Source organism: Nicotiana tomentosiformis, chromosome 5 (genome assembly GCF_000390325.3).
Source record: "Nicotiana tomentosiformis chromosome 5, ASM39032v3, whole genome shotgun sequence".
In the NCBI taxonomy this organism is placed as follows: domain Eukaryota; kingdom Viridiplantae; phylum Streptophyta; class Magnoliopsida; order Solanales; family Solanaceae; genus Nicotiana; species Nicotiana tomentosiformis.
In genome coordinates, this window is record NC_090816.1 from 121,507,740 (window position 1) to 121,579,828 (window position 72,089).

Here is a 72,089-nt window from a genome sequence, read left to right on the forward strand (position 1 = left end):
TAAAAACAATGCAGAACGAAGGAGTATATACTCAGAAGAACGTATGGAAGTTCTGAGAGGAAGGAGTGCAATGTATAGCCAATTGTATGTTGAGTTCTTGGTAATTTCAGTTGAGTTCCGAGTGTTTCACTTCAACATTTGCTGCTCCTATTTATAGCAACCAAGAGGGAGTGCAAGCCAAACGTCCACCCTTCATGGTGGAGCAAGCATTACATTCATGGTGGAGCAAGCACTTCATGGTGGAGCAAGCACTTCATGGTGGGAAGACCATTATCCGGCTGCCAATGATCAAATACACGGATTGGAAAATATCCGTTACAAATACGGATAATCTTACGTTAATATTTACTATTAACAAATAAATTTGGTCCAAAAAATTAATCAATCAATCGATCATTTGACCAAATCCAAATCCAAATCCAAATCCAAATCCAAATCCAAATCCGAAGCCGAAGCCGAAGTCGTAGCCGTAGCCGTAGCCGAAGCCGAGCCGAGCCGAGCGAGCGACGACGACGACGGCGCGAGGCTTCCTTTCTTCTTAACTCTTTAAGAGCTACAAGAAGAGCAATTATATATATACCCACCAAAAATGTCTTCCACTTCCAATATGGGATAATGTCTCATTGTTAAGAGGGGGAAACTTAAAATTTTACTCAAAATTTCATTTTCCCTCCATTTCCCATTCACCCTCATTTTAAGAATATTACATCTTAAAAATTAAAACCTCAACAATCCCCCACATGAATGGGGAATGGCTATATCACAGAAGTATGCATGGAAAAACTGTGTGATTTACAAGCAAGGATTAATCGCATCTGGATAAGTAGGTTTCCCTTTGAACTTTCCGTAGTAAACTTATGTCGGATATACTCGGTCAATCGGTATATTTGATATCTTTGAACCGTCGATCTTTGGTGTATACCTAGACAACCATAAGTCACACAATCAACCCTTAACCGTCTTTGGTTCTCATTGTTGTGTTCGTTTCAACAATGAACACCGCCTGGTTTCATAAGTGCGTAGAGAACTGGCCTTACAAAGTTCTCCTTGAAGCGGCTAACACTTCACACTTACATAGGTGATTCCTAAACGTGTCATCCTATAGATACGCTATTTGATATACCCCGTATCAAATTTAGAAATCATTAAAAAGCCTTAATGCTTTATCCTTGGTACTGAACATTGTCTCATCACGAGAATGGACTAAAATTTTATTTGACAATGTTGAACCGTCATTAATGACTTTGTTTGATCTCCTTGAACCTAGATCTTGGGATCTCCAGTCTTCTAGGTAGAGTTACCGCCACAATGACTTGTTCTCGGCCATAGCCCCATTCCCCTTGATGATTTCTCAACTACCTCTCTAGTTAGGCCTTTTGTAAGTGGATCCGACACATTATCACTTGACTTTACATAGTCAATTGTGATAATTCCTCTAGAGAGTAATTGCCTAACGGTTTTATGTCTTCGTCGTATATGACGAGATTTACCGTTATACATGACGCTCCCAGCCCTTCCAATTGCCGCTTGACTATCACAATGTATGCATATTGGTGCCAACGGTTTGGGCCAAAATGGAATGTCTTCCAAGAAATTCCGGAGCCATTCAGCTTCTTCACCGGCTTTATCTAAGGCTATGAATTCAGCCTCCATTGTAGAGCGGGCAATACATGTTTGTTTGGACGACTTCCAAGATACCGCTCCTCCACCAATAGTGAATACATATCCACTTGTGGACTTAGAATCAGTTGAACCGGTGATCCAATTTGCATCACAGTATCCCTCAATCACCGCAGGGAAATTACTGTAGTGCAATTCAAAGTTCTGGGTATGTTCTAAATATCCCAAAACTCCATCCAATGAGATTGGCCTGGATTGCTCGTATATCGACTCAGTTTACTTATAGCACAAGCTATATCTGGTCGTGTACAATTCATGATATACATTAAGCATCCCAATACACGAGCATAATCCAATTGTGATATGCTTTGGCCTTTGTTCTTTGCTAATGCAAGATTCACGTCAATTGGAGTCTTTGCAACTTTAAAGCCCAAGTGCTTGAATTTTTCAAGTACTGTCTTAATATAATGAGATTGTGACAATGCCAGACCTTGAGGAGTTTTATTGATCTTAATTCCCAGAATTAAATCAGCAACTCCCAAGTCTTTCATATCAAACTTGCTATTGAGCATACGCTTAGTAGCATTTATGTTGGCAATGTCATTACTCATTATCAACATATCATCCACATATAGGCAAACAATGACTATGTGATTTGGAACATTTTTAATGTACACGCATTTATCACATTCATTTATCTTAAAACCATTTGACAACATTGTTTGGTCAAATTTCGCATGCCATTGTTTGGGTGCTTGTTTTAGTCCGTAAAGAGACTTAACAAGTCTACATACCTTCTTTTCTTTACCTGGAACCACAAACCCTTCAGGTTGTTCCATGTAAATTTCTTCCTCCAACTCTCCATTTAAGAAGGCCGTCTTAACATCCATTTGATGAATTTCAAGACCATACACTGCAGCTAATGCTACTAACATCCGTATGGACGTAATTCTTGTAACTGGAGAGTACGTATCAAAGTAGTCTAGACCTTCTCGTTGTCTATACCCTTTGACTACGAGCCTTGCCTTGAATTTATCAATAGTGCCATCATCTTTGATTTTTCTCTTAAAAATCCATTTAGAACCCAAAGGTTTATTTCCAGGAGGAAGATCAACCAATTCCCATGTATGGTTATTCAATATGGATTCTATTTCACTATTGACTGCCTCTTTCCAAAACAATGATTCCGAAGAAGTCATAGCTTCTTTAAATGTTTGAGGCTCATTCTCCAATAAGAAAGTCACAAAATCTGGTCCAAATGAAGTAGACGTCCTTTGACGTTTACTACGTCTTGGATCCTCCTGATTATATGTACTTTCTTTTGTTTCTTCCCGAGATCGTTTAGATCCTTCACCAACCGACTCACATTCCTTTTTATACGGATATATATTTTCAAAGAACTCAGCATTATCTGATTCTATAACCGTATTATTATGAATGTCGGGATTTTCTGATTTATGAACCAGAAATCGATATGCTTTACTATTTGTCGCATATCCTATGAAAACACAATCAACGGTTTTCGGTCCTATCTTTACCCTTTTGGGTTTAGGAACTTGCACTTTTGCCAAACACCCCCACACTTTAAAATAATTCAAGTTGGGCTTCCTTCCTTTCCATTGTTCATATGGAATGGATTGTGTTTTGCTATGGGGCACTCGATTTAATATTCGATTAGCCGTAAGAATGGCTTCCCCCCACAAGTTCTGTGGCAAACCAGAACTTATCAACAACGCATTCATCATCTCCTTTAATGTGCGATTCTTTCTTTCCGCAATCCCATTAGATTGGGGCGTGTAAGGGGCTGTTGTTTGATGAATAATTCCATATTCTAAACATATTTCTTCAAAAGGAGATTCATATTCACCACCCCTATCACTTCTTATCATTTTTACTTTCTTGTTAAGTTGCGTTTCAACTTCATTTTTGTATTGCCTGAATGCGTCTATTGCTTCATCTTTACTATTCAGTAAGTAAACATAGCAATATCGAGTACCATCGTCAATAAAAGTTATGAAATACTTCTTTCCACCGCGAGATGGTATTGACTTCATGTCACAAATATCTGTGTGAATTAAGTCTAAAGGATTTGAATTCCTTTCAACTGACTTATAAGGATGTTTAACATACTTAGATTCCACACATATTTGACATCTTAATTTTTCGCATTCAAACTTGGGCAGTACTTCCAAGTTAATCATTTTCCGCAAGGTTTTATAATTGACATGACCCAAACGTACATGCCATAAATCATTTGACTCAAGTAAGTAAGAAGAAGCTGAAATATTATTATTATTTTCAACAACCATTACATTTAGGTTGAAAAGGCCCTCGGTGAGGTAACCTTTTCCCACAAATATTCCATTCTTACTAATTACAACCTTGTTGGATACAAAAACGCACTTAAAACCGTGCGTAACAAGAAGTCCAGTAGAGACTAAATTCTTTCTCATTTCGGGAACATGAAGGACATTGTTCAAAGTCATGACCTTGCCAGAAGTCATTTTTAGAAATACCTTCCCATATCCTTCAACTTTTGCTGTTGAAGCATTTCCCATATAAACTGTCTCTCCGGGTTCAGCAAGAGCATAGGTAGCAAAAGCCTCTCTAACTGCACAAACATGGCGAGTGGCTCCTGAATCAAACCACCACAGTTTAGGATTTCCCACCAAGTTACATTCAGAGAGCATGGCACACAAGTTATCAACATCATCATGGTTTACTACCATGTTTGCTTGACCCCTTTTCTTGTCTTTCTTCGGAGCACGACACTCCGTAGATTTGTGTCCGGTTTTCCCACAGTTGTAGCAGTTTCCACTGAACCGCTTCTTGCTTGGGTTGTATTTCGGACCAGAAGCCTTCTTCCTCTTCTTGTTAGCTTCAACAATATTTGCTCCCATTATTGTTGAATTTCCACGGCCTCTCCTTTCAGCAGCTTTATTGTCCTCTTCGATTCTCAACCGAACAATGAGATCTTCAAGGGACATTTCCTTTCGTTTGTGTTTCAAATAATTTTTGAAGTCCTTCCACAATGGAGGCAACTTCTCAATCATTGCTGCTACTTGGAATGCTTCGTTGATTACAAGACCTTCAGCAAGTAGATCATGAATAATCACTTGCAATTCCTGGACTTGAGTAATAACAGACTTGCTATCTATCATTTTGTAGTCCAGAAATTTTACGGAAACGAATTTCTTCATCCCGGCATCTTCAGTCTTATATTTCTTTTCAAGCGCATTCCACAATTCTTTGGATGTCTCCATGCTACTGTATACATTATACAGATTATCATCCAGCCCGCTAAGAATATAATTCTTGCATAAAAAATCAGAATGCTTCCACGCTTCAATCACGAGAAAGCGTTCATTATCTGGAGTTTTATCCGGCAGATGAGGAACATCTTCCTTGATGAACTTCTGTAGACATAACGTAGTCAGATAGAAGAACATCTTCTGCTGCCAGCGCTTGAAATCAATCCCGGAAAATTTTCCGGGTTTTTCTGCCGGTGCCAACGCCGGTGTTCGGCTTGTCGTTGCGTTGGCAGTCGCCATCGGAACAGCTTGGTTTTCGTTTTCAGTCATCATCTTTTTTTTAAAAGAATGACACAAACAAACGTTTAATACACGTTTTCAAACTGGAGTAAAAATCACGTAGATTTTAATATCCAACAAAACGCCACGAAGGCTTAACTCTCCAAAATGGGAGTACACAAACCACAAAGGTTTTAGTTTGCAGAATAATTAGAATAACACAAATACAGAAATAAATATTAAATTCCTTAAGATTGTTATTCCCCGTCAATAATGCTGTATTTGTAAATAATAATTCTAATTCTGCAAAATAGAAATTAACGTAATGAAACAGTTATAAATTCGAGCCCACTGAATTCACAGTGTTTCCTTAAGGAATTTAATCCCCTCCTAGTACCCAAGGTAATGGATTATTTCCTCCCAGGATAGAACGAATAACACACTGGTGTAGCGGTACTTCAAACCCCAGTGTTTCAGTGAACACAAAGTTCGGTAGCAAATCACACTTACAGTTGCTTTGTTTGAAGTTAAAAACAATGCAGAACGAAGGAGTATATACTCAGAAAAACGTATGGAAGTTCTGAGAGGAAGGAGTGCAAAGTATAGCCAATTTGTTGAGCGAATTGTATGTTTAGTTTTTGGTAATTTCTTCAACACTTGCTGCTCATATTTATAGCAGCCAAGAGGGAGTGCAAGACCAAAACGTCCACCCTTCATGGTGGAGCAAGCATTACATATTTGTGGAGCAAGCACTTCATGATGGAGCAAGCACTTCATGGTGGGAAGACCATTATCCGGCTGCCAAATGATCAAATACACGGATTGAAAAATATCCGTTACAAATACGGATAATCTTACACAACAGTCCGGCTTGACGAGGCTATCGTCGTTGCCGCAATAGTCGTAGAAGAATTTTCGTTATCAATTGTCATTTCTCACTGTAAACAAAAGAAGAGTTCAATTAATGGTAAAATCAAAATATTACACAATACTGTTATTAACAAAAACAAAAAAAATAGTATGTATAAAAACCGAAGTTTTTATATACTGTTTTACAGAAAAAACGATGCAGTTTTTATGTTCTTCAAATCGTCTTACGAATTTCAATACTCTGATGAAGTTTTTATATCTTCAAATCAGAATAGTAAAATTCAAAAGGAGTAGAAAACCACACAGGTTTTAATCTCCACAAACAAAATACAGATTATAAAAAAAATATAATTTTCTTAAGATTGTTATTATTCTGTATTGCTATAATAAACAATTAAACTCTCTGAAAAAATAAAACAAATAGATTCTGGAAAACAAGAAAACAGTATAGGAATAAATCGAGGCCACTGAATACACATTGTGTCCTTAAGAAAATTATTCCACTCAAGTACCCGAGGTACTGGAATATATCCTCCCAGGATAGAACGATTTAACTCACCGGTGTATAGGTACCAAAACTCTGATGAACTGCGAACCACTCAATGGTCGTAAAACACACTGAAAAATATTGTGCAGAAGAAGAAAAAGAAGAAGCTCAGAAAAGTTCGTAAGGAAAGATTCTAGGATTCAAACTCTATTTATAAAGTTGATGGCAATGTTTATTCCGGATTGAATTTTTCGTTAATTATTTAATAAATTAATTAAATAATTGAAAAGAATTTTGTCCAAAAAGATTAATCAATCAATCGTTGACTGTAGCCGTAGCCGTAGCCGAGCGAGCGACGACGACGACGGCGCGAGGCTTGCCTTTTTCTTAATTCTTTAAGAGCTAGAAGAAGAGTAATTATATATATACCCATCAAAAACCTTTTCTTCCTCCGATATGGGACAATGTCCCTTTCCCAAGGGAAACTCAAATATTTCATTTTCCCTCCATTTCTCATTTACCCTCTTTAAGCTACACAAGCTTAAAATCCCAACATGAGTTATTTAATTGTTTTGTCAATTGTCATAATAAATATTAAAAGTCGAATATTAATTAAGAGAATGTGTGTGTTAGAGAGAGCAGAGACATAAGAATAGAGAACCTGAATTTGCCAATTTACTAGAGAAGTCCAACACTATTGTTCTTCTCTGTATAATTTTGGTCAAAATACAAAATTGGTCAGACACTAATTATATTCATTAGCTAAAAAATATTTTTTTATTCACTTCTACTTGTTCATTATTGACTTTGCACATAAATACTAAATAAAGTACATAATTTATCATGATACCCATATTAATTGGTGTATAATCTTAATGGATTTGGAAAATGATTTGGAATGAGTAATTAATGTTAGGGGCAAAACATGATAAATAAATTATTTTTATCTTGATATACAAAAGTGGACGAGTAAAAGTAATAATCTATTTTTAGAATAGTAGACAAGTAAAAGTGAACGGGATATATAAATATATATCTTATATGTATATATATAATATACATATATACATGGGCGAATTTAGAGGGGCGGAATTATATTTTGAATCTTCTTGATACAGCCTAAAAGCATAATTTAGTGGTCAAGAAAGTTCAAAACCTTTATAAGGTCATCAATTCAATTCTCATTGGCCACAATTTTTTTTATTTCGAACCCCTTTAGTTTTAATCACGCCTCAGCCACCTATATATATATATATTAAAAAAAAATTGATGACTATTATTTTTTGAACCGGCTAAAAATTTAAATTTTTCTATATTTTTTCCCTCCACCTTTTATGTTTTAAAACTTTGTCCTGTCTATACTTTATGGTTTTTATGCATGTAATATGTATATCATCTCACTGTGACAACAGTCCGCACACTTCCCTCGCTGCATTTTCTGCGAAACTCAGGTATGAATTCTATCCTTCTTTGATATTTCTTTGCGTTAGATTTTGATTCTACAAGGATTAATGCAATTAGTTCCTACAGTCTGATGCTTCATTTGTTGAAGCTGAAATGCTTTATTCTCCAATTTGGTAGGTAGTTCTTTCTCAACTACTAAATACTAATGCAATTTTTATGCCAACAATGTGTTTGTTGTAATGCATCACTGATTGTTTTTGCTATGTACGCCTCTGCAAAATGCTTGAAAATGAGTTTTCTTGTTGGCTTAATGCTGAATTGTTATCTTAACTAGTTCCACTGGTACTTCACCTTTGTTTGATATCATGTCTTAACGAACGAAACTGTGCTTATTTCGTGATGTTAACACTCTGTTCTGATCAATGATAATGCTGGCTTGGAATAGGTCTTAAAACACATCGATGATAATTGAGACAACGAAATGGCAGTTGTACTTGCTAAAAATTGGATATAGAGTGAATGCCATGCCTGTGTAGCCATCCTCTTGGAAACTTCATTTCATGTTTTCATGGATACAATTTACATTATGGTGAAGTTTTTGTTCATTTTTAAGGTAATTATCATTAAGAGTGACATGATAGTTTAAACTTTTTTTTTTAATAGATATAACTTGAAAGTTGAAATCTTATTGCTAATCATTTATTACCACAAAGTGAAACCAGCTCTTCCACCACACCATCTATCTCTTCATCCCCTTTCTCATTCATCTTCTCACTCAATTCTCTTGCTTTCTTCCTCACAGGCTCCCCACTTTCCTCCATTACCACTTTCCTTATCGCCTTTGCAATCTCCTCACTTTGTAGTTTCCCGTTTTCGTCCCTCACTGCTTCAACTCCCAACCCAATATATTCCACAAGCCTAGCATTCATTGGTTGGTCAATGTGCATTGGCATTGCAATTATGGGCACACCAAACTTCATACTTTCCATGAAAGAACTCCATCCGCAGTGACTCACGAACCCACCTGTTGATGGGTGTTGAAGAATATTTGCTTGAGGAGCCCATTCTTCTAAAATCTTTCCTCTTTCGCCTACCCTTTCAAGAAACACTTCTGGTACTGCATCTGCAATACTAATTCTTTCACCTTGTGGAAACCTAATAACCCAAATGAAGTTCACTTTGCTAAGCTCTAGCCCTTGAGCTACTGCAAGGATTTCTTCATTGGATAAAAAATACTCACTCCCAAATGAGACAAACACGGTTGAACTTTTTTCTTTCTTGTCAAGCCACTGCATGATCTCCTCATGTTCAGCTTGGTCAGTGGATTCTTGAACTAGTGTGCCAACCGGGACAATTTTCTTGGTGACCAAATTTGAAAGATAATCCATATATTTCCCTTCAAAATCTCTGCAAGTTTTCACCAGAACAATGTCGCGTGATCGCCTAAGAGCCTCGCCGAATGGGAACTCCTTACCTGGTGATTCATTAATAGCTTTCTTGAAGGAAAACATTTCGTATTCACGCAGGTAAATTTCAGGGAACGGGAACTTCTCTTCTTTGTCTTCAGACATGTGGATGCCCAAAGCAACAACAGCTGCACTAAAAGTGAGCAACTGCACTGCAGGAATATTCATAGATGAAGCCAACTGAGCAGTCCATGGTTGATTGTAGTCATAAATGACCAAGTCTGGATTTAGAGTTTCTAATATTTTGGAAAATTTTGGAGCGGCCATTTCAAAAGCTGTTTTGAGGGTGTTCATGAGATGGGGTGGGAGGCCATTGGTAGTGTGGTAATGAGGAGGAAGATTTGGCAAAGATGGAAGATGAAGCTCAACTAATTCTATTGACTGAGAATATTTCTCTGTGACATTTTTCTTGATGGAGCTTAGATTTACAGGAGTGGAACACATGTAAATGTGGAAGTTTCTATTTGTGAGTTTCTTGGCTAGCTCTAGAAATGGACTTATGTGTCCATGAGCTAGCCATGGTACCATGATTACCCTAGTGGTGTTTTTCTTGGCCTCCATTAGTGACTATCTTTCGCTCCCTTTCTCTTTCTCCTAATAATCTATTTATAGTATTTGCTTTTCTACGATGGATCTTGTTATAAGAAAGATGCTAATTTATTTATAGTATTTGGTGAGTGGGGTGGAGCTAGAGTATGTGGTGCGGGTTCGGCCGAATCCAATAGCTTTTGCTTAGACCTTATTCGTATTAGAAAATATAAATATGTATAAATATTTAATCGCGAACTAAGTAACTGAGATAAGCTATATATATTGCTTTGATGCTAAATTCAGAACTCAATAACTTTAAATTTTAGCTTCGTCTTTGCTTGCTGCTGATCTTGGTTGTGAGTTAGTTGGCGTGGTGATATTATTGCATTAGGGTGCGACCCTTCCTCGAACTTTACATAAATTCTATAGTGAATCTCATTTGTGCACTCCGGTACCGTGCGTAATTGATTACGTGCGACATATATAGAATAGAAGTTGCCTAGTGATTCATAAAAAAAGACTTAGTGTTGTACCAGCAGCCTTGTGTTGGAATATAGTTTATTCTTGTTGTAGGGCCATCGGTGTTATTTACAGTCACCTCAACTCAATTTACAATTGACTTCCCTTTAATGAGAAGGTTTTCCTTAATTAACTTTTTCACATTCATATTTTGTTGTTACTAACGTGCGCTTACATAAAATGACACAGTTTGTTTGTTGCCATACTTGATACAAAGTGTAACAATTTGGTGCTGAAGTACTTTTTATATTTATACAAATTTTGCTTGAGTGTCAAAGTAATTAAGCATTTTTTTATTAAGTTTTGTGTAAATCAAACACCGCCAAACAAATTAAAATGAGTATAAATCCTGAAGAAAGTACTCCGATTGAATTGGAAAAAGATACTATAGTAGTAACGTTTATTTGTTTGTTTTGTCAACAGGAATGGCAGGCAGTGCGGGTTCTGTTTGAACCCGTGCAATTTTAACCTGCCCCGCCACGCCCCACATAGGATTTAAACCCGCATTCACTCGCTCCGCACTCCACCCGCGTTCACCCGCCCCGCAAATATTTTTAATAAAAATTCTCTCTTTTTCAGAATGCTAGACTTAAATCTGATTTTTTTAACAAAACAATTAATTATATCCAAATTGTTCTCTCTCTTTTATATACTTAACTTTTTAGGTTTGGCTTCCTCTGATTATATCCAAATTGAATATCCAAACATATATTTAACTTCCTCTTCTCTGATTATCGAGCGAGAGGACTAAGGAGAGAGATGAGCCGTAGTGAGTGAGAGAGCAGTTGACTAGGTCAATGGAGTGAAATTGGGACTAGGGTTTTAATATTTAGCATTATGTCTGTTAGTTCAAAAAATTAAATCCCCACCCGCGCCCCGCCCCGCTCCGCATTATTTTTATTATTTAAAAATTGAACCCACCCCGCAATCGCAAACTCTCAAACCTGCATCGCCGTACTAACGTTCAAACCCGCACCGCCCCGCATCGCACTATTGCCATCCCTATTTGTCAATAGTCAGGCGGGGAGAAAGAAAATTGAATGACAGGAGAGGGAGGGTAAAGAGAACCCCAATTTGACCATCTTTTGGAGAAGCCAGCATAATGATTCCCGTACACGAGAACAAATATTTTCTATATTGGAAATAAATCATATATATTCTTTCTTTAAAAAGAAATTTCACTTGTGAAAGAAAAAATCTACATATTTAATGCTTCGAATTGTTTTAAAGTGTAACTAAAATGCCACATCGGACTAATGGGAGTGTCATTTTTAAGAAAAACGCCAATTGAGACGATCAGATAGCAGCCACCTCATTGTCTAGCCTTAAACAAGGTATTTTGTGGGTATGCCATGTTTCTCCATTAATAGCTTGTTTCTCATTACTTTTTTCTTCCAAAAAGCACTTTTTTGGTTAAAAGTATTTTTTTTTTAAAGTTAGGATTTTTGGTCAAGTTTTTAGAAGGAAAAAGAAATCTTTTTGAGTACAAGCAGAAACAATTTTTGAGAAGCAGAAAAAAGAAACTTATCACCAAAAATACTTTTGTTTACCCGTAAAATTATTACAACCCAAATTCGCATACCATAGATCACGCCGTAAGTTAGTCGACGTAAATCCAAGAAAAGATTATCTTTGAGATGATAAGAAGTTAATCCTATTGGTCTTAAATGATACAAGGGTGTATAAGAGTGGTTAACAAGTATTAGAAGTTAAACAAATCAAGGATGTTGTAACCCGTATTTTCGGGTAACACTAGAGGTGATTAACTGTCCCAAGAGGTCTTGTTTAAATGTATTTGAATCATATAATATCCGTATCATAAGTCTTGAAGTCAAGCGAGTTATGAAACAAAAGTCGATAAAGGTTGTCGCAACTTAGGTTTATAATTTTACTTAAACTTTAGGTCAAATGTTACTGTATTTTTCTCCTAATGTGCTTGCAATTATGGGGTGATCTACCTATCAAATTGAAGATCTATGAGTCTAGTTTCCAACTCATTAAACCGTTCGTCGATACGATCTCGGAATAGAGAGATATTCGCATTTTCGCGAGAGTGCGCCAAGCTGCTCTCTATGGGGCCCACAAAGGTGGTTTAAGACATATGGACATATATAAGATACCTCAACCCCGTTTTAAGTCATTATTTTTCAGTATATTCAGACCTTATAACCCTAAAAACAGTCTCTCAAGGTTCTCTCATGATCCAAGATCCAAACAAAGGGCAAACAACACAAATCAAATGTCGGGAATCCCGTGGCGCTAGTAAGTTTCTTGTTCTTCTTGTTGTTGCTGATTTTTATGTTGTTCCAGCTCGTGTGGGAGGTTGTTTTAAGTGTTTTATGTTCTGTAAATACACCTTCAAGTTTTTAATATCAACCCTAGGTGATTTCAAGTCTTCTAAAGTAATTCTAGTGCCGAAAAACCCGAATTAATTGCTAGTTTCTCTTCCTTGTTCTTGTGACAGAATTGAAGGGATATTTCGTGAAACATTAAGGTCAAATTGGAGTTGTTCTTTCTGTTTAAAGGTAAGGAACCTCTTAATCTATATATATCTAAGATTATCCAAGTTGTGGCTAAGTCGTTGATGCTAGAACTTGTGAAATATATATCGAAAGGCTTGGTAGTAATGTTGTTAGTTGGTGGACTGTTTTGGAGGCTCAATATGATTATTAATGATGTTGTTTGGGCTGTTTGGTGATTGTATTGACTTGTGGGAAGTCATATAAATAGGGGAGGTGCTGTCCGTTTCATCGTAAAATAGGTTGCGGTCGATACATAATAGTTACGACGCTTAAACGATAATGATAGTGTCATTTCTCTTGTTGTAGACTAAGGAGTCGTGACATTTGCATAGCTTGAGGTTGGGAAGTATATACAAGGTATGTGAGGCTATCCCCTTCATTTTTTTGCACGACTCCGATTGTACATAATGTAATGAACGAGCTCCCAAAGATACTCTACTCTTAGAAGCTAGCAGTACTTACATTGCTGCCCTTCTTATGAAACGATTGATATTGATGTTACTTCTCTTATTCTTATATTATCAATGTTGTTGGTAGTTCCTGATTCTTATAAGATTCTTGATGAAGAGTTAATCCTAATAACGTGTACGAAGGATACCGACCTTACGTCACTCCGAAAGGTTCAAAATGTGATTCCAATGAGTCCAGCATGCATCATATATATGTATCTATTTTACTCTACCGAGCCGCGCTATAGTCGGCCGGGTATGGCACCTATTGTGCAACCACTGATCAATTGGGTTTTACCGAGCTCCACGTGGCCGGGTATGATTCTACCGAGCCCTATGATGGCCGGGTACGTTTTACCGAGCCTTTTACGGCCGGGTACGATATGATGTTGGTGATACCCACAAAGGCATATGTTATAAAAGTTTATGTATATATATGTATGTATTATGTGTTTCATGTCAGTAGCCCTCAGAGGTACCCAGATGTCACAGGTTGTATATTCCCTATCCCTGTTTACATTACTATTCTTACTTATGCTTTCCTGCCTTACATACTCAGTACTTTATTCGTACTGACGTCCCTTTTATTTGTGGACGCTGCATGTCGTGCTGCAGGTCCTGATAGACGGGTAGACGCAGCTCCCCCACCACAGTAGGCTGTCCAGTTCAGCGGTTATTGGCGAGATCCCTTCTCCGGACTTGCCGTGGTCTTGGTATGCATTTTTGTTATAGACATTATGGGTATGTCGGGGCCCTGTTCCGGCAATGTTGTAGAACTTATGTTCCTTTAGGGGCTCATAGACAGGTGTCGACTCATGGTAGCTCGTACCTTATATATAGTTTCTTGACAGTCTTGTCGTCCCATGTTATGTATGTTTATGACATTATCTTTCATTGTTGGATGTTCATGATCCATGTCTACCATTTATATTGATCTTGTCGGCCCTTAAAGATAATAAGGAAGGTTAGATAAAATGTATGTTGGTGCTCAGCAAGTATGGCCCGGGTGCTAGTCATGACCCTCCAGTTTGGTCGTGACAAACTTGGTATCAGAGCAAGTCTGTCCTAGAGGTTCTCTATGAGCCGTGTCTAGTAGAGTTTTGATTATGGATGTGTAGCGTGCCACATTTATAATCAGGAGGCTACGTGACATCTAGCGTTGTTACCTTCTTCCTGAATCTAGATCGTGCGTAAAGTTGAGTCGTAAGTGTTCATATCTAATATTCACCTTGTTTTCTTTTAACGATGCCTTCGACTAGGAAGCAAGCGATTAGTAAACGACTTGATACAGCTGTGGGAGAGGGTAACATTCAGGTGCCTCCAGCCATAGCAGGCCAAAGTGAGCCTCAGAGTGAGATGCCGTCTCATACCTCTCTGTCTCCTCCAGAGGATATTAGAAGGCACCCAGTACATCCAGTTCCTCCGTCTGGCACTACAGACCATGATATGCACAGTGCGGTGCAGTTGTTCACTATCTTGGTAGCTGCTTAGGCTCAGAGGCATAATACCGGTGCTGCTGATAAACCGGTTAGTGCGAGAGTTCGTGATTTTATTAATCTAGACCCTCCAGTGTTTACCAGATCAGACCCCAAGGAGGACCCACAAATATTTATTAATCAGGTTCATTGTACATTGCGGGTTATGCATGCTAGTGATACGGAGGCAGTAGAGTTGGCTTCTTATCGGTTACGGGATTTAGCGATTTTATGGTATGATAGCTGGGAGAGATCTAGGGGTCCGAACGCTCCTCCAACCGTGTGGAAGGAATTTTCTGAGGCCTTTCTTTGTCACTACTTGCCAGTTGAGATACGACGAGCTAGAGCTGATAAGTTCTTGAACCTTCGACAGGGTAATATGAGTGTACGAGAGTATAGTATACAGTTTGATTCTTTAGCAAGGTATACTCCCCATATGGTGGCCGAGATGAGTGATAGGGTGCACCTGTTCGTGAACGGGTTGGGACCACATCTGATAAATGAGTGCACAACAGCCTCCTTGGTCGAGGTCATGGATATTTCCCGTATTCAGGCTTATGCCCAGACCCTTCAGGATCATAAGTTATATGCTTAGCTCTCTAAATGTGAATTCTTGTTAAACTCAGTAGAATTCCTTGGCCATGTGATATCTGATGAGGGTATTAGTGTCTACACTCAGAAGATCGATGCAGTGAAGAATTGGCCGAGACCTACAACACCGTCAGAAGTCCGCAACTTCCTGGGGCTAGCAGGATATTATAGGCAGTTTGTAGAAGGGTTTTCCTCTATATCAGCACCATTAACTAAGTTAACACAGAAAACTACCAAGTTCCAGTGGTCTGATGCTTGTGAACATAGTTTTCAGGAGCTAAAGAATTGATTGACATCCGCGCCAGTGCTCACTCTCCCAGAAGGAACAGAAGGTTATGTGGTATATTGTGATGCCTCAGGTATAGGTTTGGGATGCGTATTGATGCAACGTGGGAAGGTGATTGCTTATGCATCAAGACAATTAAAGAAGCATGAAAAGAATTACCCGACTCATGATTTGGAATTGGCTGTAGTAATATATGCTTTGAAGATATGGCGGCACTACTTATACGGCGTCCATGTTGACATCTACACAGATCACAAGAGTTTACAATACATCTTCAAGCAGAAGGAGTTGAATTTGAGGCAGCGTAGGTGGCTTGAATTACTGAAAGACTACGATGTCGAGATATTGTACCATCCCGGTAAAGCTAATGTTGTGGCAGACGCTCTCAGCCGTAAGTCAATGGGAAGCTTAATACATATTGAGGCAGGTAGACAAGGGTTGACCAAAGAGCTTCACCAGCTGGCCAATATGAGAATCAGATTGTTGGACTCTGATGACGGAGGTGTTACTGTACAGAATACAGCAGAATCATCTTTGGTAGCCGAGGTAAAAGCACGGCAATATGAAGATCCTACCTTAGTAAGATTGAGAGAGGGAATTCAGCAGTGTAAGATTACAGCTTTCAAGATCGGAGGAGATGGGACACTGAGATACCAGGGCCGATTATGTGTGCCTAGTGTGGCAGGGTTGCGAGAGAAGATTATGATTGAGATTCATCAGTCCCGATATTCTATCCATCCTGGCTCGACAAAGATGTATCATGACGTTAAGGAGCAGTATTGGTGGGATAACATGAAGAAGTCTATTGCAGAATTTGTAGCCCAGTGTCCTAATTGTCAACAAGTAAAGATCGAGCATCAGAAACCCAGTGGATTGATTCAGAATATAGAGATTCCGACCTGGAAATGGGAGGTGATTAATATGGACTTCATTATTGGATTACCTCGCTCTTATCATAAGTTTGACTCCATCTGGGTGATAGTTGATCGACTTACAAAATCTGCCCATTTTCTACCAGTTAAGACAACTTACACGGCTGAAGATTATGCGAAGTTGTATATCAAGGAGATTGTTAGGCTTCATGGTGTGCCGGTATCTATTATATCAGACCGAGGAGCTCAATTTACGGCTAACTTTTGGAGGTCTTTTCAGAAGGGTTTAGGCACACAAGTAAATCTCAGCACTGCATTCCATCCGCAGACTGACGGACAGGCTGAACGTACCATCCAGACGCTTGAAGATATGCTACGAGCATGTGTTCTAGATTTCAAGGGGAATTGGGATGACCATCTGGCACTTATAGAATTTGCCTACAATAATAGCTACCATTCCAGTATTAAAATGGCCCCGTATGAGGCACTGTACGGGAGGAGATGTAGATCACCAGTTGGATGGTTCGAAGTCGGTGAGACAGAATTATATGGGCCAGATTTGATTCACCAAGCCATTGAGAAGGTGAAAGTGATACAAGAGCGACTGAGGACGGCACAAAGCAGGCAAAAGTCTTATTCCGATGTCCGACGTCGTGATCTGGAATTTGAGGTTGGTGATTGGGTTTTCCTGAAGATCTCGCCGATGAAGGGTGTTATGCGTTTTGGGAAGAAAGGTAAGTTGAGTCCGCGGTATATTGGGCCGTACAAAATTCTTTGACGAATTGGACATGTTGCTTACGAGTTAGAATTACCATCTGAATTGGAATTTGTCCACCAGGTATTCCATGTATCTATGTTGAGGAAATGTATTGGAGACCCTTCTCGGGTCGTCCCTATCAAAGATGTACAAGTTACAAAGGATCTATCATATGATGAAGTGCCAGTGGCTATATTAGATCGACAAGTCCGCAAGCTGAGAACAAAGGATGTAGCTTCCGTGAAAGTATTATGGAGGAACAAGAATATAGAAGAAATGACATGGGAAGCAGAAGAGGAGATGAAGTCTAAATACCCTTACCTATTCCAGAGTGAAGATAACGAGGATGCCGGGGGAAAGAAGGACGCATTATAAGGTGAAACGGCTCTATGAGGTAAGCAATAGCTTGTGAATACTCTTTTTTTTAATACAAAATGGTAATATGCAGATAATGTACATATCCATAATGCTTTGTATAGTCTTGTAAGGCCATAGGTTAGGTTTAACTGCTTGCAAGTTTGGCTAGTGTCCATTTTATAGGGGAAACTCAGCCGGAAATCTCCGTCGGAATCCACAATGAGTTAGACACCCCATAAACCCTTACATTCGAGGACGAATGTTCCTAAGGGGGAGAGGGTGTTACAACCCAAATTCGCATACCATAGATCACGCCGTAAGTTAGTCGACGTAAATCCAAGAAGAGATTATCTTTGAGATGATAAGAAGTTAATCCTATTGGTCTTAAACGATACAAGGGTGTATAAGAGTGGTTAACAAGTATTAGAAGTTAAACGAATCAAGGATGTTGTAACCCGTATTTTCGGGTAACACTAGAGGTGATTAACTATCCCAAGAGGTCTTGTTTTAATGTATTTGAATCATATAATATTCGTATCATAAGTCTTGAAGTCAAGCGAGTTATGAAACAAAAGTCGATAAACGTTGTCGCAACTTAGGTTTATAATTTTACTTAAACTTTAGGTCAAATGTTACTGCATTTTTCTCCCAATGTGCTTGGAATTATGGGGTGATCTACCTATAAAATTTAAGATCGATGAGTCTAGTTTCCAACTCATTAAACCGTTCATCGATACGATCTCAGAATAGATAGATATTCGTATTTTCGCGAGAGTGCGCCAAGCTGCTCTCTATGGGGCCCACAAAGGCGGTTTAAGACATATGGACATATATAAGATACCTCAACCCCGTTTTAAGTCATTATGTTTTAGTATATTCAGACCTTATAACCCTAAAAATAGTCTCTCAAGGTTCTCTCATGATCCAAGACCCAAACAAAGGGCAAACAACACAAATCAAATGTCGGGAATCCCGTGGCGCTAGTAAGTTTCTTGTTCTTCTTGTTGTTGCTGATTTTTGTGTTGTTCCAGCTCGTGTGGGAGGTTGTTTTAAGTGTTTTATGTCCTGTAAATACACCTTCAAGTTTTTAATATCAACCCTAGGTGATTTCAAGTCTTCTAAAGTAATTCTAGTGCCGAAAAACCCGAATTAATTGCTAGTTTCGCTTCCTTGTTCTTGTGGCAGAATTGAAGGGATATTTCGTGGAAAATTAAGGTCAAATTGGAGTTGTTCTTTCTGTTTAAAGGTAAGGAACCTCTTACTCTATATATATTTAAGATTATCCAAGTTGTGGCTAAGTCGTTGATGCTAGAACTTGTGAAATATATATCGAAAGGCTTGGTAGTAATGTTGTTAGTTGGTGGACTATTTTGGAGGCTCAATATGATTATTAATGATGTTGTTTGGGATGTTTGGTGATTGTATTGACTTGTGGGAAGTCATATAAATAGGGGTGGTGCTGTCCGTTTTATTGTAAAATAGGTTGCGGTCGATACATAATAGTTACGACGCTTAAACGATAATGATAGTGTCATTTCTCTTATTGTAGACTAAGGAGTCGTGACATTTGCATAGCTTGAGGTTGGGAAGTATATACAAGGTATGTGAGGCTATCCCCTTCATTCTTTTACACGACTCCGATTGTACATAATGTAATGAACGAGCTCCCAAAGATACTCTACTCTTAGAAGCTAGCAGTACTTACATTGCTGCCCTTCTTATGAAACGATTGATATTGATGTTACTTCTCTTATTCTTATATTATCAATGTTGTTGGTAGTTCCTGATTCTTATAAGATTCTTGATGAAGAGTTAATCCTAATAACGTGTACAAAGGATACCGACCTTACGTCACTCCGAAAGGTTCAAAATGTGATTCCAATAAGTCTAGCATGCATTATATATATGTATCTATTTTACTCTACCGAGCCACGCTATAGTCGGCCGGGTATGGCACCTATTGTGCAACCACTGATCAGTTGGGTTTTACCGAGCTCCACGTGGCCGGGTATGATTCTACCGAGCCCTATGATGGCCGGGTACGTTTTACCGAGCCTATTACGGCCGGGTACGATATGATGATGGTGATGCCCACAAAGGCATATGTTTTAAAAGTTTATGTATATATATGTATGTATCATGTGTTTCATGTAAGTAGCCCTCAGAGGTACCCAGATGTCACAGGTTGTATATTCCATATCCCTGTTTACATTACTATTCTTACTTATGCTTTCCTGCCTTACATACTCAGTACTTTATTCGTACTGACGTCCCTTTTATTTGTAGAGGCTGCATGTTGTGCTGCAGGTCCTGATAGACGGGTAGACGCAGCTCCCCCACCACAGTAGGCTGTCCAGTTCAGCGGTTATTGGCGAGATCCCTTCTCCGGACTTGCTGTGGTCTTGGTATGCATTTTTGTTATAGACATTATGGGTATGTCGGGGCCCTGTTCCGGCAAAGTTGTAGAACTTATGTTCCTTTAGAGGCTCATAGACAGGTGTCGACTCATGGTAGCTCGTACCTTATATATAGTTTCTTGACAGTCTTGTCGTCCCATGTTATGTATGTTCATGACATTATCTTTCATTGTTGTATGTTCATGATCCATGTCTACCATTTATATTGATCTTGTCGGCCCTTAAAGATAATAAGGAAGGTTAGATAAAATGTACGTTGGTGCTCAGCAAGTATGGCCCGGGTGCTAGTCATGAACCTCCAGTTGGGTCGTGACAAACTTGGTATCAGAGCAAGTCTGTCCTAGGGGTTGTCTATGAGCCGTGTCTAGTAGAGTTTTGATTATGGATGTGTAGCGTGCCACATTTATAATCAGGAGGCTACGTGGCATCTCGGGTTGTTACCTTCTTCCTGAATCTAGATCGTGCGTAGAGTTGAGTCCTAAGTGTTCATATCTAATATTCACCTTGTTTTCTTTTAGCGATGCCTTCGACTGGGAAGCAAGCGATTAGTAAATGGCTTGATACAGCTGTGGGAGAGGGTAACATTCAGGTGCCTCCAGCCATAGCAGGCCAAAGTGAGCCTCAGAGTGAGATGCCGTCTCATACCTCTCTGTCTCCTCCAGAGGATATTAGGAGGCACCCAGTACATCCAGTTCCTCCGTCTGGCACTACAGACCACGATATGCGCAGTGCGGTGCAGTTGTTCACTAGCTTGGTAGCTGCTCAGGCTCAGAGGCATAATACCGGTGCTGCTGATAAATCGGTTAGTGCGAGAGTTCATGATTTTATTAATGTAGACCCTCCAATGTTTACTGGATCAGACCCCAAGGAGGACCCGCAAACATTTATTGATCAGGTTCATTGTATATTGCGGGTTATGCATGCTAGTGATACGGAGGCAGTAGAGTTGGCTTCTTATCGGTTACGGGATTTAGCGATTTTATGGTATGATAGTTGGGAGAGATCTAGGGGTCCGAACGCTCCTCCAACCGTGTGGAAGGAATTTTCTGAGGCCTTTCTTCGTCACTACTTGCCAGCTGAGATACAACGAGCTAGAGCTGATAAGTTCTTGAACTTTCGACAAGGTAATATGAGTGTACGAGAGTATAGTATACAGTGTGATTCTTTAGCAAGGTATACTCCCCATATGGTGGCCGAGATGAGTGATAGGGTGCACAAGTTCGTGAACGGGTTGGGACCACATCTGATAAATGAGTGCACAACAGCCTCCTTGGTAGAGGGCATGGTTATTTCCCGTATTTAGGCTTATGCCCAGACCCTTCAGGATCATAAGTTATATGCTTAGCTCTCTAAATGTGAATTCTTGCTAAACTCAGTAGCATTCCTTGGCCATGTGATATCTGATAAGGGTATTAGTGTCTACACTCAGAAGATCGATGCAGTGAAGAATTGGCCGAGACCTAAAACACCGTCAGAAGTCTTCAGCTTCCTAGGGCTAGCAGGATATTATAGGCAGTTTGTAGAAGGGTTTTCCTCTATATCAGCACCATTGACTAAGTTAACACAGAAAACTACCAAGTTCCAGTGGTCTGATGCTTGTGAACATAGTTTTCAGGAGCTAAAGAATTGATTGACTTCCGCGGCAGTGCTCACTCTCCCAGAAGGAACAGAAGGTTATGTGGTATATTATGATGCCTCAGGTATAGGTTTGGGATGCGTATTGATGCAACGTGGGAAGGTGATTGCTTATGCATCAAGACAATTAAAGAAGCATGAAAAGAATTACCCGACTCATGATTTGGAATTGGCTGCAGTAATATATGCTTTGAAGATATGGCGACACTACTTATACGGCGTCCATGTTGACATCTACACAGATCACAAGAGTTTACAATACATCTTCAAGCAGAAGGAGTTGAATTTGAGGCAGCGTAGGTGGCTTGAATTACTAAAAAACTACGACGTCGAGATATTGTACCATCCCGGTAAAGCCAATGTTATGGCAGACGCTCTCGGCCATAAGTCAATGGGAAGCTTAATACATATTGAGGCAGGTAGACAAGGGTCGACCAAAGAGCTTCACCAGCTGTCCAATATGAGAATCAAATTGTTGGACTCTGATGACGGAGGTGTTACTGTATAGAATATAGCAGAATCATCTTTGGTAGCCGAGGTAAAAGCACGGCAATATGAAGATCCTACCTTAGTAAGATTGAGAGAGGGAATTCAGCAGTGTAAGATTACAGCTTTCAAGATCGGAGGAGATGGGACACTGAGATACCAGGGCCGATTATGTGTGCCTAGTGTGGCAGGGTTGCGAGAGAAGATTATGATTGAGATTCATCAGTCCCGATATTCTATCCATCCTGGCTCGACAAAGATGTATCATGACGTTAAGGAGCAGTATTGGTGGGATAACATGAAGAAGTCTATTGCAGAATTTGTAGCCCAGTGTCCTAATTGTCAACAAGTAAAGATCGAGCATCAGAAACCCAGTGGATTGATTCAGAATATAGAGATTCCGACCTGGAAATGGGAGGTGATTAATATGGACTTCATTATTGGATTACCTCGCTCTTATCATAAGTTTGACTCCATCTGGGTGATAGTTGATCGACTTACAAAATCTGCCCATTTTCTACCAGTTAAGACAACTTACACGGCTGAAGATTATGCGAAGTTGTATATCAAGGAGATTGTTAGGCTTCATGGTGTGCCGGTATCTATTATATCAGACCGAGGAGCTCAATTTACGGCTAACTTTTGGAGGTCTTTTCAGAAGGGTTTAGGCACACAAGTAAATCTCAGCACTGCATTCCATCCGCAGACTGACGGACAGGCTGAACGTACCATCCAGACGCTTGAAGATATGCTACGAGCATGTGTTCTAGATTTCAAGGGGAATTGGGATGACCATCTGGCACTTATAGAATTTGCCTACAATAATAGCTACCATTCCAGTATTAAAATGGCCCCGTATGAGGCACTGTACGGGAGGAGATGTAGATCACCAGTTGGATGGTTCGAAGTCGGTGAGACAGAATTATATGGGCCAGATTTGATTCACCAAGCTATTGAGAAGGTGAAAGTGATACAAGAGCGACTGAGGACGGCACAAAGCAGGCAAAAGTCTTATTCCGATGTCCGACGTCGTGATCTAGAATTTGAGGTTGGTGATTGAGTTTTCCTGAAGATCTCGCCGATGAAGGTTGTTATGCGTTTTGGGAAGAAGGGTAAGTTGAGTCCGCGGTATATTGGGCCGTACAAAATTCTTCGACGAATTGGATAGGTTGCTTACGAGTTAGAATTGCCATCTGAATTGGAATTTGTCCACCCGGTATTCCATGTATCTATGTTGAGGAAATGTATTTGAGACCCTTCTCGGGTCGTCCCTATCAAAGATGTACAAGTTACAAAGGATCTATCATATGATGAAGTGCCAGTGGCTATATTAGATCAACAAGTACGCAAGTTGAGAACAAAGGATGTAGCTTCCGTGAAAGTATTATGGAGGAACAAGAATATAGAAGAAATGACATGGGAAGCAGAAGAGGAGATGAAGTCTAAATACCCTTACCTATTCCAGAGTGAAGATAACGAGGATGCCGGGGGAAAGAATGACGCATTATAAGGTGAAACGGCTCTATGAGGTAAGCAATAGCTTATGAATACTCTTTTTTTTAATACAAAATGGTGATATGCAGATAATGTACATATCCATAATGCTTTGTATAGTCTTGTAAGGCCATAGGTTGGGTTTAACTGCTTGCAAGTTTGGTTAGTGTCCATTTTATAGGGGAAACTCAGCCGGAAATCTCTGTCGGAATCCACGATGAGTTAGACACCCCATAAACCCTTACATTCAAGGACGAATGTTCCTAAGGGGGAGAGGATGTTACAACCCAAATTCGCATACCGTAGATCACGCCGTAAGTTAGTCGACGTAAATCCAAGAAGCTATTATCTTTGAGATGATAAGAAGTTAATCCTATTGGTCTTAAACGATACAAGGGTGTATAAGAGTGGTTAACAAGTATTAGAAGTTAAACGAATCAAGGATGTTGTAACCTCTATTTTAGGGTAACACTAGAGGTGATTAACTGTCCCAAGAGGTCCTATTTTAATGTATTTGAATCATATAATATCCGTATCATAAGTTTTGAAGTCAAGCGAGTTATGAAACAAAAGTCGATAAAAGTTGTCCCAACTTTGGTTTATAATTTTACTTAAACTTTAGGTCAAATGTTACTGCATTCTTCTCCCAATGTGCTTGGAATTATGGGGTGATCTACCTATCAAATTGAAGATCTATAAGTCTAGTTTCCAACTCATTAAACTGTTCGTCGATACGATCTCGGAATAGAGAGATATTTGCGTTTTTACGAGAGTGCGCCAAGCTGCTCTCTATGGGGCCCACAAAGGCGATTTAAGACATATGGACATATATAAGATACCTCAACCCCGATTTAAGTCATTATGTTTCAGTATATTCAGACCTTATAACCCTAAAAACAGTCTCTCAAGGTTCTCTCATGATCCAAGACCCAAACAAAGGGCAAACAACACAAATCAAATGTCGGGAATCCCGTGGCGCTAGTAAGTTTCTTGTTCTTCTTGTTGTTGCTGATTTTTGTGTTGTTCCAGCTCGTGTGGGAGGTTGTTTTAAGTGTTTTATGTCCTGTAAATACACCTTCAAGTTTTTAATATCAACCCTAGGTGATTTCAAGGCTTATAAAGTAATTCTAGTGCCGAAAAACCCGAATTAATTGCTAGTTTCGCTTCCTTGTTCTTGTGGCAGAATTGAAGGGATATTTCGTGGAAAATTAAGGTCAAATTGGAGTTGTTCTTTCTTTTTAAAGGTAAGGAACCTCTTACTCTATATATATTTAAGATTATCCAAGTTGTGGCTAAGTCGTTGATGCTAGAACTTGTGAAATATATATCGAAAGGCTTGGTAGTAATGTTGTTAGTTGGTGGACTATTTTGGAGGCTCAATATGATTATTAATGATATTGTTTGGGCTGTTTGGTGATTGTATTGTCTTGTTGGAAGTCATATAAATAGGGGAGGTGCTGTCCGTTTTATCGTAAAATAGGTTGCGGTCGATACATAATAGTTACGACGCTTAAACGATAATGATAGTGTCATTTCTCTTGTTGTAGACTAAGGAGTCGTGACATTTGCATAGCTTGAGGTTGGGAAGTATATACAAGGTATGTGAGGCTATCCCCTTCATTTTTTTGCACGACTCCGATTGTACATAATGTAATGAACGAGCTCCCAAAGATACTCTACTCTTAGAAGCTAGCAGTACTTACATTGCTGCCCTTCTTATGAAACGATTGATATTGATGTTACTTCTCTTATTCTTATATTATCAATGTTGTTGGTAGTTCCTGATTCTTATAAGATTCTTGATGAAGATTTAATCCTAATAATGTGTACGAAGGATACCGACCTTACGTCACTCCGAAAGGTTCAAAATATGATTCCAATGAGTCCAGCATGCATTATATATATGTATCTATTTTACTCTATCGAGCCGCGCTATAGTCGGCCGGGTATGGCACCTATTGTGCAACCACTGATCATTTGGGTTTTACCGAGCTCCACGTGGCCGGGTATGATTCTACCGAGCCCTATGATGGCCGGGTACGTTTTACCGAGCCTATTACGGCCGGGTACGATATGATGATGGTGATGCCCACAAAGGCGTATGTTTTAAAAGTTTATGTATATATATGTATGTATCATGTGTTTCATGTCAGTAGCCCTCAGAGGTACCCAGATGTCACAGGTTGTATATTCCCTATCCCTTTTTACATTACTATTCTTACTTATGCTTTTCTGCCTTACATACTTAGTACTTTATTCGTACTGACATCCCTTTTTTATTGGATGCTGCATGTCGTGCTGCAGGTCCTGATAGACGGGTAGACGCAGCTCCCCCACCACAGTAGGCTGTCCAGTTCAGCGGTTATTGGCGAGATTCCTTCTCCGGACTTGCGGTGGTCTTGGTATGCATTTTTATTATAGACATTATGGGTATGTCGGGGCCCTGTTCCGGCAATGTTGTAGAACTTATGTTCCTTTAGAGGCTCATAGATAGGTGTCGACTCATGGTAGCTCGTACCTTATATATAGTTTCTTGACAGTCTTTTCGTCCCATGTTATGTATGTTCATGACATTATCTTTCATTGTTGGATGTTCATGATCCATGTCTACCATTTATATTGATCTTGTTGGCCCTTAAAGATAATAAGGAAGGTTAGATAAAATGTACGTTGGTGCTCGGCAAGTATGGCTCGGGTGCTAGTCATGACCCTCCAGTTGGGTCGTGACAAAAATGGTACAATTGAATTTATAGCATGGTTTATAGACAAGCAAATCCATTTGATCCTAAAATGAGAAATAAATTAAATTAAATGCAAGACTTAGCATTGAAATCGAGATAAGATAGCGGATAACTTGGTTCCGGGAGCAAGACTTCCGAAGACAGCAATAAGAATATTGATAGACAGAAAATAAAATATTATTTAACTTGGAATAATGTGTAGCATAAGTTTGTCAGAATTTTTCGTGGCACATCTTTGTGTCATCGGGATGTTGGTGAAGATTTCTTTTTTGGCGGGAAATTTTTCTGAACCCTTCTGATAAGTTTGGCCACGATTTTAGCCGTCTATTCCTTTACTTATACGCTTCATTCTTCATATTTTACCCTTCACAGTTCTACAAACTATCTCACATTCTTTGCATTCAACTCTTTCGTGTTTTCCCTCTTCTTTAACCTTCTTCTTCAAAGAATTTTTATTACCTTCTGCTGATCATGTCTTCTTCTTTCAAGAACTCAGGTTCTCTCATCGGTTGAGGTCTGAAGGAGAACAAAAACAAAGAAATCATTGTTGATGCTGACCCCCCTACGGTGAGCACCATCATTCCCAAAAGACTCAACACAGCCAAGGACTTCGAAAAGAAGTTTCCTTCTTCAAGTTCTCGAACTTGGGCTATTGGCATATACCTTTCTTCCATCCCCCCTTTCAGCATCCCTATTGTGAAGGAGGATTGTGATTACCATGATCTGAACATCATTGCTCCCGAACTGGTGGAGCGAGTAACCTCTCTAAGAAGATTTTCATTTACGTTTATACGTGCCCATTTACTTTGGCCGCATTTTCTTTGAGCAGTGGAATTGACCCCGTGATTTTGGAGTTGTGCCACATATATCAGATTTTTTTGGCACAGGTGGTCGGTGTGGCAGACGGTGTCCTGTCTACGGTGTATGTGCCAGGATACAAAAGAGGAGCTTACCTTGGATCGCATGATGAATCTCTACTCCCCATGCTTTGCTCACTATTATGGATGATGACAACGGCCATGGATGGATGGAGCAGTTTGTCATTGTTGCCACCAGGGATATCATCCCGGCTAAAACTCCATATTTCCCTGAGTCTTGGACTCTGTCACGACCCAATTTTTCTTATAGGTCGTGATGTCGCCCAATGTCGCCGCTAGGCAAGCCAACATTGAATTAGCCGTGTATTTATTCTTTTTAATAATTTCAAAGAAGTTGATTTTTATTTATTAAATAAGTGAGAAGTGGAAAATTTAATAAAATAAAGCAAAAACTAATGAAAGAGCAAATGTAGTGAAATAAATGCTCAAAAGCCATAAAGTCTAGTAGCATGTTTCCAAGACCTGGTGTCACAAGTGTATGAGTAACTAGTAGAATATACAAAATACTAAGCTACTGTCTGAAATAAAGTAGACAGAAGGGAAATACAAAAGAGAGACTGCGGGTGCTGCAGAACGGCCTCAGAGAGCAGCTCACCACTAAGCTTCGGGGTAATGGGGGTGCGCGCTTGAAGGGACACCAGATGCACTTGCCTCAGATACTGCACAATTAGTGCAGAAGTGTAGCGTGAGTACATAAACAACCCGTACCCAGTAAGTATTCAGTCTAACTTCGAAAAAGTAGTAACGAGGGGTCGACATTGACACTTACTATGGGCCAATAATAAAATACATAAATTCTAAATAGGCATGGAATATGTGAATAATAAAATTAACACAATGGAAAGCTGTGAATAAATGATCCTTTAATTGACAGTGAATTCCAAAATCTCCATCTAAAACATACTAGTTCCAAATCAATTTCGGTCATTAAATAAATTATAACTCTCAAGCCATAACATAATATCAAGTGTAATCGGGCTCCGAGTATTATCACACACGATTTATGCTGAGGTCGTACAATCCGATCCAAAATACTATGGGCACTGTCGAGGGTCGAATGACATGAACCATAGATACATCTATTATACTGCCGAGGCAAACGACCTACTCCCATGAGAGTAGAGAAGTTTACCTCGCTCGCGGAAGTACTTGCGACGCGAGAGGACATGGATTTCTCAGAGTTATTATGTATTCCTCAATTTTTTCCAAAAATAAGAAATCTAAATTGGAAATTTGCAACTTTTGTTTGGTTAAACAGTCAAAATTTTCATTTAACCAAGTATAATATTTACAACCCGCTAGCTCAATTGGACTCTTAATCTAGACCAATAACATAATTAAGAACAACTTTTTATCTACTACATCTCCTCTACTTACTATCTCTACATATAACGATGCACTTTTAAATATGGTAGTTGCTCAATCTTTCTAACTCCTTGTGCCATTTGGATTCATTTTGCCCTCGTATGTGTAGTTCCAGTATAATATTCTTCATCCTCTGAAGGCTTGATATCTTCTTTCCTTGAAATCTTCGTTGGTTCCTCTCTGCCCAGACATGGTAAATCACAACTGCAAACAGGAATCCTAGCATGTGAGCTCGAACTCTGCATGAACTTCTCTTCGTTAACCATTTAATCTCAGCATTCCAGCTACCAATTTGATGTCTTTCATCCAGCCATTTTAACAATGCTTCCCACATATTCTTGGAATAATCACATTAAAAAAAGAGGTGCTCCATTGCCTCCTTAGTGTCCTTCCCACAAAGCACACAGTCACTTGATATTGATAGTCCCCACTTCTTTAGGCAATCCAGTGTAGCTAGCTTTCTATGCATGGCCAACTACAGAATGAATTGATGCCTTGGTAATACTTTTGAATCAATTGCAATCCTTTTCCATGACACTTAGGGTGCTGAGGAATTGTTGAAACATACATCTTTTTAATACTGAACTTCTCATTTATACAGTATTTATTCAGATCAACAAAGGAATCATTTTGTATTAGCCATTCCCTAGTGTCAAAGATCTTCCTAACTAGCCAGCAGGCCTGCTTAGGAGTGTGCATAGACATTATGTCCTCCCCTTTGATATAGAAACGGTGTATCCATTGGATCCACATGGTGTCCTTTTTTGCATTGATTGCCCATATAAGCTTACATAAAGTAGCTTTGTTCCAGTTAGACACATCAAGGACATTCAAACCTCTAGCTGAGAGTGGCATACAGATTTTATCCCAAGCAATAAGTGCTCTCTTCGAAGGTTCATTACTCCCAGTCCAAAGGAAAGTTCTACAACCAGTCACAATCAGCTTAGTTATCTTTTTTGGCAATAAGAATACCTACGCCCAGTAGGTCAGCATTTCAAATATCACACTCTGGATCAATTGTAACCGACCACTATAAGATAGGAATTTAGCAGTCCAGCAATTGAGTCGTGCAATAATCCTTTCAATCAATGGCATGCATTGTTGGATATATAGCTTTTTAGAGGACAAAGGAACTCCAAGGTACTTGAATGGAAACTCTCTTGCTGTTAATTGCATTTCTGTGAGAATCAATTCTTTGAACTCCCTTGATACCCCTGTAATATACAATGCACTTTTTTCATATTTTCTTTAAGCCCTAACACCTCTGAAAAATGTTGAAACCTGCTCAAAAGTAAGCTTATGGATAGCTTATCTGCTCTGCAACACATGATCAGGCCATCAGTAAAACATATATGGGCTATATTCTTTCTGGAACACCTCAGATGGTAATTGAAGTGTGGAATGCACTCTAGTGTCTTCAGTGATCGATTCAGGTATTCCATCACCAATACAAATAGGTAGGGAGACATTGGATCTCCCTGCCTAAGCCCCTTCTTTGCTTGAAATTTGGTAGTCAATCCTCCATTTATCAGCAGAGAATAACTGACAGTTGTCACACACTCTATCACAAGCTGTACAAACTTCACAGGCATACCAAATTCTATCAGTATCATTTTTAGGAACGACCACTCGACTGAGTCATATGCTTTCCGTATGTCAACTTTGATCAAACACCTTGGGGAGACCCCTTTCTTAGTGTAGCCTTTAACCAACTCATGTGCAATAATAACATTGTCCAATATGTTCCTCCCTTTTATAAATGTTGATTGAGAAGGCCCAACACGTAGTCAACCACAATCTTTAATTTTGTCATTATGATCTTTTCAATGAGTTTGTAAACTGTAGAGCATCATGCTATGGGTATAAACTCCTTAACAAATGTAGGACTGTTAACTTTAAGAACCAGTGAAATTGTTGTACAATTAATACTTCTCAACATTTTTCCATTTGCAAAGAATTCCTGTATAGCTTGTTTGACTTCTCCTCCAATAAGACCCCAGTATGTTTTAAAGAATTCAGCAGGGAATCCATCTATACCTGGTGCTTTTTTATTAGGCAATTCTTTGAGGGCCTGATCTATGTCCTTTTCTGTTATTGGGATATTAAGTTCTCTTTGTTGTTCTTTGGTGAGACAAGGTCCATTTCTGGCTATATCGATATCAATACATGGCAATTCAGCAGCACAAGTTCCCAATAAAGATTGGAAAAATCCTATAAATTCTTGCTCTATCAGTTTTGGTCAGTGATACTGGATCCTTGATCATTGTAGATGGAACCAATTATGTTCTTAGCCTGCCTAGCCTCTAGATGCGCATGAAAGAAGTTAGTATTTTGGTCTCCAGTATTTATACACATTGCTCTAGATCTCTGCCGAATCACTTGCTCATTAATTTGTAACTTTAAAATCCCTAGTCTCGGCTCTATTTAAGAAAATTAATATGCATAACAAACATAATAGTATAATTAAAGCATGATGTAGATTTAAGACTACCCGGATATTTCATGGAATATAGTTACGCACGGACTCTCGTCACCTAGTGCGTACGTAGCTCCCCACACAAGTAGAACACAACAAGATACACCTAAGGGGATGAGTTCCCTCTTACAAAGTTAGGCAAGAGACTTACCTCGTTCTCAAGCTCACTTTCGGTCCACAAATCTGCTCTAAATCCTCAACTTGATGCTAAATAACCCGAAACTAGTCAAGTATTATATAAATTAATCAATATACACTCACAAGTTTATAATTTAACTACTAGAGTAATTACCCAACCCAAATTAGAAGTTTTCTAAAATTTATCCCTAGGCCCATATGCCCAAATTTCGAAAATGTTTGAATATAAATGTTACCCATAACCTCACGAACTCAAATATATAATTTTCACCCAATTCCTTAATCATTTTCGTGGTTAAATCCCATTTTTATCAAAACCTAGGTTTTTCAACTAACCCATGATTTTCACAATTTTACATATTAATATCTACCCATAATCTATATATTAAACTCACATTGGATAGAAATTACTTACTTTCAATATCTAGGTGGAAATCTCTCTCCAAGAAGCACCAAAATTGGCCAAGGAATGAAAAATGAGAGAAAAATGGCCTAAGTCCCACTTTAAAACATTCTGCCCAGGTCAGTGCCTTCATCGCGATCGCGGACAAGCCCTCGTGATCGCGAAGGCAAAATTGAAGAACCTAGAAAAATTCCTCTTCGAGATCCCGAGAGGACACTCGCGAACGCGATGTACTGGGTTGCCTCCTCATCGCGAATACGTGCTCTCACTCGCGAACGCATAAGGTAACTAGGTTGCCCAAGCCCTCGATTCTACGCGAACGCGACAGGTCTCCCGCGAACGTGAAGGCCACTGGCCCCAAGCCTCCGTGAATACGACCTCGACTTTGCAAACGCGAAGCACAAAACCCAACCCAGTCCAATTACATCATCGCGAACGTGAGGCCTGCTCCACCTTCGCGAAAAAGGAAACCAGAACAACAGATAGCAGATTTTTGAACTCAACTCCAGGTGGTCCGAAACTCACTCGAGCCACCCGAGACCCCGTCCAACTGCACCAATAAGTCCATAAACATAATACGGACCTGCTCGAACTCTCAAAACGCATAAACAACATCAAAACTAAGAATCGCACCCCAAAACCAAATTGAATCAAATTATGAACTTCAAGTTTTTAACTTACTCCAAACGCGCTGAATCATTCTTAGACTACTTAGAATAATACCAAATTTTGCGTGCAAGTCTCAAATCACCATACGAAACTATTCCGAGACTCAGAATTCCAAACGGACCTCGATAACACTGAATCCTACTTCAAATTAAATTTAAAGAACTTGAAAACCTTAAATGTGCCAACTCTCAATATTAAGCGCTAAAACGCTCCCGGGTTATCTAAAACCCGATCTGAATATATGCCCAAGTCCAAAATCATCATACGAACCTATTGGGACTGTCAAATCCAGGTTCCGAGGTCGTTTACTCAAAATGTTGACTCAAGGCAAACTTAACCCTTTTAAGCCAATAATAAGGATCTAAGTGTTCTGATTTCAACTCGAACCCTTCCAAACCCGAACTAACCATCCCATCAAGTTATTAGACAGTAAAAGCACATACGAGGAGTCTTATTTAAGGGAACGAGGATCTAAAAGGCAAAAACGTCCGATCGGGTCGTTACATTCTCCACCTCTTAAACAAACATTCGTCCTCGAACGGGTCTAGAATCATACCTGGAGTGCTGAATAAGTGTGGGTATCTGCTCCGCATGTCCTTCTTGATCTCCCAAGTCACCTCCTCGACTGTTTGGCCCCTCCACTGAACCTTTACCGCAGAAACTTGGACCTCAATTGGCAAACATGCCTGTCAACAATGGCAACTGGCTCCTCCTCATAATGCAGACTCTCATCTAGTTGAACCGTGTTGCAGTCTAACACACGCGACCTGTCGGCATGACACTTCCGGAGCATAGACACGTGGAAGACTGGATGAACTCCCGATAGACTGGGAGGCAAAGAAAGCTCATAAGCAACCTCCCCAACTCGCCTCAACACCTCAAATGGACCTATAAACCTTGGGCTCAACTTGCCCTTCTTACCGAACCTCATGACTCCCTTCATCGGTGAGACTTTCAAGAGAACCTTCTGGCCCCCCATAAATGATAAATCATGCGCCTTCTGATTTGCGTAAATCTTCTATCTAGACTGTGCTATGCGAAGTCGCTCCTGAATCAACTTTACCGTTTCCAAGGCATCCTTCACCAAATCAGTACCATATAACTTAGCCTCGCCGGGCTCAAACCATTCGATGGGCGAACGACATCGCCGACAATATAAAGCCTCAAATGGAGCTATTGTCACTCAGTTTTGTCCCACTTTTCATGTACTTTACTCCATTGTGCTTCTATTTCATTTACAAAGTCAAAGTATCATTTTTACCAACATTTCAAGATATTACCATTGTTCTTATTGCTACCATTTTTATTATTTTCTCAATCAATTAATATCATTATTATAATTGTCACTTTTTATTAACACAAAAGTACGTTTTAAAAAAATATATTTGACATTACTATGGCAATTTACGTTTGCTAGGACACTTGACAAGGCATGGTTATTCTATTATTTTAATTAACACATTGTTCAATTTTGTATTCCTTAAATTAAAATTTTATTCATCCCTATTGTACTAATTTTTGGAGAAAAAGTAGAAGCCAAGAAATCTACAACAAAAGGAAAGGGTCCCAACGGACTAATCCTTTAGTTGGAAAAAAATTCCATGACATCCTCTCATAATCTTACCTTTTCAAAAGATCTGGACATTTTTATAAAGTTATCTTCTTACCATCTCATTCCCTTACCCAAAATCATTCTTCTATATACCATTTTTACTACCTTCCCCAACGGCTGGATTCTCTTTTCCCTCTATTTATATCCTTTTTCCTTCATTCTTTTAGGTGTCACGATCCAAAATTCATTAAGGTCATGATAGCGCCAGACACCACTGTCAGGCAAGCCAACAATAATTACTTAATTTGGTTCTTATCTTAATATTTTAGAAATCATATTTTTCTTCAATTTAATAGTAAAAGTTGGAATCTATAGTGTAAATAATAATATTTTTATTAATTTCAATACAGAACAACCCATAATCACTCTAAAATCCGGTGTCATAAGTGCATGAGTATCAACTAAGAAGTAAAAATAAAGTACAACATCTGTCCGGAATACAACTTACAGAGGAAAAATATAAATACTCTGAGGGAGACTCTGTTGGTTGCGGGTCGTAATATGGAATACAGTTCACGTAAGTCCCCGCGTGCATACACGCCTCTGCTCTCACAAGGCCACTAGTCACATATGTACCTGCACAAAAATGTGCAGCAAGAGTAGTATGAGTACGTAATCAACGTGTACCCAGTAAGTATCAAGCCTAACCCCGGAGAAGTAGTGATGAGGGTTCGACTTCGACACTCACTAATGGTCCAATAATATCAAGTACAGTAAAGAGGTAAGTAAATATGAGGCAGAGTAAATAAGTGAGATAAATAAGTATGAATCAGGTGGTACAAATCCCCCTCTTTACGAAGAACTCAAGCTCTCTATTAGAAATTTTTACCTTAACCGGAGCATATATATAGATATAGTGGATCTCATCAGATAGATTGTCATAACTCAAATCGGAAAAACTCACAGATACACTGGCTTCTTGCCAAAGATTACGCACGATTCCATGAGGATATGATATAGAAAATGTCGAGGCGTACGGACCGATCCAACATAAAAATTTAAACTGTGCACTGCCAAAGGTCGAACGGCCCGAACCATAGATACATCTATTAAACTGCCGAGGTGAACGGCCTGCTCCCATAAGAGTGTGGTACATAAATCCTGCCAAGGCGATCAGCCCGATCCCATAAGAGTGAAATACATAATCCTGCCGAGGCGAACGGCCTGATCCCATTAGAATAAGAAGCTTTGACGGGTCTTTGACCCCACTCACGAATAAATATGTGAGTTACAATTTCTTTAATAAAAAAACCTTTTAATGAAGTATATATATATATCACGGAAACATGCCTTAGGAGGAGTAAAGTTATTCGGTGACTAATAGTGAACACGTGAAGTCTCTATAATAGCAAGTCTAGTCTCAAGTAGGAATGTAAAACAGAGAAATTTAATAGGCGAGAAAATTCTCAAATAGTGCAGCTACAACATGATGTGAACCTAAGCCTACCCGGACAATAACATGAATGTAGCTACGTACGGGCTCTCGTCATCTTGCGCGTACGTAGCTCCCACAACAAGTAGCATACACCAATATACAACACATAGGGGTAATATTTTCCCCTCACAGAGTTAGACATGAGACTTACCTCACTTCGACGTTTCAAAACCGGCTCCAACACCGCTCTAACACCTCAAACCGGTGACCACCGATCCAAAACTAGTCAAATAAGATGCAACCCAATCAAAATGTACTCTAATACTCATAATTAATCAATTTATAACAATTTCCAACTCCGATAAAAAAAATCGATAAAGCAACCCACGGGCCCACGTGCCCGGATTCCGAATATTTTCGAAGATAAACTTTACCCATAACACCACGAACTCAAATACATAATTTATTCCAAAATCCATGTCCAGTTTCGTGATCAAAATCCAAAAATATAAATTTCTAGGTTTTTCTTCAAAATCCCAAATTTACACATATTTTCAAGTCTAAATCCATATATAATCTAAGTATTTGACTTGCAATAGGTGGGAATCACTTACCTTGACATAGATGACGAAAATATCCCTTCTAAGAGCTCCAAAGATCGCCCAACCAAATGAAAAATGGAGGAAAATGGCCAAATCCCGTCTTTTAAAAACCTCACTGCCCAGGCGACCCTTCTTCGCAAACGCGACACATCCCTCGCGTTCGCGAGGCTCAACAACCTCACGCCCAGAAATCTCTCTTCGCGTTCGCGGCACTCTGATCGCGTTCACGAAGGCCAGTTGCCCAGACCCCTCGCGTTCGTTTTCCCTTCTACGCGTTCGCGTAGGCCAAATGGCCTTAGGCCCATCTCCCCCTTTCTTCTTCGCGTTCGCGTCGCCTTAGCCGCGTTCGCGAAGGCTTGCCCCAGCTCTTGCTTTGCGTTCGCGAAAGCCAACCCATCAGCCTCACCATTTCATCTACGCGAACGCGGGACTTCCTTCGCTTTCGCGAAGAAGGACACCAGACACTAGCAACAGCAGTCCAAAACAGCTCGAAATTATCCGAAACCATCCCGAAACACACCCGAGGCCCCTAGGACCCCGTCCAAATCGCACAAACCAGTCCCATATTATAACACGGACCTACTCGAGGTCTCAAATCACATCAAACAATATCAAAATTATGAATCGCACCCCAATTCAACTTAATGAACTTTAAATTTTCAAATTTCTACATTCGATGCTGAAACCCATCAAATAACGTCCGATTGATCTCAAATTTTACACACAAGTAACATTCGACATTACGGACCTACTCCAACTCCCGAAATCTGATTCCGACCCCGACATTACGGACCCACTCCTACTCCAACTCCCGACATTACGGACCTACTCCAACTCAAAACGACCGGTCGGATCGTTACATAACGGGGCATATGCATAGACAGTGATCTTTTTTCCAAGACACTACACACATCCTCACTCTAATATTCTCCATACGCATAGAGACACTAGTAGATTAATACACCTCTGTCATCACAACTACTTACTCAATACACCCTGCAATTACTACTATTTTTTCAGCTCTGCTTTTATACTCTATTCACTCTCGTGCTTCTCAATTGCTGGTCTTTTCCATCGCGCTAGCTTTGATGTTTTTATCGTCCCTATTATTGCGATTCTACTACTTTGTTGGCTGGAAGTTAGAGTAGTGTTTGAATTATCAATATTGCTACTATTGCCTTCTCATGTCGCGAACCTTGGAAACCGTGAGCCATCTTAACCAGTCTGTTATTATTCATGGACTACTATTACTGATCGTGATTCGGCAATGGCTGAATATTTTCTGGTTTTCTTATTTTTCGTTACTGATTCTGCATTTCGTCACTGGTTAGTTTCGTGAACGACACATTATAATTCCTGTATGTGATAGTTATTTGTAGAATAGAGTAGTTCTCCTTTTCATTTTTATTTTTTATTTTATTTTATTTTTTATATTAGCTTTATTTTACTCTCACTGTGTATTTCTGTTTCTGTATGCCCTTGGCTATGCCGAATGACGTGCGGCATTCCATTGAAATGCATGCTAAGTTATTTACTAGGTACGTCATTTGAATCTCAGTATGTGCTTAACACTACTTGTGTGTCGGCATTCCATTGAATTTGTTTGTTACTTACCGCTGCTATGGATTCTTTGCCACCCTTATTTGGAGTAAATTTTATGGTTGGTCATTCAACTTTATGTTCATTACGTAAAAGTTATTTTTTTTTTATTTTTGTTACGTAAAAATTATTTAACTTTGTATTCATTACCTAAAAGTTACTTTCCTTTTATTTGTTACACAAAAATCATTTTACTTTGCTCTATTTATCACAAAAGTCACCCTGGTCAGATTTACAATATATTTACCTGAAAAGACTATTATGCCCTTAACATTATAAATCCTCCTATTTATATAATACATTCTATATGATATACTATATAATATATTTTTACCTAGTTATTTTACTTATATTTAAAATAACTTTAAATTGTTTTATCTATCACCCTCCACTTCCAACCAAGAGGTTGTGAGTTCGAGTCACCCCAAGAGCAAGGTGGAGAGTTCTTGGAGGGAAGGATGCCAATGGTCATTTGGAAACAACCTCTCTACCCCAGGGTAGGGGTAAGGTCTGCGTACACACTACCCTCCCCAAACTCCACTAGTGGGATTATACTAGGTTGTTGTATTTATCATTTTTATAATATATTAATACATTTAATTTTTTCATGGAAATCACTTTATTTAATCATATTTAAACATGAACATATTTTAATTATCAAAACAATAAAAAAATATTTATTTTTTAATATTTATTTGAAATAATAACAAACAAATTTGCTTAACAATTTTTTTTTATAGTCAATAAAATTTTAAAAACAAATCAAAGATATTTGTATTTAATATTAAAATTTTTAAAGTTTTATCTATTAATATTATTTATTTGAAAGTATTAATCTGATGTGTCATTGTGTTAAATGTGGGCATTTTATTTATTGGATTAATGAGTATGGGTTGGCTGATAAATCAGAAAAGCTTTGAAAATTAAATTCAATATCTTGAAAATTAACGTTAAGAAAAAAATTAAATGTACAAATATATTATAAAAATAATAAATAAATAAATAATATCAAGTTATTTTAATTATAAGTAAAATACATGGGTAAAAGTATATTATATAGCATATAATATAGAAGGTATTACATAAATGAGATGATTTAAAGGTCATAATAGACTTTTTAGGCGAATGATTTGTAAAATCTGGTCAAAGTGACTTGTGATAACTAGAGCATAGTAAAATGATTTTTGCGTAACAAAAGAAAGAAAAATGACTTTTGGGTAATGAACATAAAGTTAAATGACTTTTGCGTAACAAAAGAAAGAAAAATGACTTTTGGATAATAAACACAAAGTTGAATGACCACCCATGAAATTTACTCTCATTATTTGCTTCGATTTTTACTAATTATTGATAGCATATTTTTCTAGTACCGTACCTATAGGATTTAAATACACGAAAGAGTAGCTTTGTTTTGTGTTGCTTTAACAATAATAATAACGTCTTGTAGCGTTCTTGGACTCAATAAGTATACTCAGCTTTCTTCTTTAATATTGAAAACTCTGAAGTATTTTGAACCCCTCATCGGTATTGATATTGAACAAATCAGTAACTTGTGCTTTCTTTCCATGGTGCAAAAATTATTTGTATAAGTTCTACTTGTGCTTTCTTTCCATGGAGCAAAAATTATTTATATAAGTTCTGTCTTAGTCTTTACAAAAGAATCTGTCTATTTAAGGCTTGGACCTAATTACGATCTTTGTATATAAGTGAACTTTCCCGTATACAAGTCTTTTAAGAAAAAATATAATCACGAGTCTTACTTTAATCTATGTCTTTCTCGCCTATTGGTACATAAAACAAACACGCTACTTCATCCTTTATTGTTTTCTAATAATATTTGCATAGCATTCTTGGTTTGTGTCCATTCTTTAGATTTTTAGAATCCGCTTCATCGCTTTTATTATTCTGGAGGCTAACATGAGCCATTTTCTTGTATTATGTGCTAGTCCTTACGTGCTTATCCTATTTGATGCTTAGCTAAATCAAAATAGAAACCTTAGCTTTTATTCGAGTCTAGGTCTTCCCTTTAGAGAATATCCAACGCCTCATGGACTATAGGAATGAGACAGGTAGACCTATTAAGACACGATTTAGAATTAACTAGTGTGTTTTAGGTAACAACTCAAAAATAGCAGTAAGGGTAGAAGAGATGATATACAAATTGCTCGAATAGTCATTACACTTTGGCTATAAAAGTCTTAAAAGGTTTTGCACGGGAATTGATACACTAAGAGTAAAAATTTTGGTCCCCTTTTAACTATTTAACGGATCATCCTAATATATTTCATTTGTGCGGGATAGCTAGATTTTGTTTCAATTTTGTATGTTTTCAATTATAGTGACAGTCGTTCTTTTAGTTAGTAGCGTCACTCGGTTTCTTTGACGTCTTTTATTTACATATACTTTTGTTGTCTAAAGTTGTTTTAAACAAATTCGTTTGAGTATTATTATTTTCGTTCTTTTACTTTCTTTGTCACTTGGTACAATTAATGATTAATGGCATGTGTAACCACTTAGCTATTAATAATAATTAATCAATTGGCATGCTTAATCACTTAGTTTACTTTATTTTTTGGTCAAAATAAAAAAATTTATTCAACCAAGTGTATATATGTACATCCTTTTGGACTCTAGGACTAGTTCTCTATAGTCAATACTTATCTGAGTAGCATCTCAACCTACACAGAGAATTTAAAGAATCTTAGGAAAACAATTCAGACTCTTAACACTTTTTGCCATTTGTGATATCTCTGCCCTCTAAGTATGCAGCTGGAGGACAATTTCTCTTATTCTATACCCATTCTCTTTCTTTTCCTGCTGAAACCTTCGGCTATTTCGTTCCTGCCAAACATGGTAAACAGTGACAGCAAACAGCCATCTTACAATTTCTTGTCTTGCTCTGCCTCCCCTCGTTCTTTTAGCCATCCAATTTAGTTCTTCATTCCATGTAGTTATCTGTCTAGGTTATCCTATCCATCGCAGCAAGGTAGCCCATATTTGTCTTGAATAGATACATCCAAAGAACAGATGTGTAAAGGTTTCATCCTCGCTTGAATTGCATAAAACACATTCCTTAGGAACATGAATCCCCCATCTTTCCAGTCGATCAATGGTAGCCAATCGTTGTCGAACTGCAAGCCATGTGTTCCTATAGTAATGTGTTTCCAAGGTACCTTCTGGTACTGTGGACATAGAGCTAGGTATGCTTTCTTTATGCTGAAACCTTCCTCTGTAGCGAATTTCTGCAGTTCCACTGTAAGGTCCTTGTCCCTATACCAGTTCCTTGCATCAAAAAATTTCCTCACAAGCCAGTATGCTTGTTTAGATGTTGGCATAGTGGCTAAGTCTCTATTTTTTATATAGAATCCATGAATCCATAGTACCCAAAGAGACTTTTTTCTTATGATCACTGCCCAAAGAAGTTTACAGAGATTGCTGCTTTGTTCCATGTGTGAAAGTTTATGAGATTTAAACCTTCAGCTGACTTGGGCATACATAGATGTTTCCATGACACTAGTGTCTTCCTCGATGCATCACAGCTTCCTGTCCAAAGAAATGTTCTGCAGATACTCGTTAATAATTGAATTACTTTCTTTGGTAATAGGAAGACTTGAGCCCAATATGTTTGCATCTCAAACAGCACGCTTTTGATCAATTGTAATCTTCCACTATATGATAGCAGCTTGGTAGTCCAGCATTTGATTTTTGATGTCATTCTCTCTACTAAGGGCATACACTGCTGTGTAGTGAGTTTCATAGAAGAAAGGGGAACACCAAGATACTTAAAGGGCATCTCTCCTAAAGTAAATTGCATTTCGGTCAAAATTTGTTCCTTTAACGTTGTTGGGACACCGGTAATATACAGAGAACTTTTGTTCAAATTTGCTCTAAGCTAGAAACATCCGAGAAGTGGTTGAATGCTTGGAGCAATAACTGGATTGATATTCTATCCGCTCGACAACACATTATGAGATTATCCGCAAAATATATATGCACCAACTTCATCGTCCCACACCTTGGATGGTAGTTGAAGTCAGGGTTATGTTGTAGTTGCTTGAGGGTCCTGTTCAAGTATTCCATCGCCAGAACAAAAAGGTAAGGAGACATAAGGCCCCCTGCCTCAATCCCTTTTTTGCCACAAACTTAGGAGTAAGCCCTCCATTGATTAGGAGTGAGTAGCTCACTGTGGTAACACATTCCATGATCCAGTCCACAAACTTCCCAGGCAAGCCAAATTCCAACAGTACATTCTTTAGAAAACCTCACTCCACTGAATCATATGCTTTCCTTATGTCAATTTTGATAAGACATCTAGGTGATAATCCTTTCCGAGTATAGCCTTTAACTAATTCATGAGCCACTATAACATTGTCCAATATACTCCTCCCTGATATGAAAGCTGATTGGGATGGCCCAACTAAAGAATCCACTACTATTTTCAACCTGGCAGTGAGAATTTTTGCTATAAGCTTGTACATAGTAGTGCAGCAAGCTATAGGTCTATACTCTTTCACATATGTTGGATTAGAGACCTTGGGTACTAATGTTATTGTAGTACAGTTGATCTCCTTTAATAGTTTTCCATTGTCAAAGAACTATAGAATAGCCTGAGTAACTTCTTCTCCTATTATTCCCTAAAACTCCTTAAAGAATTTTGTAGTGAACCCATCTATTCTAGGAGACTTGTCATTAGGTAAATCCCTCAATGCCTGGATCACTTCCATTTCTGTGACAGGTTGAACAAAAGCTTGTTGTTGATCTTTATTGAGGCATGGTCCATCTTTGGCATAGTAGGTGTTTAGGCATGGTAACTCATGAGCACTTATTCCTAGCAGTTGAAAGAAGTTTGTGAATTCTCTTTGCACCTGTGTAGACTCTGTTAGTTGCACTCCTTGATCATTCCATATTGACACAATATTATTCCTCCATTGTCTAGCTTTGAGTTGAGCATGAAAGTACTTAGAGTTGGAATTCCCATGATTGATCCAGACAGCTTTAGATTTTTATCTAAGCACTCTTTCATGAATAGTAGACCATTTCTCTAGTTCCTGCAGTATCTCTCTCTCTGCCAAAATCAGCTGTGGATTATAGAGATCATTTCCCAATTCACTCTGTATGTCACTGAGCTTTTACTATAATTCCTCTAATTTATGATCTAGTGATGACATTTCTATGTTCATGGTCATAGATACTTGCTCAATATGCTTCAACTTCTTGCATACTCTGTACATAGTATGCCCTGTGATGTTAACCTCCCAAGCTTTTTGAGTGGCCTCTTTGAATGCTTCCTGATACAGTAGCACATTCAGCAATCTGAAGGGCTTGGGTAATCTCTGTCTAGGCACAATGGTAGAGATGAGGATAGGTGAGTGATATGAGCATCCCGGATTAAGATAACAAGCTTCCAGATTGCCATAATTGGTGAATCATTGATCATTGCCAAGAGCCCAATCAATTAAGCTATAAATTCTATTCTCAGGATCTTGCTTATTACTCTATGAAAACTGACATCCCTTCCTTCTGATTTGGCCCAAGCCAACTTCATCTATACAGTCCTGAAAATCTTGTGTTTCTGCTTGTTGGATTGGAGCCCTATTAACTCTATCATGGACCAACAAAACTGTATTGAAATCCCCCATTATCACCCATTATTCTGTCATATTGTTGTTGATCCTTTTCAATTGCTCCCAAATTTGATTTCTACCTTCAATTGTGTTATACCCATACATGTAATTGGTATGGAAAGCAAATCTAGAGTATTTGTCTTTCACATAGTAGTGCACTACTTGAGGATGTGATGATATAATCCTAACTGTAACCTGTTATGGCTTCCAACATACCTATATTCTGCCGTTAGGACTTGAGTTATAGTCTGCATCCACCTGTTAGTCAGCCCCCAATTTCCTCTTTATTCTCTCAGCTTTATTAGCTTTAATTTTAGTCTCAAGTCAGCCAATTAGAACCACCTTATTCTTAAGCAGAAAGGATTTTAACTATTTTTTTCTTGTAGGGCTTATTCATCCCTCTAATATTCCATGATCCAAAAATCATGGTGGATTCTTATTGACTGGACTAGTAACCCTTACCACATTGCTAGTGGCTTTCTCTGTATCAATTCTTAAGGCACTGAACTTGTTCTGTCTTAGCATCCTCTCCATTTCAATGCTTTCCCGTATCTTATCTTGTATCTTTGGCTTCTTCATTATGTGCTTTCCTATATCATTATTGTTTGCTTTCTCCATAGGCATATCTTCAGATTGTTGGCCATTTATTATCACATTGACAACATCATTTGAGCTCTCAGGTCGTTCAGCTGTTGATACTTGTATCTGTTCATTCCCCACATCTTTGTTTGGGATAGGATCAAATTTGGCCCTCCACTCCTTCTTTTGGTGTTTCCTCCCCTTGTTCACTTGCTGCTGCTTCCAGTTACCAGTGTCATCTAGTTCCTTCTTACAGCTACCTGTGACATGTCCCATTTAAAGACAGTCTTGACAAAATAGAGGCTTCCATTCATATTCCACAACCTGCATTCGACATTACCCATTGGGCATCTCTAATGGAATTTCGTCTGGCAATGGTTGGGATATGTCCATTTCAATTAGCATCCTAGAATAAGCAATTCTATCTTCCTGTGTTGTAAGCTTATCAGTGCAAATTGGTCGCCCTAGACAACTGGCTATTCTGCCTAAATTTCCAGTAGTCCAAAATTGGATACTTAAATTTGGTAACATTACCCACATAGGAATGATTTGGTCAGGCTCATTACTCATCTGAAAATCTGGACTCCATTGCTTGAGCACTAAAGGTATGTGATTGAAGGTATACGGCCCATTCTGCAGTATTGTGTTCTTATCTTCCTCACAATCAAATTTGAACATGAAGTACTCGTCGTTATGGAGAAATACCTGAGGGGTAGTGACTGAGTTCCATACGCCATAAACAAATTTTAGCATCTCCTTGAATGTAGGATTTCCTCCAATTACATACCCAACTAAGGCTAGACTCCATTTCTGCTTCTGCTCTTCAATTTCTCGTGGGTTCAATTTAACTACCTTGACACCGTCCTTCAGTACCGGCGAGTAGTATTCAAGTTTCATTCCCAATTGTTGTTGTCGATTCCCTTTAACCACTTCCGCCATAGTAAGCTTAATTTCATTAGATTTGGCTGAGAAAGTGAGCTTCCTTGCTGCATTTGAAGCTCCTACTCCTAGATCGTGTGGAGTCTCTTCCTCTCTTGGTTGAATCACCATTTGCATTACTGTTGGAGCACTCCCCATCCCTGGCATCCAATGCATCAATTAAATCGGCGTTAGTGATTGGGGAACTCTAGATTCTGGTGTTATTTTCCTAGATGTACCTTCATTAGCTTTAGGTGAGGCCGGCGCTGGAGCAACCTGCCGCTTCTTCCTCGCCATTTCAACTAGTGGCGCATGTTAGTAACCCTAACGTAATATGCGCCTAAAGTCTGCTACTTTTGCGATTCTTGCAAGTGGGGAATTTTAAATTTAAAAGAACATATTAATCACTTAGTTTACTTAATAACTCATATAATCCCACCTAGTTTAAAATTCGGCTGGGAACCACATTTGTGGACCTCAAAAAGTGCCTAACACCTTCTCTTTGAGGTAATTTGAACCCTTACCCCATCTTTGGTGACGCAAACTAGTCAAATCAGAGTTATATGCAAATAGGTGCTCTTATGCGCCTTAAAAATCATTAGGTGACGAATCTTTTCTTTAACACCCATTTAAAAGAGTTGTCACACGTCAACCCGTTTTTGCGAGAAAATAGGGCGCGACAGGAGCCATCTCGATGCTGGACTAATAACTGTTGTTGTAAGCAAACTCGGCCAAAGGCAAAAATCGATCCCACTGCCCTCAGAAGTCAATCGCACATGCTCTGAGCATATCCTCCAAGATCTGAACCGTCCGCTTCGACTGTCCGTCGGTCTGCGGATGAAAGGCTAAGCTAAGCTCTACCCGGGTCCCCAACTCACTTTGTAGTGCCCTCCAGAAATGCGAAGTAAACTGAGGGCCTCTATCTGATATGATGGAAATAGGCACACCATGTAACCGAAAAATCTCCTGAATGTAAATCTGGGCCAATCTCTCTGAAGGATACGTAGTCACAATCGGAATGAAGTGTGCTGACTTGGTTAACCTGTCGACAATGACCCAAACTGCATCAAACTTCCTCAAGGTCCGTAGCAACCCAACTACGAAGTCCATAGTGATGCGCTCTCATTTCCACTCAGGTATAACCATATGCTGAAGTAGGTCACCTGGCCTTTGATGCTTACACTTAACCTACTGGCAATTTAGGCACCTCGCTACATACTCAACTATGTTCTTCTTCATCTGTCGACACCAATAATGCTACCTCAAGTTGCGATACATCTTCGTGCTACCTGAATGAATAGAATACCGAGAATTGTGTGCCTCCTCTAGAATCTTCTCCCTCAATCCATCAACATTAGGAACACATAGACGAATCTGGAGTCGCAGAACACCACCCTCAATGATAGTAACCTACTTGGAACCACCATGTAGTACCGTCTCCCTAAGAACCAATAAGTGCGGATCTTCGAACTGACGAGCCTTGATCAACTCGAATAATGAAGATTGAGCGAAGACGCATGCAAGAACTCGGCTCGTCTCTAAAATATCCAACCTCACAAGTCTGTTAGCCAAGGACTGAATGTCCAAAGCTAATAGCCCCTCCTTTGCTGAAATGAATGCCAAACTACCCATACTCTCCATTTTTCTGCTCGAGGCATCCGCAACCACATTCGCCTTGCCATATGGTAAAGGATGGTAATATCATAATCTTTTAGTAACTCAAGCCACATGCGCTGCATCAAATTGATATCCCTCTTCTTGAATAGATGCTGCAAGCTGCGATGATCGGTGTAAACGTCACATGACACCCCATAGAGATAATGCCTCCAGATCTTGAGAGCATGAACTATCGCGGTCAACTCCAAATCATGTATGGGGTAATTCTTCTCGTGGGGCTTCAGCTAACGTGAAGCATATGCAACAACTCGCCCCTCCTACATCAATACACAACCCAAGCCAATGCATGAAGCGTAAGAATACATAGTATACATCCCTGAACTGGAAGGCAACACTAACACCAATGTTAAAGTCAATGCGGTCTTGAGCTTCTAGAAGCTCGCCTCGCAATCATCGGACCATCGGATTAGAGCACCCTTCTGGGTAAACCTAGTCAAAGGTGTTGCAATAGATGAGAAGCCCTCCATAAACCAATAATAATAACCTGCTAATTCCAAGAAGCTCCTGATCTCGGTCTCTGTGGTAGGACGAGGCCAACTCTGAATTGCCTCGATCTTCCTATGATCTACCTTAATAACCTCGCCTGATACAACATGTCCCAAGAATGCCACAGAATTTACCCAGAACTCACACTTGGAGAACTTAGCATATAGCTTCTGTTCCCGCAAGGTCTGAAGCACTACTCTCAAATTTCGCTCGTGCTCCTCCATGCTACGCGAGTAGATCAATATGTCATCAATGAAGACAATAAAAAACGAGTCAATATATGGCCTGAACACCCGATTCATCAAATCCATAAATGCCAATGCGGCATTAGTCCAGCCGAAGGACATCACTAGAAACTCATAATGGCCATATCTAGTCCGGAAAGCCATCTTCGGAACATCCGAATCACAAATCTTCAACTGATGATACCCCGATCTCAAGCCGATCTTAGAGAACACCCTGGTACCCTATAAATGGTCAAACAAATCATCAATACGTGATAACAGGTACTTGTTATTAATGGTAACTTTGTTCAATTGTCTGTAATCAATGCACATCCGCATAGTCCCATCTTTATTCTTCACGAACAAAACCGGTACACCCCAAGGAGACACACTCGGTCTGACGATCCCCTTTGCTAGCAACTCCTCAAGCTGTCCTTTCAACTCTTTCAACTCTTTCAGAACCATGCGGTACGGTGAAATAGAGATAGGCTGGGTACCTGGAGCCAAATCAATACAGAAATTGATATCACGATCTGGTGGCATGCCTGAAAGATTAGAAGGAAACGCATATGTGAACTCCCAGACCACGAGAACTGAATTAATCAACGGAGTATCTGTAGTAGTATTCTGAACATAAGCTAGATAAGCCAAACAACCCTCCTCGGCCATGTGTCGAGCCTTCAGAAAAGAGATAACCTGACTAGATGCACTGACAGACGAACCCTTCCACTCTAATCTAGGCAACTCTGGCATTGCCAAGGTAACAGTCTTGGCATGGCAATCAAGGGCGAAATGATATGGGGACAACCAGTCCATGCCCAGTATGACCTTAAAGTCGGTCATATCAAGCAATAGAAGATCCGTTCTAGTCTCATAACCATAGAAAGTCATGATACAGGACCGATAGATCCAATCCACAACAATAAAATTTCCCACTGGAGTGGACACATATACGGGAGCACCCAAGGACTCGGGATGAATACCTAGAAAATGAGAAAACAGAGATGAAACATATGAATATGTAGACCCTAGATCAAATAGTACTGAAGCATCCCTACTACAGACAGAAATAATACATGTGATCACGGCATCTTACACTACTACATCTGGTCTGGATGGAAGGCATAGAACCTAGCTGGAGCACCACCTGACTGGCCTCCACATCTAGGATGGCCCTTACCCACCTACCCTCCGCCTTTGGGTGGCCGGACGGCTGGTGCGGCAGATGGTGCTGTAATCATAGGCTGATGACCCTACTATACTGCCTTACCCCGAAGTTTAGGACAAAACCTCTTCATATGGCTCGGATCCCTGCACTTATAATAACCCCTCTGAATGGTGGGCTGCTGACTTGAAGTCTGACCCTGATGGCCTGAATACCCACTGGAGGAATCTTAAATAGCTGGCGGGCGGTTGGAGCTCTCTGGTATAGCGCTAAAATAGGGCCACACTTGAGCACCCCGAGAAGGCGACGGTGTTGGATATGTGGGCCTGCGAGACTGACCCCTCACAAAATGACCTCTGCCCCCAAACGGAGCACCGCTGAACCCTCCAAAATAATGAAACTGCTTGTCCCTCGACACCTGCTCTCGACTCTACTGATGAATACCCTCGATCCTCCGAGCTATCTCCACAACCAGCTCGTAAGAGGTCCCCATCTCAACCCCTCGGGCCATAGTGGCCTGGATACCACAGTGCAAACCTGCAAGAAACCTCTACACTCTCTCTGCATCAGTAGAGAGTATCCTAAGTGCACGGTGAGACAACTTAGAGAATCTCGCCTCATAGTCGGTCACCGACACCTGACACCTGCTGGAGCTTCTCGAACTGAAATCGCAGCACTTCCCTATGGGAGGGTGGATTATATGTATCTAGAAAGAGGCATATGAATTGGTCCTAAGTCAAGGGAGGAGAACCCGCTGACCTGCCGAGAAGATAGAACTACCACCATCTATGGGCCCTACCCTCAAGCTGAAAGGTGACATTGAAAGTAAGGTCTAAGCTTTTGAGCGGCGACTACGAGAGCCAAGGCTAATATTTTGAGATGTGGATAACGAGTTTCTACTCCCGATAAAACTTTGCTAACATAATAGATAGAAGATTGCGTACCTTCGTCTTCCCGAACTAGAACGGCACTTACCGCTACCTCCGAGACCGCTAAGTATACTAGAAACTACTCACCTTCCTCCGATTTGGATAGTAACAGAGGGCTTCATAAATACCATTTCAGGTCTTTTAGAGCCTATTGGCATTTCGGAGTCCATTCAAAGTTGTTCTTCTTCTTCAGGAGTGAGAAGATGTGATGGCATTTTTCTGAGGACTGAGAAATGAACCTGCTCAGAACTGCTAGTCTTCCGGTTAGCCTTTGAACTTCTTTCACATTTGTCAGTTGGTCTAGGATATCATCCATGGCTTTAATCTTTTCGGGATTGACTTTTATCCCCTTTTGTGACATAAAAAAAAACCTAAAAATTTCCCAGAGCTGACTCCGAATGCACACTTTTCGGGATTAAGTTTCATGTTGTGCTTCCTTAGGATGTCAAAGGTTTCTTGGAGGTGTTTTAGATGGTCACATGCGTTCAAAGACTTAACCAATATATCATCTATGTAAGCTTCCATTATTTTTCCTATTTGCTTTTTGAACATTTTGTTCACGAGCCTCTGATAAGTGGCTCCGACGTTCTTAAGCCCAAAAGGCATCACATTGTAGAAATATGTACCAAAGTTCATTGTGAACGAAGTTTTTTCCTGATCCTCCGAGTTCATTTTGATTTGGTTGTACCTGAAATAGGCATGGAGGAAACTCATCAACTCATGCCCGCCGTTGCATCAATCATTTGATCAATGTTTGGCAATGGGAACAAGTTTTTTTAGCATGCCTTATTCAGATCTTTATAATCTACGCACATGCAAAATTTATTATTCTTTTTTGGAAATACTACTACATTAGCTAGCCAGTCGGGATACTTTACCTCCCATATTGAACTGATATCAAGAAATCGAGTTATATCTTCTTTGACAAACTTGTTTCTAACCTCGGCGATCGGACACTTCTTTTGCCTTACCCGATGGATGCTGGGATCCAGGATTAACTTGTGCATAGCCGCCTCTGGAAGGATACTTGTCATATCTGCATGCGACCATACAAAACAATCAATATTAATTTTAAGAAATTCTATAAATCCTTACCTAATCTTGGTGTATAATCATGTCCCCAAGTGGAACTTCCTTTCTAGGAACATTTTGAACAATGCCAAATGTTTGAGTTCTTCCGCCGTGAATTTGGTTGCGTCTATTTCTTTAGGTACCTTGAAATACCTTGGTACCTGATAGGATTCCGACGGCTCCTCCCCTTTGTTGTCTTCATTTGATTCGGGAAGGGGCATCGGTTCCTATAATTGCTATGTCATGTGTTCCTTCTCTTTAATGCTGGAAACCGAGATCATGTTCATCTCCATTGCACCGGTTAATCTCCCTTTATTTGTTTGATTCCTTCTGGATTTGGGAATTTCAGAAGTTGATGGTATGTTGATGGCACAACCTTCATCTGTTGTATCCATGGTCTTCCAAGAATAATTTTATAGCCCATGTCGACGTCTACTACTTCAAACAAGGTAGTCTTCATAACCCTTTCGACATTTGTGGGCAGCAGAATCCCCCATCGGGTTGTCACACATACTAGGTTGAATCCGGCGAGGAGCTTTGTTGCCGGAATGATGCTTCCGGTTAGCTTGGCTTGCTCTAGCACTCTCCATTGAATGATATTGGCTGAACTTCCTGGGTCCACCAAAATGCGTTTAATTTTAAAATCTAGAACATTAAGAGAAATTACCAGGGCATCGTTGGGTGGTAGTAGGAGTCCATCGGCATCTTCCTCTATGAAGGTGATATTGTCCTCGGAGACTTCCCGAAATCTCTTGCTATAGGTTACTGATACCTTTGTCATTTTTGCTGTCGAAAAGGTTACACCATTAATCTCGTTTCCCCTGAAAATCATGTTGATCGTTAGTCGAGGACGATCTTCTCCTATCTTCGAGGGTTCTATATTATCCCAGTTGCGATGTTAATTGTTTTTGGCCCGGTCACTTAAGAACTCTTTGAGATAGCCATTTTTCAACAACGTCCTCATCTCCTCGCACAGATGTCAGCAGTCCCCAGTTCGATGGTAGTTAGTCCCATGATACTCGCACCACAGAGTAGGATCTCTTTGGCGGGGATCAGATCTCATTGGCCTTGAGAACCGCGCTTTCTTAATGTTCCTCATCGCTGATACTAGCTCCACTACGCTGACATTGAAATTATACTCTGAAAGTCTAGGATACGTGGAACCTGATACCTCTTTGTCATGCAATGACTTGTTATTCTAGCTGCGGTCAGTCCTTCTATCGGGAGCGAACTTGTCCGCCGATCGAAAACTTCTGCCTTGTCCTTCGGCCCTTTCTTAGGGTAAAAATCGGCCCTTAGAAGATGGTTGATATGCGTCAAAATCATCCTTCGACTTATCCTTGTTCTTTTCTTGATCCCGACCCTTGGTTTATGTAGGAAAACCGAGCTAGTCATCTTCTATTCTTATCTTCAAGTCGTAACGCCTCAGTCGCCCATTCGTCCGGCACGACCAGTAGCAACATTCTTTCTTTCTGAAATCTGGTCACGAACTCCCGAAGCAATTCAATATAAAAATCTAGTGTAACTTAAACTCATTCGATATGGGGAGCTAGTAACTGCGGTCTTTAGGTCTCAACTGGACACTTTAATCAACCTCACGCATCTGTAGATTCAACCAGAAAGTTAATTAAGTTACTCAAACTCTTAAACTGGTTTAAAGTATCAAAACCATCATCAAATATTTGAGTTAGTCAAAACTACAAATGATTCGAGATTGCAACGCTTAATAAGACGACTTGATTCCTTTTCAAATGCATATATTACTTATAAAATAAAATTAATAATTTTTATACTAGTTGCATAAACGGAAAATTTTATTTTAAAATTAAAATTAATAAAATCACACTTAATATCAACAATGTCTCAAGATAATTAAATGGATTATCTATACATATTATTAATTGAAAAACTTTTTTAGAAAAAATTGATTATAAACAAAATTATTACTTAACTTTACATTTCAAACATCTAGATAAATAAACTTCAAATAAAAATATATACGCAGTTTTTGTTTAAAAAATATTTAAGGCCTCTAATCAAGGTTTGGATTTAGGCCACCAATTTCGTTGAGCTCCTGCTACTAATAAAGAGAGGCAAGAAAGAGAGGTGAGATAAATATTTTTGAACCTTCATTCCGAATTACCTAAAACCAACTTTAATTTAGAGTATAGTTCGATTACTCAAAACTTGAGTAACCACAAATTACCGTTAAAATATGTTAGACTCGTTATGTCATCTGCAATTCAATTAATATAAATATTGATGTCATATATATATATACACCATTTTACACCGAGTAAAGTTTTTCAAAAAAAATATTACTCCCTCTGTTTCAATTTGTTTGAATCTAATTGAATAGATGCGTAGTCTAATAAAAACGAAAAAATTGTTGAAATTTGTGGTCCAAAACCATCCATAGGTATTTGTATGCTTATAAATCATTTATTAAAGGTAAAATAAGAAGTTTAAGTTATATTCTTTTCAAATTTAGATATGAACCATTCTTTTTTAAATTGACTAAAAGGAAAATAGGTTCAAAGGAAAATAGGTTCATTCTTTTTAAAAAGAGTTAATACTAGGGGTGTTCAAAACCGAACCGAAACCGAAAACCGAACCGCAAAAGTGGCTTAATGGCTTATTGTTATCGGGTTATCGGATTAATGGGTGCGAAACAGATTGAAATTTTATTATTAACAGCTTATCGGTTTGGGGGCGAATTATTCAATTTTCTTATCGGATAAACCGTTAACCCGTTAAGAATTTTTATATTTATATATTTTTATACATATGTATGACATGTACATTCAGGCAACCATGGAAAAAAAGTTGATGAATCATGGGATTGCAATGTGGCCATTTTGTATCAACATATGAGGTTAGCACAGGTTCTGGACATATATGTGATGATCTAAAATGTCATCTTTAAATTTAATAATTAATTATGTGTTCTAAGACCTCAAAAAGTACTATTTATCATTCCTTGACTTGCGTGCGCAGTTCGTAAAAATTTCAGAAAAGCTTTTATGTGAAAAACGAATTAAAATGTGAATTAGAGTTTTAAAACTCAACTGAGTTGACTTTGGTCAACATTTTAAGTAAACGGACTCGGATAAGTGTTTTGATAGTTCCGGTAGGTCCGTATCATGATTTGGTACTTGAGCGTATGCCCGGAATCAAATTCCGAGGTCCTTAGCCCGAGATATGGAATTTTGATAAAAAATTAAAAGTTTAAGTTCAAATAGTGATCGGATGTCGAATTATGGGAAAACGACACCAGAATAGAATTTTGATGATTCCAATAGCTCCATATGGTGATTTTGGACTTAGGAGCCTGATCGAAATTTTATTTGGAAGTCCGTAGTGAAATTAGGCTTGAAATGGCTAAAAAACAAGAATTTTAGTTTGGAAGTTTGACCGGGGAGTTGACGTTTTGATATCGAGCCGGAATCCAGCTCCAAAACTTTTTATAGCTCCGTTATATCATTTATGACTTTTGTGCAAAATTTGAGATCAATCGGAGTTGATTTGATAGGTTTCGACATCGAATATAAAAGTTGAAAATTCTAAGTTTTATTAAGCTTGAATTGGAGCGTAATTCGTGGTTTTAGCGTCGTTTTAGGTGATTTGAGGTTTCAAATAAGTTCGTATGATATTTTAGGACTTGTTGGTATATTTGGTTGAGATCCCGAGGGCCTCGGGTGAGTTTCGGATGGTTAACGGATCAAAAGTTGGACTTAAAAGCTGCTGCAATTGTTTCCTCTTCTGTTGGATATTCTAGGCTGTGATCGAGCCCAGATATCAAGCTCAAGGTTGACGAGGCTCAGGCTCGAGCTTGAGATTGAAGCCACGATCGAAGGTCCAGCTCGAGGACATGATCGAAGGCAAGGCTCGAGGGCGAGGATCGAGACCCCTGCTCGATGCCCTGAACGAAGGCCCATACTTGATGCCCTGATTGAAGGCAAGGCTCGAGGGGTAGGATCGAGACCCATGCTCGATGCCCTGATCGAAGGCACAGCCTCGATGCCATGACCGAGGTCAAGGATAATAATGGGATCCTCTGCTGGATCCACTGGTGGAATAACTGGAACAGTCATGGGATGTCCTCTACCTCTATCACGGGCTGGTCCTGGGACGTCCTCTACCGCTACCACGGGCTGGAGCCCTCCCTCGACCTCTAGCAACTGGGGGAGTAGCTCTTACCTGGTCCGGAACCTCATTCGAGCGCGTTCTCACCATCTGTGAGAGAGTAAGAGAAAGATATTTAGTACTACATCAATTACACGATGGAAGATGAAGAAAGGTAGTTTCTTAACACCCTATAGCCTCTCGAAGATAAGTACAGACGTCTCTGTACCGATCCGCAAGACTCTATTAGGTCTGCTCATAACTTGTGAGACCTACAAGAACCGAGTACTCTGATACCATGTTGTTACGACCCAATTTCACCTAAAGGTGGTGATGGCGCCCAATACTACAGTTAGGCAAGCCAACTAATAAATCAAACATATATCGATTAGATTTAAATCCAAGAAAATAATAAAAACATCAAATTCTACCAATGTGTGTGCCAAGACCTGGTGTCACAAGTGTATGAGCATCTAGTAGATTATACAAAACTCCAAATACTGTCTAAAATGAAATAGACAGAATGTAAATATAAGAAGAGACACTGGTAGCTGCAGAACGACTCAGAAAGGCAGCTCACCACTATTCCTCGGGATGACGTGGATATATGATGATATGTCCTCCACTAGTACCTATCTCAGATCCTGCACAAAAAGTACTGCAAGTGTAGTATGAGTACGTAAACAACGTGTACCCAGTAAGTACGAAGTGGTAGATATGAGATGGCCGACTTTGACACTCATTATGAGTCAATGATAAAAATTGAAAAAAAACTACAATATCTAAATCAACATGATTCACAAAATTTACAATAATTTATTTAACCAGCAGAAATAATTAAATTCCTTCAAATGCAATAATTCTCAATATATTAATTAAATTCCTTCAAATTGAATAAATTTCCAAATCATGAATTAGTCTCATTTACAAGAATAACAATAATTCCTTAACAAGTAGGAATAATAATTCTTTAAATTCCAAAGAATACCAATTTATCAATTAGCTTCGCAAGCTGTAATAAACTATCAAAGTGTCGTGTAATTATTATTATTAAGCACGATTTCTGCCGAGATCGTACGGCGCAATTCAGAGTGTCGTGTACACTGCCGAGGAACGTGCGGCATGATCCATAGATGCATCTATCCTGCCGAGGCGTTCGGCCCGATCCACAAGAAAGGAAGATATTTTCTTATGTACCTCCGGAATAAGAGTGTTTATTGTAAAATTTATTCGAGAGGATAATAATTTATTTCAATAATTAATTAATCTAATCAAAAATTTAAGCATATGAAAATTTCATCTTTTACTACCTTTCATAACAATTCACAATATATACATAAATAATTTAATTAATAAAGAATACAATTTACACAAGTAATTCATGCTTTGAGTCCTAAACTACCCGGACTTTAGCATTAATAGTAGCTACGCATGGATTCTCGTCACATCGTGCGTACGTAGCCCCTGCAATTAGCAACAATTATTTAATTTAATCACCTATGGGGTAAATTTTCCCCTCACAAGATTAGACAAGAGACTTACCTCGTCTTGCTGTAATTTAATCCACTAGTAGGCATTTTCCTCGATTATCCAACTTCAATTGTCTCGAATCTAACCAAAAATAATTCGATACAATCACTAAAATTTATAGGAATCAATTCTATAAGAAAATACTACATTTTCAATAAAAATCCCGAAATTAATTAAAAATTCGTCCGTGGGGCTCACATCTCGGAATCCGGTGAAAGTTATGAAATCCGACAACCCATTAAATTAAGAGTCCACCCATACTAGTCTTACTCAAATCCGACTCCGAATCAATACCGAAATCTCAAAACTTCGTTTTTAAAAATTTCCCAAATTTCAATCTCAAAACACTAGTTTAACGGTGAAAACATCGATATATTTATGTATATAGACCAAATCCGAGTTAGAATCACTTACCCCAATGTCTTTCCTTGAAAATCTATCCAAAATCGTCTCTGCTCAAGCTCCAATTTGTTAAAAATGGCGAATGGGACGAATGCCCTTTTTTTATGAAACTACCCAGACAGCCTTCGGAACTGGTCCTCGAACTGGGCCTCGATCGTGGGGAGAAGGGTGAAGTACATGTGGTAGAGCCAGCTCTGGTGGATTTCACATATACACTGGGATTTCAGGATGTTATGGGTCATATGCTGTGATTTATGGACACTATGACTCAGGCCGGTTTATTTTCGGTAGACCCAGCCATATCTCAGGAAGGTGGGGGGAGCACAGACTCCGACTGCACAGGCTCATGGACAGGCAGCTGCAGTATATCAGACCTAGGGTGCACTAACAATGGGTGGATCCCAGCCAGTGGTAGCAGCTATACCTGAGCCGAGATCAGCTGCAACCGCTGATCCATAAAAACTTGGACAGATGGACTAGACTACATCCTCCTGTCTTTGGGGGGGAACAACATGAGGATCCCCAGGATTTCATTGATCGGTGCAAGGATAGACTATACAACATGAGGATATTGGAGTCTTATGGGGTAGACTTTGCTACATTTTAGCTAGAGGGTAGAGCCGTAAATGGTGGCAGTCTTATGTTCTTGGCAGACCAACAGATTCTTCTCCCATGTCATGGGACAGGTTCACCTATATCTTCCTGGACAGGTATATTCCACTCTCCCAGAGGGAAGAGTTGAGGTTTCAGTTTGAGCAGCTCCAGCAGGGTCAGATGTCAGTGACCGATTATGAGGCGAGGTTTTCTGAGTTATCTTGCCAGGCACTTATGATACTCCCTACTGAGGCGGAGAGAGTGCGGAGGTTTGTTGCGGGTTTACATACTGGCATTCAGGCCGATATGGCTAGAGAGGTTGAGATGGCTACTTCTTATGAGCTAGTCGTAGAGATAGCCCGCATGATTGAGGGTGTACGTCAGCGTAGCCGAGAGCAGGTTACTAGAGATAAGCAGTTTAGGTATTATGGAGAGTTCAGAGGTACTCCATCTGAGGGCAGAGGGAAGTCCAACAGGCCCCCATATCCAGCACCACTGCCTCCTCGAGGTGCTCCAGTGCGACCCTATCTCAGTGTTATACCAGAGAGTTCTTATCGCCCACCAGCTATTCAGGGTTCTTCTAGTGGGTATTCAGGTCACCAGGGCCAGACTTCTAGTCAGCAGCTTATCGCACTGAAAAGTTGTTATAAGTGCGGGAATCCCAGTAACATACGGAGATTCTGCCCCAGATTGTGGGGTAGACCAGTGCAGCAGGGTCAACAACCTATGATTACCGCACCAGTTGGTCCACCAATAGTCCGACCACTAAGAGGTGGAGGACAGGTAGGTAGGGGTCATCCTAGAGGTGGAGGTCAGCAAGGCGGAGGCCAGCCAGTTGGCACTCTAGCTCGGTTCTATGCTTTTCCGGCCAGAGCAGATGCAGAGGCCTCAGATGTCGTGATTACATGTATTATTTCTATTTGAGGCAAAGATGCCTCAGTATTATTTGATCCAGGATCTACGTATTCATATGTGTCATCTCTATTTGCTCCATTCCTGGATGTTTCTCGTGAGTCCTTGAGTACTCATGTTTATGTGTCCACTCTATGGGCAATTCTGTTGTTGTGAACCGGATCTACCGGTCCTGTATTATTACATTTTGTGGTTATGAAACTAGAGCAGATCTCCTATTGCTTGAGATGACCGATTTTGAAATTATTCTGGGCATGGATTGGTTAACTTCATATCATGCTATTCTAAATTGTTATGCTAAGACGGTTACCTTGGCTATTCCCGCATTGCCTAAGCTGGAGTGGAAGGGTTCGTCTGTTAGTTCATTTAATCGAGTTATTTCTTTTATAAAGGCTCAACACATGGTTGAGAAGGGTTGTTTGGCTTATCTAGCCTATGTTCGGAATACTACTGCAGAGACTCCGGCTATTGATTCAGTGCCTGTAGTTCGGGAGTATGTATTGACTTGGCTCCAGATACCCATCTTATATTTATCCCACTGTATCGCATGGCTCCTAAAGAATTGAAAGAACAGCTTGAGGAGTTACTAGCCAAAGGGTTCGTCAGACCGAGTGTATCGCCTTGGGGTGCACCGATATTATTTGTGAAGAAGAAGGATGGAACAATGCGGATGTGTATTGATTATCTCCAATTGAACAAAGTCACTATTAAGAACAAGTACCTATTTCCGCGTATTGATGATCTATTTGACCAGTTGCAGGGTGTTCTCTAAGATCGACTTGAGATCGGGGTACCATCAGTTGAAAATTCGGGATTCGGATGTTCCGAAGACTTCTTTTCGGACTAGATATGGTCATTATGAGTTTCTAGTGATGTACCTCGGTTTAACTAATGCCCCAACAACGTTTATGGATTTGATGAACAAGGTATTCAAGCCATATATTGATTCGTTTGTCATTGTCTTCATTGATGATATCTTGATCTACTCGCGCAGTAAGGAGGAGCATGAGCAGCATATGAGAGTAGTGCTTTAGACGCTACGGGAACAAAACTTATGCTAAGTTCTCTAAATGTGAGTTTTGGCTAGAGTCTGTAGCATTTTTGGGGCATATTGTATCGGGCGAGGGTATTGAGGTTGATCCCAAAAAGAGTGAGGCATTTCAGAATTGGCATCGTCCTACTTCGGCGACTAAGATCAGGAGTTTCCTAGGTTTAGCAGGTTATTATCGTCGGTTCGTGGAGGGTTTTTCATCTATTGCAGCACCTTTGACCAAATTAACCCAGAAGGGTGCTCCGTTCCGACGGTCTGATGATTGTGAGGTGAGTTTTCATAAGCTCAAGACAGCATTTACTACAGCACTAGTGTTAGTGTTGTCTTCCGGTTCGGGGATGTATACAGTGTACTGTGACGCTTCACGCATTGGTTTGGGTTGTGTATTGATGCAGGAAGGGCGAGTTATTGCATATGATTCATGTCAACTGAAGAATTATCCAGTACATAATTTGGAATTAGCTGCGATTGTTCACGCTCTTAAGATTTGGAGGCATTATCTTTATGGGGTGTTTTGTGAAGTTTACACTGATCATCGTAGTTTACAGCATTTGTTCAAGCAGAGGGACCTAAATCTAAGACAACGCAGATGGCTTGAGTTACTAAAAGATTTTGATATTACTATCCTGTATCATCCGGGCAAAGCAAATGTGGTTGCAAACGCCTTGAGTAGAAAGGTGGAGAGTATGGGTAGTTTGGCTTTCATTTCAGCAGAGGAGAGGCCGTTAGCTTCAGATATTCAATCCTTGGCCAACAAACTTGTGCGACTGGATATTTCAAAGCCCAGCCGAGTTCTTGCATGTGTTGTAGCTCAGTCTTTACTATTTGAACAGATCTAGGCTCGCTAGTATGATGATCCACACTTAATGGTTCTTCGAGAAACGGTACTACAAGGTGGTGCCAAGGAAGTTACTTTTGGAGCGGATGGTGTTCTGTGACTCCATGATCGTCTATGTGTTCCTAATGTGGATGAACTGAGGAAAAAGATCCTAGAGGAAGCACACAGCTCTCGGTATTCTATTCATCCAGGTGCTACGAAGATGTATCGTGACCTGAGGCAACATTATTGGTGGCGACGAATGAAAAAGGACATAGTTGAGTATGTAGCTAGGTGTCTTAATTGCCAGCAAGTTACATAAGAACACCAGAGGCCAGGTGGCCTACTTCAGCAGATGACTATACCAGAGTGGAAATAGGAACGTATCACTATGGACTTTGTAGTTAGGTTGTCGCGGACCTTGCGGAAGTTTGATGCAGTTTGGGTCATTGTTGATAGGTTGACCAAGTCGGCACATTTTATTCCTGCTGTGACTACGTATACTTTAGAAAGTTTGGCCCAGATTTATATTCAAGAGATAGTTCGGTTGCACGGTGTGCCAATTTCTATCATATCAGATAGAGGCCCTTAGTTTATTTCATATTTCTGGAGAGCAGTACAAAGTGAGTTGGGGACCCGTGTAGAGCTCAGCACAGCCTTTCATTCGCAGACCAACGGGCAGTCAGAGCGGACAATTCAGATTTTGGAGGATATGCTCAGGGCATGTGTGATTGACTTTGGAGGTCAGTAAGATCGTTTCTTGCCTTTGGCCGAGTTCGCTTATAATAACAGTTACCAATCCAGCATCAAGATGGCACCATTTGAGGCTTTATATGGTCGGTGATGATGTTCGCCCATCGGATGGTTTAAGCCCGGTGAGGCTAAATTATATGGTACTGATTTGGTAAAAGATACCTTGGAAAAGGTAAAGTTGATTTAGGAGCGACTTCGTGCAGCACAGTCCAGAGAGAAGAGTTACGCTGATCAGAAAGCGCGAGATTTATCATTTATGATGGGTGAAAAAGTTCTCTTGAAGGTTTCACCGATGAAGGGAATCATGAGATTCGGGAAGAAGGGCAAGTTGAACCCAAGGTTTATAGGCCCATTTGAGGTGTTGAGACGAGTTGGGGAGGTTGCTTATGAGCTTGCATTGACTCGCATCCTATCGGGAGTTCATCTGGTTTTCCATGTCTCTATGCTCCGGAAGTATCATGCCGGCCTATCACACGTGTTACACTTCAGCACAGTTCAGCTAGATAATAGCTTGGGTAATGAAGAGGAACTAATTGCCATTATTGATAAATAGGTTCGCCAGTTGAGGTCCAAGAGGATTTCTGCAGTAAAAGTCCAGTGGAGGCACCAACCAGTCGAGGAAGCGACTTGGGAGGCCGAGGAAAACATGTGGAGCAGATATCCACACTTATTCAGCACTTCAGGTATAATTCTAAACCCGTTCGAGTACAAACGTTTGTTTAAGAGGTGGAGAATGTGATAACCCAAAATGTCATCTTTAAATTTAATAATTAATTCTATGTTCTAAGACCTCGAAAAGTACTATTTATCATTCATTGCCTTGAGTGCGCAGTTCGTAAAAATTTCTGAAAAGTTTTTATGTGAAAAACGGATTAAAATGTGAATTAGACCTTTAAAACTCAACTGAGTTGACTTTGATCAACATTTTAAGCAAACAGACTCGGATATGTGTTTTGACAGTTTCGGTAGGGCCGTATTGTGATTTGGGACTTGGGCGTATGCCCGGAATCAAATTCCAAGGTCCCTAGCCCGAGATATAGAATTTTGATGAAAAATTAAAAGTTTAAGTTCAAATAGTGACCGGATATTGAATTATGGCAAACAACCCCGGAATAGAATTTTTATGATTCCAACAGCTCCGTATGGTGATTTTGTACTTAGGAGCGTGATCAGAATTTTATTTGGAAGTCCGTAGTAAAATTAGGCTTAAAATGGCTAAAAATAAGAATTTTAGTTTGGAAGTTAGACCGGGGAGTTGACTTTTTGATATCGGAGTCGAAATCCAGTTTTGAAAATTTTCATAGCTCCGTTATGTCATTTATGACTTGTGTGCAAAATATGAGATCAATCGAAGTTGATTTGATAGGTTTCGACATCAAATGTAGAAGTTGAAAATTCTAAGTTTCATTAAGCTTGAATTGGAGCGTAATTTGTGGTTTTAGCGTCGTTTTAGCTGATTTGAGGTTTCAAATAAGTCCATATGATATTTTAGGACTTGTTGATATATTTGGTTGAGGTCCCGAGGGCCTCGGGTGAGTTTCGGATGGTTAACGGATTAAAAGTTGGACTTAAAAGCTGTTGTAATTTTTTCCTCTTCTATTGGATATTTTGGGCTGTGATCGAGCCCAGATATCGAGCCCAGGTATCGAGCCCAAGGTTGACGAGGCTCATGCTCGAGCTTGAGATCGAAGCCACGATCAAAGGTCCAGCTCGAGGACATGATCGAAGGCAAGGCTCAAGGGTTAGGATCGATACCCATTCTCGATGCCCTGATCGAAGGCAAGGCTCGAGAGCTAGGATCGAGACCTATGCTCGGTGCCCTGATCGAAGGCAAGGCTCGAGAGCTAGGATCGAGACCTATGCTCGATGCCCTGATCGAAGGCCCATGCTCGATGCCCTGATCGAAGGCAAGGGTCGAGAGCTAGGATCGAGACCCCTGCTCGATGCCCTGATCGAAGGCCCAGCCTTGATGCCATGATCGAGGTCCAGGCTCGAGCCTGTGATCGAAGCCACGATCGAGGTCCAGTTCGAGGTCCAGTTCGAGGACCAGTTCCGAGGCTGTCTGGGTAGTTTTATAAAAAGAGGGCATTCGTCTCATTCGCCATTTTTAACAAATTGGAGTTTGAGCAGAGGCGATTTTGGATATATTTTCAAGGAAAGACATTGGGGTAAGTGATTCTAACTCAGATTTGGTCAATATATACAAATATATCGTTGTTTTCACCGTTTAATTAGTGTTTTGATATTGAAATTTGAGAAATTTTTAGAAACTAATTTTTGAGATTTCGGTATCGATTTAGAGTCGGATTTGAGTGAGACAGGTATGGGTGGACTCGTAATTTAATGAGTTGTCAGATTTCATAACTTTTGCCGGATTTCGAGATGTGGGCCCCACAGACGAATTTTTAATTAATTTCGAGATTTTTACTGAAAATGTAGTATTTCCTTATAGAATTGATTCCTATAAATTTTAATGATTGTATCGAATTATTTTTGGTTAGATTCGAGCCAATCGAAGTTGGATAATCGAGGAAAAGGCCTACTATTGGATTAAATTGGAGCAAGATGAGGTAAGTCTCTTGTCTAATCTTGTGAGGGGGAAATTTACCCTATAGGTGATTAAATTAAATAATTATTGCTAATTGTGGGGGCTACGTACGCACAAGGTGACGAGAGTTCGTGCGTAGCTACTATTAATGCTAAAGTCCGGGTAGTTTAGGACTCAAAGCATGAATTACTTGTGTAAATTGTATTCTTTATTAATTAAATTATTTGATGTATATATTGTGAATGGTTATGAAAGGTAGTAAAAGATGAAATTTTCATATGCTTAAATTTTTGTTTAGATTAATGAATTATTGAAATAAATTGTTATCTTCTCGAATAAATTTTACAATAAACACTCTTATTCTAGAGGTAAATAAGAAAATATCCTCCTTTCTTGTGAATCGGACCGAACGTCTCGGCAGGATAGATGCATCTATGGATCGTGTTGCACGTATCTCGGTAGTATACACGACACTCTGAATCGGGTCGTACGACCTCGGCAGAAATCGTGCTTTATAATAATAATTACACGATACTTTGATAGTTTATTGCAGCTTGCGAAGTTAATTGATAAATTGAAAATCTTTGAAATTTAAAGAATTATTATTCCTGCTTGTTAAGGAATTATTGTTATTCCTGTAAATGAGACTAATTCATGAATTGGAAATTTATTGGATTTGAAGGAATTTAATTAATATATTGAGAATTATTGCATTTGAATAAATTTAATTATTTCTGCTGGTTAAATATTAGGCTTCATACTAACTGGGTACACGTTGTTTACATACTCATACTACACTTGCTGCACTTTTTGTGCAGGATCTGAGATAGGTACTAGTGGAGGACCTATCATCACATATTCACGTCATTCCGAGGCATAGTGGTGAGCTGCCTTTCTGAGCCGTTCTGCAGCTATCAATGTCTCTTCTTATATTTACATTCTGTCTATTTCATTTCAGACAGTATTTGGAATTTTGTATAATCTACTAGATGCTCATATACTTGTGACACCAGGTCTTTGCACACACATTGGTAGAATTTGATGTGTTTATTATTTTCTTGGATTTAAATCTAATCGGTATATATTTGATTTATTAGTTGGCTTGCTTAACTGTAGTGTTGGGTGCCATCACGACCTTTAGGTGAAATTGAGTCGTGACAATAGAGATGCCATTGTTTAACATTGCCATCTCCGTGTTTACACAAGCTATACATGGTTTGGAGATGATATACTTTGAATGGATACTAGACTTAATGTTACTCAAGTCAAGGATACAAAGGATGCCTGGATGATAGACATGGAGTTAGGCGTACCTTGGGACTAGATATTGCATATGATATTGCATACCTTTGATATGCTCAAACTGTCTGAAGCTATTTAATTAGCCGAAGCACTGTTAGCTTGCTGCCTTATATCAGTATGTTTGTAGAATGTGGAGATCGTATACTGTATGACTGTATGTTTGTATCAGTATGTTGCCAAAATAGGCATCTGTAATACAAATAAAAATAGGTCGATAAATCGCTCGATAAACTGTCTGATAATAGCTACACTGATACCAATCCGTCTGATATTTTATCGGGTGGTTAGCGAATTAATATATTTAAATGACGATCACCGATAAGCCGAACCGTTAATCGTAAATAATCGTCCGATCCGCCCGATAATCGGCCCTAGCTAATACCTTAAAATCCACCTAAACTATATAACTTTTGTCAGTTGCCTACCTAAACTATCGCATGTCTCCAAAATCCCTCCTAAACGTTGTTTCCTTTCATAATAAATCCCCCCTCTCCGAACCACTATCTCTTGATTGATATGTTTTTTTCTACCTTTACAGCTCGCTCTCGCTTATGTGGCATAATGTGTGTAATAAATCACCAAAGAACATGTGGAGACCGAAAAAGTAATTAAAATGGCCTATTTGGCAGTGTTTAATGCCTAACTAGCCTTTCTTTTTAAAAATTTATATTTTTTTTTATTTTGTCCTCTTTTTCTTTATATTTCACCTTTCTTCTCTATTTTGTTTTACCTTTCTTCTCCATTTCTTCATCTGAATCTATCTGAAATTCTCTCTCTCTCTCTTGTTAAAATCCTAATATTCTATACTGATTCAGGAGCAGAACCCTAGTTTTTATCCCGATTTTCGAGCAAAAACAAGAATAGATCTACAAAGCAATTGAGGTTAGAATCAAGATTAATGAAGAAAATCACCACTAAGAGAAGGTGTAGCCATTCTCCGATGAGAGCAAAGAGAAAATAAGTTTTTATAACTGACCCACTAGTTTTAACCCTAGCCTATTTATATTTTTACCATGTAATATTTTACAATAATATAATATAGAGTATTAAAATTTTAATTAAGTCTGTTTTTTAGATTAAGCTAAATAAACATCCACGCAGATTGTCACATGACAGATGTTAAAAATAATTTGGAGCGTGTATTATACGCACTAGTAAGAATGAGACAAAGGGGTTTTATTATAAAGGGCAATATAGTTCAAGGGATTTTTGGGGACAGGCGATAGTTTAAGTAGACAACTGACAAAGGTTGTATAGCTTATGCGGGGTTTAGCGTATCAACTCTTTTTAAAATGGAGGAAGTATATACATATGCTATTTTATGATTTTATCTAAACTTTTCTTATGCAGATGTTAGACTTGTAATCAAAATGAGTTGAAATTATATGCACAGCCGGTATAACTTTAACTCATTCAATATGGGTCTGACTGGACACTTTAATCAACCTCACATACGCATCTAACTCGAAAGTTAATCAAGATACTCAAATCTTAGCTCCTAAACTGGTTTTTTAAAAAAAAGAAGAGGAATTAATATAAATAGCCTATCATCTAACCGCTTAAACTAAAAATAATCCGTGAAAGTATAATATATAGACGTATTTTATGTATTTTATGTATTATATGTCTATAATTGTGTATAGTCAATATATAATTTGTTTACCCAGAAAATCGAGTAACATTTAAACTTATATTATGGTTTTAAGGAAATGTGATTTAAACCAGTACCAATTAATAAATAACGAACTAAATAGATAAATTGGAGCAGCTATAAATCTGACCAGTCTACAAACAATGCCTTGACCTCGATTCGAGATAGTCTCGAAGTTAGTTAATAAGAACAGCAGAGGATGGAACAAGCAGTGATGAACAACAAGGCAACAAAAGCAGCATATATATATATATGCAACGAAAGCAGCATATATATATATATATATATATATATATGTGTGTGTGTGTGTGTGTGTGTGTACGCGCGCGCGTGTGTGTGTACGCGCGCGCGTGTGTGTGTACGCGCGCGCGTGTGTGTGTATGTGTTTATCAGTGAATCATGATGCCTACAAATGACTGGAACTCCTCTTTATATAGTAGAGGAAATCTAATTATGGTATGTCTCTAATTACAGAAGAAAATCATATAAACATCTAGTTAACCGCTTCTAATTTGGTCCGTTCCGAGATTCACGTCATGATCCTCGACCAGTCTCGGATATCTGTTTTGAGATTCATGCCGTGATCTTCGATCAGTTACTGATATCTCGCGATTTTGTTATTATGCTACCCTCGAAATCGGTCATATTTGGTCTCGATTATTGCTGGCCTCGGTCTCATCGTACACTTCAATCTCTAGGCTTGCTGTCTCATCTTCGAGCTCGGGTCTGATTTATTACGAGGCTACCTCCAATGCAACTCCCTTGTCTCGATCAAACAGCAAAATTAGGTAGGCCTGATTTTGACTGTATACAGATAGTCCCCTCGGTTTTTGGAATGTAACGAGAAGAAACGAACTGAGTCTTCGATTTAGTACCTCAACCAATTATGATGTCAACACCATGACGTAAGCGACAGAAGTGATTGAAGCATTGCGTCTGCATAGTTCCCAAGGTCATTTATTAACGCCAGTTGATGGTCGTCCACTAGTGCTTTCAAACCGTCAAAGTGGTCATTATAAATAGACCACCTTTATAATTCTTTTAAACATTACACTTTCAAACTTCTTCTAATCCTCAAAAAACTCTTGTATTCTTTTCAAGTTCATCAACTTTGCCGATTTCCGTTTGCCAATCACTAAAGAACAAATTCCTCCTTTTTCTACCTTAAACCTCATATAGCAATGGCAAAAATATCAAAATCCGTTCCTCAAGAAGAAATAACCTCCTCATCATGGCCGGCCGGTGGCAAAACACTGGTGGAGCCACGTATTGAAGAGTGCATCCCCGGGACATGTTAACTTACTTCCGACTTTAAAGTCGAAAAACCCTCTTCGGTTCCTGGCCGATGCGAGCCCATGTCTAGATATATTTGTTCGATATCCGAAGGCGATCTCGAGCAGGTGAAAAATGATTGTTGCTGGGAGAATAAAGAGGTGGTGATTCCTACCCCCGAAGAGGATATCACCACTCATATAAAAGGGATTTTGAGTGTGTATACTTACCCCTTCATACTGGGTCACGTCGATCCTATCATAATCGACTTCTGCCGCCAATACTGGGTAACCCTAGGCCAGATCTACCCCTTTTTTTAGCTTATTGTCATTTTGCTCAGATTTTTCTCGAGCAAGATCGAGGGGATGTCTTTCACCCTTGATCATCTCATTAGGTTATACAGCCCCCTTCTTTATCGGGGCGGACTGATAAGGCTTCAGCGCCGGGCCATGAAGGTGCTATTCTCGAGCACAGACGAGGATAAAGACCGGGATGGATGTGCCAGTTTGTCCGAGTCAGGACCTCCGATTTAATCCCCGCCAAGAAGATGCCATTCCCCGAAGAATGGAACATGAAGCGTAAGTAGAACTTTACCGATAACGTTTGATTACCTGTTATGTTTCCTTTACCTTTTCTCATCTATATTCTTCTTTATGGTGCAGCTTCCCCCTGGTTTCCTGGTGTAGTCCCGGACCTTGCAGGTTGGGTTCGACAACTGGTTTCGACCTCCCCGTATGCTGAGCGCTCGTGGCGCGATTTGGCCAAGGGCCGATGGGAGGCCAAAAATCATGGTAAGTTCCCCTATATGTGTTTGATGATCTCCTGTGAAATACTTCTTTTTAACTTGATTTCTTCTTATACAGGTCTTGAAGATAATGTCGTCATGAGGCCGCCTCCCCTCGGGGAAGAGGAGGCCCTGAAGCCAACCAAAGACAAGAAAAGGAGAAGGGCCTCAACTCCAGATACCCCAAAGCCCAAGAAAAGCAGGGATCGAAAGTCGAACACTGATCCCTCCATTCTGTCTGTCGATGTAGCCTGAACGCTACGAGATGAGGACGAGGAGAAAGAATATATTGACTGCTTTCTGGTGGCTCAAAAGAGGGAAAGCGTCGAAGCTTCAATAACTGATTAGCCGGTGACAATCGAGGAGGTTCAGCCGCAGATCGAGGTGATCTCGGGGGAAGGTCCGAACAGAGTCCCCGAGTCATCGGCTGTCGGTGATGCCTCCTGCCGTGATGAGCAACCGACGGGTGTGCCTGAAGGGTCTAGTTCTGAGGCCCTACAAAGAGAAGAGAATGCCTTGAGTGACTCGCCCGATCCCACGTTCTCCGAGGGGAAATTTCGGGATTCCCTGTCTACGGGAACCCCTGAAGTGGGGACGGCCCCTAAAGGGGATGATATATTTCGTGGTTGCTTCATAGGGGTCAATGATGTTTCCGACCTTGACACATCACTCATTTTTGATGAGGCTCAGCGGCTTCTGAACCAAGTGAGTTTTAGCCCATGCTTGCATTTGTTCTTATTTCTCTAAGTCTGATTTCCCTTCTTTCTATACAAGCCACAACGCTCCATCGAAAAATGTCTTCCAAGTATCGAGATAAGCTGGCCCGATGTAAGGTTGATCTCAAAAATCTTACGGAGGAGAGAAACGCCCTCAAACTCCTCTATGTGCAAAAAGAAGAGGCGACCGTGAGCATTCGATCCAAGTTGACAAGAGCTCATCGAGATCAGACCGAGCTCATTGATCGGGTAAAGTAAATTTTTGGGAGCTTGTAATGTTTTGACTTGATATTGGAAACTAACACTTTGATCATGTAGGTTCAGCAGAAGGCCGAATTGGTTGAGCAACTTCCTGTGGAGGCCAAGATGAAAGAGGCAGAGACTTTGGGGTGGAAGTAGAACATGGACCGTCTCGCCTCGGAGAAAGAAACGGTTCGGGCCCAACTGTATTTGGTTGAGCGTCAACTCCAAAGTGTGAAGGAGGAGAACTTGGCACGAGCCCAGAAGGTCAAAGATCTCGAGACTTGATTGGCAAGGGCCATATCCGAGGCAGAGGTTTTCTGATGCTGCTGAGGTTAGATTGTCCCATGTTGCCGAGCATGCTAGGCGCCAGCCTCGAAGAGTGACTCTTGAGAAGGTGCATGCTCGTGGCTTCGACCTCACAACTGATATCGATAATGCAAAGGTTTTGGAGGATGAGGCCGGAGCTTTGCTTTCCGATGAGTAAGACTCTGCAAATGGATCCGAGAGCGGAGATGAAGATGAATCTCCCGAAGATGCGGCTCCCGAGGCGGACTAGGCACTTAGGATTTTTTCTTCTTTAGTTTTTTGTGTAAGACCCTGAGTGGTCTTTGTAAATACTTTGCATATATGAAAGATTTCTTTTCTTTCCGTTTAATTGATTTCTGATTTATCATAAATTATGTTTTGCCTTTGCCTTGTGAAAACTTTGTTGCAATCAGGTTACTGTAACCTCTATAGTCGAGTGAGCAATAGCTCGAACTCAGAGTAGAACAAACCCTTAGGTTTTTTAGTTAAGCGAGGGCGATTCCTCGAGCTTAACAATATGTTCGGGATTTTAGTTTCGGATGGCTTGATCGAAGCCGTAAATGTACTGCTTCTATAGCCGAGTTTGAATAAGTTTCGAACTCACAGTAACACAACCCTTAATGTTTTATGATGAATCCTCGAGCTATATTTTATTTGAGCTCAAAATAGTGGAACCTTTAGGTCCGAATTGAGTGAAAACAAAATCTCGAACTCTAAGTGTATCGACCCTTAGGCTTTTTAGATTGGGCCGACTTGGCCTCTAAAAGATGGTTGTCTTTTCCCTTTTTCGGCTTAGAAGACTTAGTAAAAAAATAATTATTTATGTCTTAACACGTATTCCTTACCCATTGGGTTTTTTGAGGGTTTCAATGTCAATCAAAACTGCTTTGCTTTTTGTGCCTTAGCACGTTTGTGTTAAGATAATTTGGTACCTCTTTAAGGTTTTTAGGGGGCTGATTTTATTGAGGCCCTTTTATTACATGCCAAGGGTATCCCTTTTTAAATCGGTTTTTCAAAGAATTCGAAGACCTATTTTTATTGCGGAATTCGGACGTCTCCGAGCCGCTTTAATTTGGATGTAGCCTTTGGGTATGCCTCTTGGGCTTATATCCCGATAATACATCTAACTTGTTCGAAGTGTTAGTCCCCGAGAATGATGGACTTGGCCTGTAGATCGAGGAGTGCCACTTTGAGGTCTTATAAATTTGAGTTTAGATTACTCGAATATGTCGATCCCCGAGGTATATTTGCACTTGGCCCTTGAGCCATTTCTCACAAAATCATAAGTATGGAGCTTGTATAGTAGAAAATTTTCTTTGAGACACAAGATGTTTGATATAAAAAGAATGCTTCTTTGTATAATTTATACATGTATACATGTTTTGCCATCGGGGCTCGACTATTCTATACGGACACAGTTCATTCGACCGTTTGGCCCATTACAAAGTTTCTCTATCGAGTCCCTTTGACACGAAGTATTTTCCTCGAAAGTATAACATCCAAGGGTGATGCCTCCCAGTATTCGAGGTTGATTGTAAAGAAGCCTTGGAAACTGTTGAATGGTCCTCAGGTAGCACATAATTGTTGTTTCGTTAAAAACCGACTTAGGACAAAAATCGATCTAAGGGAAAAAGAGTGCAACGCGAGCTTTAAAACCTGAGGTCTCGATATCTTCGATCAATCATCTGCAATGAGTTATTGTCGAATATATAAATGAAAAAAGAGGAATAAATTCATACCTTAGCAATAATACCATTTGAGAAGCGATATGTTCTAATTATTTGGTAGTTATTCGTCGTTCATCGTGCCGAGCTTATAAGATCCCTTTCCGACGATGTCGAGGACTCGGTAGGGCCCTTCCCATTTTAGGCCGAGCTTTCCTTCATTAGGATCTCGAGTGTTGATGGTGACTTTCCTCAGGACTAAGTCCCCGATTCTAAAGTAGCGAAGGTTGGTTCTCCTATTGTAGTATCTTTCGATTCGTTGCTTTTATGCAGCCATTCGGACGAGTACGACTTCTCGTTTTTCATCCAATAATTCAAGGCTAGTATTTATAGCCTCGTGATTTGACTCTTCTGTTGTATGTCAAAACCTGGCACTATGTTCCCCGACTTCGACTGGAATCAAGGCTTCAGAGCCATATACTAAGGAGAACGGGGTTGCCCCCGTACTGGACTTTGACGTTGTTCGATATGACCAATGGACATCGGGTAGAATTTCTCTCCATTTCCCCTTAGCGTCGTTCAACCTTTTCTTTAGGTTTTGGATAATAGTCTTGTTTGTCGACTCGGCCTATCCGTTCCCACTAGGGTGATACGACGTTGATAATATCCTTTTTATTTTGTGGTCTTCGAGGAATTTCGTCACTTTGCTGCTGATAAATTATTTTCCATTGTCACACACTATTTCGGCAGGTATCCCAAATCAACATACAATGTAATCCCAGATGAAGTCTATAACCTCTTTCTCTCTCACTTTCTCGAACGCTTGTGCTTCAAACCATTTAGAGAAATAGTCAGTCATAAATAAAATGAACTTTGCTTTACCTGGGCTAATGGCAGAGGACTGACGATATCCATCCCGCATTTCATGAATGGCCATGGGGATAGGACTGAATGAAGTTGTTCTCCGGGCTGGTGGATCATCGGTGCAAACCTTTGACATTTATCATATTTTTGAACAAACTCCTTAATGTCTTTTTCCATGCTATCCCGGTAGTATCCTGCTCTTGTGATTTTTTGAATCAGTGATTCGGCACCGGAGTGGTTCCCACAAGTTCCTTCG

At 39.6% G+C, this 72,089-nt stretch overlaps 4 protein-coding genes across 4 annotated transcripts; all 4 read right to left on the minus strand.

The window, feature by feature from the left end:
- Positions 1 to 8,445: 8,445 nt before the first annotated feature.
- Positions 8,446 to 10,005, minus strand: LOC138891633 (UDP-glucosyltransferase 29-like). The gene has a single exon (XM_070175274.1). The coding sequence runs from the start codon at positions 9,936 to 9,938 to the stop codon at positions 8,607 to 8,609; it is 1,332 nt and encodes a 443-aa protein (XP_070031375.1). The 5' UTR covers positions 9,939 to 10,005; the 3' UTR covers positions 8,446 to 8,606.
- A 19,200-nt stretch (positions 10,006 to 29,205) lies between these two features.
- Positions 29,206 to 30,365, minus strand: LOC138893084 (uncharacterized). The gene is made up of 3 exons (XM_070176855.1): positions 30,130 to 30,365; positions 29,897 to 29,966; positions 29,206 to 29,724 (listed from the first exon to the last, which is right to left on the minus strand). Exons 1-3 carry the CDS (start codon positions 30,363 to 30,365, stop codon positions 29,206 to 29,208), a joined length of 825 nt encoding a protein of 274 aa, XP_070032956.1.
- Positions 30,366 to 47,357: 16,992 nt separating this feature from the next.
- LOC138893085 (uncharacterized) lies at positions 47,358 to 50,520 on the minus strand. The gene is made up of 5 exons (XM_070176856.1): positions 50,453 to 50,520; positions 50,200 to 50,264; positions 47,857 to 48,117; positions 47,632 to 47,748; positions 47,358 to 47,377 (listed from the first exon to the last, which is right to left on the minus strand). Exons 1-5 carry the CDS (start codon positions 50,518 to 50,520, stop codon positions 47,358 to 47,360), a joined length of 531 nt encoding a protein of 176 aa, XP_070032957.1.
- An 80-nt stretch (positions 50,521 to 50,600) lies between these two features.
- LOC138893086 (uncharacterized) lies at positions 50,601 to 51,080 on the minus strand. Its single transcript, XM_070176857.1, has one exon. The coding sequence runs from the start codon at positions 51,078 to 51,080 to the stop codon at positions 50,601 to 50,603; it is 480 nt and encodes a 159-aa protein (XP_070032958.1).
- Between the last annotated feature and the right edge of the window lie 21,009 nt (positions 51,081 to 72,089).

Coding starts and splice junctions, on each gene's coding strand:
- LOC138891633 (XM_070175274.1), bottom strand. CDS start 9,938: ATGGAGGCCAAGAAAAACACCACTAGGGTAATCATGGTACCATGGCTA.
- LOC138893084 (XM_070176855.1), bottom strand. CDS start 30,365: ATGATACTGATAGAATTTGGTATGCCTGTGAAGTTTGTACAGCTTGTG. Junction 29,967..30,129: donor CACTTCAATTACCATCTGAG/GTGTTCCAGAAA, acceptor TGTATATTACAG/GGGTATCAAGGGAGTTCAAA. Junction 29,725..29,896: donor GCAAGAGAGTTTCCATTCAA/GTACCTTGGAGT, acceptor TACTGGGCGTAG/GTATTCTTATTGCCAAAAAA.
- LOC138893085 (XM_070176856.1), bottom strand. CDS start 50,520: ATGCCCCTTCCCGAATCAAATGAAGACAACAAAGGGGAGGAGCCGTCG. Junction 50,265..50,452: donor GAATCCTATCAGGTACCAAG/GTATTTCAAGGT, acceptor GGTCGCATGCAG/ATATGACAAGTATCCTTCCA. Junction 47,749..47,856: donor GCCTAGATTAGAGTGGAAGG/GTTCGTCTGTCA, acceptor ATACTACTACAG/ATACTCCGTTGATTAATTCA.
- LOC138893086 (XM_070176857.1), bottom strand. CDS start 51,080: ATGACAAAGGTATCAGTAACCTATAGCAAGAGATTTCGGGAAGTCTCC.